Genomic DNA, 72,089 nt, shown 5'->3' with positions numbered 1-72,089 from the left:
GAATCAGGACCAGGGTCACCCTCAGTGGTTACACAGATTATTCATTTCACTTAGAATCTTTAATGGTGGGAAGGTAACAGTTCAGTTCAGTCGCTCAGTCATATCTGATTCTTTGTGACCATGTGGACTGCAGCATGCCAGGCCTCCCTGTCCATCACCAACTCCCAGAGTTTACTCAAACTCATGTCCATTGAGTCGGTGATGCCATCCAACCATCTCATCTTCTGTCTTCCCCTTTTCTTCCTGCCTTCAATCTTTCTCAGCATTAGGGTCTTTGCAAATGAGTTGGTTCTTTGCATCAGGTGGCCAGAGTATTGGAGTTTCAGCTTCAGTATAGTCCATTGCTAGAAGTTCTTACTATTAAATTATCAGAGGCTTCCCCGATGGGTCCATGGTAGAGAATCTACCTGCCAGTGCAGGAGACATGGGTTCGATCCCTGATCTGGAAGGATCCCTCATGCCATGGAGCAACTAAATCTGTGCATTGCAACTATCGAGCCTGTGTTCTAGAGCCCACGCTCTCCAATGAGAGTAGCCACTGTAATGAGAAGCCCGCACACTGCAACGAAGAGTAGCTCCTGCTTGTCATAACAAGAGGAAAGCCAGCACAGAAAAAAGACCTAGCATAGCTAAACACAAGTAAGCAAATGAAATTAATAAAATAAGAATTGTCAGGCACTGACTAGAAGTTTCAAGGTTGTCACAAAACTGTCATTCATTTTTCGCTTGTTTAGGTTTAGGTTCACCCAGCAACACACACAGTCAGACACGACTTAGCAACTGAACTGCAAGAGCTGGAGAAGACGAGTGAATGAGCCCACTTTTTAGTGTTTATTGATTTATTTGGCTTACACCAGGCCTTAGCTGTGGCATGTGGGATCTAGGTCCCTGACCAGGGATGGACAGGTCCCCTGCACTGGGGGTGTGGCGTCTTAGGCCCTGGGCTACCAGGGATGTCCTGGGGCTGACTTTAAAGCACTGTGCCCCATCATGAGGCCCTCTGATTCACTCTGTTAGTCATACTGTGCTCACTCATGTCCAACTCTGTGCGACCCCATGGACTGTAGCCCGCCAGGCTCCTCTGTCCCTGGGATTCTCCAGGCAAGAATACTGGACTGGGTTGCCGTGCCCTTCTCCAGTGGATCTTTCCGACCCAGGGATTGAACTCAGGTCTCGTGCATTGCAGGGGGATTCTTTACTGTCTGAGCCAGCAGGGAAGCTCCCCATTGGTCATTAGGGTTCACTAAATTTTCTCCTAAGTAAAATTGAAAACGCTGAAGAATTGATGCTTTTGAACTGTGGTGTTGCAGAAAACTCTTGAGAGTCCCTCGGACTGCAAGGAGATCCACCCAGTCCATCCTAAAGGAAATCAGTCCTGAATATTCATTGGAAGGACTGATGTAGAAGCTGAAACTCCAGTACTTTGGCCACCTGATGCGAAGAACTGACTCATTGGAAAAGACCCTGATGCTGGGAAAGATTGAGGGCAGGAGGAGAAGGGGATGACAGAGGATAAGATGGTTGGATGGCATCACTGACTCAATGGACGTGAGTTTGAGTAAACTCCAGGAGTTGGTGATGGACAGGGAGGCCTGGCGTGCTGCGGTCCATGGGGTCGCAGAGTTGGACACGACTGAGCGACTGAACTGAACTGAAAACTGAAAGAAACACGTTCAAGTCCCTTAAGTCCTTGAGGCAAAGCGGGTGAGAGAAGGTCTTCTTTGCCTTTGGTTCAGTCCTGGCATGAATGATCTCTGAGCCAAACACAGATTTCTCTCCGCTACAATTACTCCTGCCTTTAACTTAACTCCTGACATTTTCATCCTGACACAGACTCTACTGCGTTGGCCAGGTTTTCATAGCCTACTCTTTATTGCCCTTGCCATGGCCCCCACAGGGGCATGAGAGTGAATCCTGTCCCCAGATAGGTGCGTGAGTGAGGCCATGGGTGAGAATTAGGAATTAAACAAAGAAAACAAAGAAACAAACACACAGATGAACAAGCAATCATCCACACCGCTATCCCTTATTCAACCTTTAGCACAAGCTGCATATGTGACTACGTGTCTTTTCTAAGGATGTGTGACATCTTGAACCACTTCATAAAGTCAAGAGCTGTATCTCTGAGCATGATATATTCCTCAAAGGACATAAAGCATTGCCTTATATAGATTAAATGTTAAATATATATTTATTGAATAATTTGTTGTTGGTCAGTGTTTCTCTCTAGAGAGAGAAAAAGAACCAAGTTATGGAGTAAAATGAATTATTAGTAAAAGCTGTGTTTCCTACTTCCTCTTACCTGATCCTTATCACAGACTCAAATCGTAGGAGTTGGCTGCATACTGGACCTCAGAGCTGTTGGAGCCGAACACCCACCTCCCTCTTTGGTACATTCTCAGGAGAGAGTCCACCTCCCTCTTTGGTACATGCATTCTCAGGAGAGAGTCCACCTCCCTCTTTGGTACATGCATTCTCAGGAGAGAGTCCACCTCCCTCTTTGGTACATGCATTCTCAGGAGAGAGTTCTGCGGGTGCATTTCAGAGGCAGCTGCAGGGGTGGCCTTTTTCGTTTGAGTGCCAGAGCTGAGTCATCAGTGCTGGAAAACCTTAGAAGTACACCACCTCCTCCCCTCCACCCACCTCTTCCCACCCAGCATCTTTAAAGAGAAGAACATCTAGATCTAGATTATTTTGGGGGTATATACGTTTTTTTATGTTGCCAACACTAAAGTCATTATCCTATTGGCTGGTTGATTTTAATTTTCCTGTCTATCATCTCAATTCCACAAAGGTTTTGAAGCAGCAATATATGCTTCTGTATTAAGCATAGAAAAGGCTAGAGGAAAAATACCATGGCTAGATTGTTTGATACATATTAGAATGTTATAAATGATCAAAGAATTGAAGAATCATTGTAGGATGGACTAATCAGGAACGTCTTCTCAGGGGCAATTAATCTATGATGACACTCTCTTCAGTCAGGGCCCGGGAATGACTTTTCTTTGGTTTTCTGCTGAGTTGCTCTTAAACTGATATGAAGGCTTGCTCTTAGCTAACATTCAAATTTTTCATCATGTTTATTTCAAAAGAGGAAAAAAAAAAAAGAGAAAACTGTCTAAGGAATGGGACCGTTACAGCTTGTATTGATAAGAAGCCTAGATGTTTCATAAAGCATAACATTTTCAGTCATTATCATAGAAATAGAGAATAACCTTTAGGAGGAGAATCAAAGTTACCCAGAAGGAAAAGATAATCAGAGAAATGGAAGAAACTTCCAGCAAAAGGCAAACTTTTTAAAGACTCCCACTGTGAAAATAAATGACTGTGGTCAAACCTGCGTAAAGCTTTGCTTTCATTTTGAAGTTTTAGAGCAGGGAGAGATCTCAGAGTTTCATTTAGTTCAGTCCCTTCATTTTACAGATGACAAAGCTGGGACCCAGAGAGGTTAAGTGATTCACCCATGGTCACACAGACAATGTGGGGCAAAATCATAACTGCATTTCAGATTGCCTGGCTCTTGGTCCTGGGAAATTTATACTACATTTTATTGCTGCTTCCAGCTGATGTCATTTTGGGGAGGAGACATCCAAGGGCCTGAGCACCATGGACCAACAGGCAGGGAAAAGGAGAGATGCAGGATGCACAGGAGAGCTGGACACAGTGATCTAGTGGGTAGGCTGGAACCAGCAGGGGCCAATGATTAAAACTCTACAAAGGCTGTAGCAACCAGTGTGATGTTTTCCTTGCAGAATTGAATCTTTTTGTAGGACTGCCTGACTCTTCCATAAATAAACAAACAGGTAATCCTATCACATCATCATCAGCCCTGAATCTCAGAAGCAAGCTATATAATGATGACATGCATGCCGGCTCAGTCGCTTGTCACTCTTTGCAGCCCCATGGACTGCAGCCCACCAGGCTCCTCTGTCCATGGGGATCTCCAGGCAAGAGTACTTGGAGCCGGTTGCCATTTCCTCCTCCAGGGGACCTTCCTGACCCACGCATGGAACCTGCATCTCCTGCATTGGCAGACGGATTCTTTACCACTACGCCACCTGGGATGCCTGTCTAATGATGACAGTTTGTGGCAAACAGTGGTTGCATGGGAAGCTCTAGCAATGTGCCCAGAGTAAGTAACTCTGGTCCTCAGGTCAGTGACACTTCCTAGAGCACATATGTCTCTAGATTCAGGAATGTAGGGCGTCACTGTGGTGTCTGTCCCTGAAGACTGGAAGATCAATGCAGGAAAAGATGGTGGGTTGGAATGAGGCCAGAAGACACTTCAAGGCTTTCTTTCTTCCCCTTTATGTAAAGGCACTTTTCCCAAAGGTTGTGAGGAGGGGGAAATGTTTTGGAATGCTTCATACAGTGATTGATGCTGATAAATATTTTCCTTAAAAAATTGTTCTTACCTCTGATTGTGTCCAACAGTAGTGATTATGATATATAATCTTCAAAGAAGTACATGTTCTTTCATCTTTTCCTCATGTATGAGCAGCAGATGTGATGGTTGCCTGAGATTCTAAGTGGGCAATCTGGAATACGTTTTCCCCTCCACACCCTTTCTCTGGGCCTTATGTTCAGAGTCTGTCCAGTTGACAGGCCCATGAGGAATGTTTCTGCTCTGAGACTGAGTGGATGAGTGAACAGTCAGAAAAACCTTTTATTGTTCTCTTGAGCTTTCCCATGGGAGAGACCCCAACCATCAGCTAAGCTTCTCTTCATTGTTTTTTCTTTTAGAGAAAAGAAACGTTTAGAGGTACATTTGAAGAACTCCCAAATGGGTTTCAGAGAGGTTTACGTTCCTATGTTAATTGGGAACAACAGTTGCATAGTCACATTTTACCTTTTGTCGATTCGAAACTGCTCATAGCAAAATGGAGCAACTCTTCTTTTTTCTTTCCTATTGTCTTGTGAAATAATGGGAATATACTGCTATATTTAAATGTGTCCTCTTTATGCTGAATAACTGGAAATGGAGAAAATAACTGGCCATGGGACTCCCTCTTTAAGGCAGTGTTAGCTTAAATACTTAGAGAAAAAGTTTACTAAATCTGAAAATGTATAGTTAGCATTCAGTTTTTGTTAGGAACGCCCCTGTCAGTGTGAATGTACCCTTTTCTTCTCACTTTGCTAAGTTTAGCATATATCATTAAGGATTAGTCTCTTTTAAATCCCCAAGGACTGCTGGGCCCCATTTCTAAAAGACAGGATGTATGTTTCCAAATTTCCATTATCAAAGAATTTTGTAGAAACACCCTGGTTAGACTAACCAATCTTGGATACGTTTGATTCTTTGTCTGAAATAAAACAGCCTTTCAATGCCCAAATCCTTTCAACACTGCATCTCTCTTATCCCAGTTGTTGACCCTCACAGCTTGCGAGAGGTGGAATGGTTTGGGGATTTAAAGAGGTGGCATTTTGAACTACATCTGCATGCCATCTGGATCGCTTCTGCATGCCATCTGGATCGCTTCTGCTTAGAAGGGTTGAAACCAACAGCAAAAAGTGAGACCAGTTTTGGTTATGATGTTAATAGTAATGGTTACCAAATTATGAGGGTCTGTTGTGTAGTAGAAACCTTCTAGAACTATCTCCCTTAAACCTTGAAAACGACCCTACAAGGAAACTAACGTGAAGGAAAATATACATTGTCTTCGTGACTGGGGCTTCCCTGGTGGCTCAGACAGTAAAGAATCTGCCTGTGACACGGGGCATGCAAGAGACCCAAGTTCAAGGCCCCCCAGAGGAGGGAATGACAACCCCACTCCAGTATTCTTGCCTGGAGAAGCCCATGGACAGAGAAGCCTGGTGAGCTACAGTCCACGGAGGACGCACACGACTGAGCGACTAATACTTCCACTCTCACTTTTGTGACTATAATGGGGAGAAACTGTTCTAAACGTTTTATTAAGGAATAAGCCTAGAAGCAAAAATCTGACGAGTATCTACTACAAGAACAGAGAAAAGCATGTTCCTGGTAGATGTTCAGTTCAGTTCAGTCCCTCAGTTGTGTCCGACTCCTTGCAACCCCATGAATCACAGCACTCCAGGCCTCCCTGTCTATCACCAACTCCTGGAGTTTACCCAAACCCATGTCCATTGAGTCTGTGATGCCATCCAACCATCTCATCCTCTGTCGTCCTCTTCTGTCCTCAGTCTTTCCCAGCATCAGGGTCTTTTCAAATGAGCTCTTCTCATCAGGTGGCCAAAGTATTGGAGCTTCAGCTTCAACATCAGTCCTTCCAGTGAACACGCAGGACTGACCTCCTTTAGGATGGACTGGTTGGATCTCCTTGCAGTCCAAGGGACTCTCAAGAGTCTTCTCCAACACCACAGTTCAAAAGCATCAATTCTTTGGCGCTCAGCTTTCTTTATAGTCCAACTCTCACATCCATACATGACCACTGGAAAAACCATAGCCTTGACTAGACGGAGCTTTGTTGGCAAAGTAATGTCTCTGCTTTTTAATATGCTGTCTAGGTTGGTCATAACTTTCCTTCCAAGGAGTAAGTGTCTTTTAATTTCATGGCAGCAATCACCATCTGCAGTGATTTTGAAGCCCAGAAAAATAAAGTCAGCCAGTGTTTCCACTGTTTCCCCATCTATTTGCCATGAAGTGATGGGACCCGATGCCATGATTTTAGTTTTCTGAGTGTTCAGCTTTAAGCCAACTTTTCAGTCTTCTCTTTCACTTTCATCAAGAGGCTCTTTAGTTCTTCTTCACTTTCTGCCATAAGGGTGGTGTCATCGGCGTATCTGTGGTTAGATGTTGAGATTATACAAAACCCCAGAGGTAGCAAATGGTTCAAGCTACTTGAAAAGAAGTGAATGGGTTAGTGTAACTGAGGGCTTGCCAGGGACAAGGAGGGTGATGGCAGATACATAGGCAGGGGTCAGATCACAAAAAGGTCTTTTCTTCTCTGACCTGGTTCTAAGAGTTGATTATTTATGTTGATCATCGCATGGATGCTGTCTGTGTTCTCTACCATAACAAGTCAGATGCGGCATTCCGCTGCTTCTTGGAAAACAAAACTAACCCAAGGCTTTGTGTGTGCAGTAGACTTTGTTATTGAAGATGCCAACAAAGTTATAGGGCACCCATGTAAACAAATTAAATAGTAAGCATCAGTCTTTTAAAACTACCTTGCAGTCCTCTCTGCCATTGTAGACTCCAGCCTCCCAAAAGTCTGCTTCTCTCTGTTTTTCCTCCCCTCCCTTAGTCTTCTCCTCCCTTCTCTTAATATTCATTATCTCTTATGCCTTCTAACTAGCGCACACCTAGTTCCTGCTCATTTTGAATGCAGATCAGTTGAATAAGCTGTTCTTTCTGTTAACTAACATTTGCAGGGTTTCATCTTCCACCGCAAATGACTTAACTAGAAAAATAACTTCATAAAACAATGATAGGTCCTTTCCCATGAGGAATTCTGATGGCATATGTTAAGGTATTAGTATTTTTTTAACCTCGTACCTATAAATTGCCAACTTTCACTCTTACTAGTTCATCCATACAAATAAGCGTACAAAGTAGTATACATTTCATTCATTTTTGGTGATAAACTTACTACCAAAGGCTGATTTGGATAAGAAAATGAGCTAGATAGTTTTAGTTTGGTTATATTAAAATGCTACCAGGATATTCCACTTTCCTGGGTCCATTACAAGTAACATAGGGAAATAGGAGTTCTCTTTGTCTATGGACATGACCTATTGTGACTGCTTTAACTGTTTCTTTACACTAAACCTGGTTTCCTTTCAGTTTTTTATCTTCGTATGGGGGTCATGATTCCTGATTGTAAACAACAGAACCATCTCAGACTGGTTTAAGGGGATATTAGTTACAGGGATATAGTTAGCTCACAGACTGTGAGAATTGCAAGATATTCAGTTTCATAAGTTATGCAGCAAAGAGAAATACCCAGATAATCTTAAAAAAGGGAGATGGAGAAGAAAAAATCTTAATATATTTTGTAAAATCAACATAATTTGAAGATTAATTGTATATGGAGATAAGAGAAGGAAGAAAGTAAATATGAACCTCATATTTGTGATTTAAAAGCTAGCAATTTGATAATTTCATTCATTGGAAATTGTGGGCATTTGTCATCTTTGGCCATTCAACATCTTTTAAATTCCCTTCTTGGGCCTGAAAAATTTTTATGTGACAATATTGTCACACCACATTGGAAGCAGGACTTTATTTTCACAGCTCCTTTTATTGATACTCTGCATTAATTGGAACACTAACAGGAGATCCTTGTTTTTCCCCAGAAGGAGCAGCATGAGGAAACGGCATGTATAAATTCAGTCTTCAAGTTAGCCTTGTGGAAGGTCCTAGAGATTTTGCCTTCTGCTTTGGAGCATCTTCCTTTGAGCCACAGTATTGCTTCTCAAAGTGGAAGCCACAGCATTGTTTTGCTGGAAGAGCTCTAACGGGATACAACTTGAGTCTGAATCCTGGCTGCAGAACTTCCAGTTTTTCTGCTATCCCCTCCAGCTTCTCATCAACTAGTCTTCCTCTCCTGCCAGACTGTATTTTCCAGTGTAGCCATTCATCCTTTTAAACTGAAAACTGGTAATATTGCTTCCCTAATCAAATCTCACCAGTGGGCATTTTCTTGGCCTGAGGAATAGTGTCAAAACTCCTAAGGTATTAGTTTTTCAGTGATTCCATAGCAAATTCCCACAAACAGGGGTGGCTAAAAACAAAGTGAAAGTATTCTCATAAGGTTCCAGACACTAAAAGACCTAAAGTCAAGTTGTCAAGGAAGCTAGGCCAATGCTTTCTCCAAGGTCTCTAGGGGAGGGTCCTTCCTGGCTTCTACTAGACTCTGATAGCCCCAGGCTTCGCTTGGTTTGTGGCAGCATGACGGCTCTCTCTGTACCTCTGTCTTTGCATGACTTTCTCTTCTTTTTTTTTAAAGATATTTTTGATGTTTTTAAAGTCTTTGTTGAATTTGTTACAACATTGTTTCTGTTTTATATTTTGATTTTTTGTACTCAAGGTATGTGGGATCTTAACTCACTGACCAGGGGTTGAACGCACATCTTCTGCATTGGAAGGCGAAGTCTTTTTTCTCTTAAATTGAATTTATTTATTTACTTTTGGCTATGCTGGGTCTTTGTGGTGAGCAGGGGCTGCACGCTTGTTGCAGAGTACAGGCTCTAGGGGGTGTGGGCTTCCGTAGTTGTGGCTCGTGGGCTTAGGGGTCTGTGGCACATGGGATCTTCCTGGATTGGGGATCTTCCTGTCTCCTGCATTGGCAGGCGGATTCTTTACCACTGAGCCACCAGAGAAACCCGGGAAGGTGAAGTCATAACCATCAGACTGCCATGGAAGTCCCTCTCCTCTCTTTATAAGAGAATCAATCACATCAGATTAGGACCTTCCCAATTCACTATGCATGGTTGATGGTTTAGTCACTAAGTCATGTCTGACTCTTGTGAGAGGAGCCTGCCCAGCTCCTCTGTCCATGGGATTCTCCAGGCAAGAATACTGGAATGGGTTGCCATTTCCTTCTCCAGGGGGTGTTCCCAATCCAGGGATTGAACCTGGGTCTTCTGCCCTACAGGCAGATTCTTTACCGACTGAGCTATGAAGGAAGCCCCATTATGCATGGGTGCATGCTAAGTTGCTTCAGTCAAGTCTGACTCTTTGTGATGCTATGGATGTAGCCTGCCAGGCTCCTCTGCCCATGGGATGTTCCAAGCAAGAACACTGGAGTGGGTTGCCGTGCCCTCCTCCAGGGGATCTTCCCGTCCCAGGAACTGAACCTGAATCTCTTATGTCTCCTACATTGGTGGGTGGGTTCTTTACCACTAGTGCCACCTTGTCTTAAATGGATTACAACTGCAAGATCCTGTTTTCTAATGAGGTCCCGTTCACAGGTACTGTTGATGAGGATGTCAGCAAGTCTTTTTTTCAGGGGGAGGGGACACAATCCAGCACAGCTGTGGCCTAGGAGGTAAACTACATATGACCCTGTGCACTTTTCTAATCTCACCTTAGTCATCTGCCTCTCCCCACCTCTCCCCTCCAGCAACTCCCGACTTCTTTCATGTTTCTGAAATCATCACATCCTCTCGACTCCTGCACATGCTTAACAAGCACATTACCTCTTCCTGGGACAGTCTCTCTGCCTCCACGGTCTTCCGTCCAGCTCTCACCTGTCCCTCCTATCTCCTGAACACTCTACACTGGATTAACTGCCTCTTGTTTGTGTTTTCACAGCTAATTGGACTTTCTCCATCATAACCAACACATCACAATTTTTAGTGATTTCTTGTCCAATACCTTATGTCCAAGAAGTCTGGGATAGCATCTAATTGCTGAACCATTGAGCCCCAGAATTAGCATGGTGCTTGTCATATGGTGGACTTTCAATTAGAAAAATAAATCTGGCAGCATTTTGGTAGCTTTGAATACCTGTGAACCTCTTAGCTATTTAGCTCTGGGTCTTGCCAGAAGTGACTAGTATGGTGTCAGTCAATACTCTTCAATACAGGATCCTGTTCCTGAGAATAAACTACAGTTCTTGGAAGGTTGAATGTCACAGAAACTTTCTACTGTCTCCGTGGCATAGGAGTGACCTCGGATAATAGTCCTGTGGTAATCTCTTACTGGCAGGCTGAATCCTGAGGTAACTTAATGAAAACATTATTTCATAATACAAAGTCTAAAGACTTTGCTCATTTCTCGCTGATTTATTGAAGGCTTTTATAACTTAATTTTATACTAGCCATTACAATGATAATTAATCTATTACTTTCTAATTATGGTAATCATTATCGATTGTTAGCAATGTCAAGGTTTCAAGCACCAAATATAAAATCAGTGTTTTGTGCAACTGCCATAAATTATTGTTTAGATGAACTGTTTAGCATTCAGGATCAAGATTTCTCATTCACACTCTGTATTCTGTGTCAACTCCTCTCTCAGTTACTCACCAAAGGAGGATGGCTTGGTATTCTTCAAGTGGCAGCTAATACAAATGTATTTCAGATTCATCTCTGAATCCTGTTTCTGTTTTTATGAGTGAATATGAGTATGTCTATTTTAACAATTCAAAACCACCTTTGAAATGCACTAATTTAACAGTATCTCATTCTCTGAACAAACCCACCCTTTCTGCTCTCTTTTTGGTTCTTGGAAGAAATGTATTTTAATGTTTTATTTTTTTTAACTCCTCTTATTGTGCTATAAGTTGCACAAAGGATTAAAAGCAAAAAGAAGAATTCATTTGAGAAAACCCTTTTTTTCCCATTTATTTTTATTAGTTGGAGGCTAATTACTTTACAATATTGTAGTGGTTTTTGTCATACATTGACATGAATCAGCCATGGATTTACATGTATTTCCCATCCTGATCCCCCCGCCACCTCCCTCCCCACCCGATCCTTCTGGGTCTTCCCAGTGCACCAGCCCCGAGCACTTGTCTCATGCATCCAACCTGGGCTGGTGATCTGTTTCACCCTAGATGATATACATGTTTCGATGCTGTTCTCTCGAAACATCCCACCCTCGCCTTCTCCCACAGAGTCCAAAAGTCTGTTCTGTACATCTGTGTCTCTTTTTCTGTCTGGCATATAGGGTTATTGTTACCATCTTTCTAAATTCCATATATATGTGTTAGTATACTGTATTGGTCTTTATCTTTCTGGCTTACTTCACTCTGTATAATGGGCTCCAGTTTCATCCATCTCATTAGAACTGATTCAAATGAATTCTTTTTAATGGCTGAGTAATATTCCATGGTGTATATGTACCACAGCTTCCTTATCCATTCGTCTGCTGATGGGCATCTAGGTTGCTTCCATGTCCTGGCTATTATAAACAATGCTATGATGAACAATGGGGTGCATGTGTCTCTTTCAGATCTGGTTTTGAGGAAACCCTTTATCAAATTTTCTGCTAAGCTAATTTAAGGAGTTCCTAACTACCAGCATTATTTATATAATAGTATATACAGTAATCCCCTGAAGAAGGAAATGGCAGCCCACTACAGTATTCTTTTTTTTTTTTATAGGAATACTTATTATTTATTTTTAAAATTTATTTATTTTTTAGTTGAAGGATACTTGCTTTACAGAATTTTGTTGTTTTCTGTCAAACCTCAACAGCCATAGGTAAACAAATGTCCCCTTCCTCTTGAAACTCCCTCCCATCTCCCTCTCCATCCCACCCCTCTAGGTTGACACAGAGCCACTCTTTGAGTTCCCTGAAACATGCAGCAAATTTCCATTGGCTAACTATTTTCCATGTTGTAATGTAAGTTTCCAAGTTACTTTCTCCATACATCTCACCCTCTCCACCCAGAAGTTGTGGTACATATACACAATGGAATGTTACTCAGCCATAAAAAGGAATATGTCTGAGTCAGTTCTATGTACAGAGTGAAGTTAAGTCAGAAAGAGAAGGATAAATATCGTATACTAACACTACAGTATTTTTGCCTGGAAAATCCCATGGATGGAGGATCCTGGTGGGCTACAGTTCATAGGGTCACAAAGAGCCAGACACAACTGAGCAACTTCACTTTCACTTTCATATATAGTAACAAAGGGATGCTCCTTAGTAAAGTGTACTTTGTCGTAAGAAATTACTGAATGTCAAAGTCCAACATAACACTTATGTATATCTGTTTTGTGAAAGTGAAAGTGTTCATTGCTTAGTTGTGTCTGACTCTTTGTGACCCCATGGACTGTAGCCTGCCAGACTCCTGTGTCCATGGAATTCTCCAGGCAAGAATACTGGAGTGGGTTGTTGTTTGCTTCTCCAGGGGATCTTCCTGACCCAGAGATTGAACCCAAGTCTCCTGTATTGCAGGTGGATTCTTTACTGTCCAAGCCACCAGGGAAATCTTCATCTATTTCTAATCTCTGTCTGTTCTCTGACTCAACACACACAAACACACAGACACACGCAGATACACAGAGACACTTAATTGGAATTATATGAGTGCAGGAACCACTGTCTGTTCACCGCTGTTTACCGAGCAGGGTATCCAACAGGCTAATGAAGAATCATAGAGCGGCTGTGGGTGTGTCTTAAGAAGCAAAACCCCTCCTGCTTTGTTCTCCACTCCATGTTTCCTTCTTCCTCCTCCTCTCCAGGGGTTCCATGATTTTGCAAAGTGCCTATCAAATGATTCAGAGGACTAATTCATTTGAATTGAAAAATTACATCTTTATTTTCACTTACTTCCTAGTGACATTTAACATTTTCATCAACTTGAGTATAAGCCACAAAGCTGTATTGTTGATCTTTTCATTTTATTGGGGAGGCATTTACCTGGTGATTTAACAGATCCCCAGCACATGAAGAGTAATAGCAACATGGGTCAAGTGTTGTACTCACTTCCAGGGAATCAACCCCATGCTGTTTAGTCCCTAAGTCGTTGGCTGACTCTTTGTGGCCCCATGGACTGTAGCCTGCCGGACTCCTCTGTCCATGGGATTTCCCAGGCGAGAATGCTGCAATGGGTTGCCATTTCCTCCTCCAGGGGCTCTTTTCCACCCAGGGATCGAACCTGCATCTCTGCATTGGCAGGCAGATTCTTTTACTGCTGAGCCACCAGTGAAGCCCATCACTGTGTAATACTGACTGTAGTTTTGTAAATTAAAGCACTGTCTATAAAGAGAGCCTTGTATCACGTGCCACCTGAGGTCATCGTGCCCTCACCCTGTCTTACTGCAGCTGCTACGGAGGCAGCCACAGTACGCGGGCCCTCACCAGCAGGTGCAGACCCGACAGGGCCGTGCTTCTGGCAGATCGTGCTGCAGACCTGTCATCTCCTGCCCTGGGGTCTTCTCCTGTATAGGTGCATGTGCAGTTCAGTGCCCAGTTCAGAAGCATGGAGGCGTTAACACACCTGCTGGGAGAGGTAGCTGGATATGTTTTCCATATTTCCATGTTTTTATGTTTGTTGGAGATGGCAGAAGTCCTTCCTCTACAAAGGTGTAACATTCTATATTTGCGTTTGCTTTCATTACCCCACTCCCTCTTCAAGTGCCATTCCAGAAGTAACACAGAACGCCTGATCTAATGACAGAATTGCCTTAAATCAAAGAATACATTCAGTAATAAAGAGGGAGAAGAATATACAGCCATCCCTTAGTATCTGCAAGGGGTTGATTTCAGAACCCCCACAGATAACCAATATATACAGATGCTCAAGAACCTTACTTAAAGTGGCATAGTATTTGCTCATAACCTTTGCATATCCTCCAGCATACTTTATAAATCATCTCTAGATTACTTATAATACTTAACGCAATGTAAATTCTAGGTAAATAAATATAAATACAATGTAAACACTATGCAAATAGTTGCCTGTGCAAAGCAAATTCAGATTTTGCTTTTCTGGAAATTTCTGGAATTATTTTCTAATATTTTTTATTTGTGGCTGGTTGAATCTGTGAGTTCAGAGGCTGACTGTATCAAGTATTGTGTACCCATCTTATTTAAACTATATGCAGAGTACATTATGAGAAATGCTGGGCTGGATGAAGCACAAGCTGGAATAAAGATTGCCAGGAGAAATTTCAATAACCCCAGATATGCAGATGTTACCACCCTTATGGCAGAAAGCGAAGAACTACAGAGCCTCCTGATGAAAGTGAAAGAGAAGAATGAAAAACTTGGCTTAAAACTTAACATTCAAGGAACTAAGAACATGGCATCTGGTGCCATCACTTCATGGCAATACACGGGGAAACAATGGAAACAGTGACAGACTTTATTTTGGGGGCTCCAAAATCACTGCAGATGGTGACTGCAGCCATGAAATTAAAAGACACTTGCTCTTTGGAAGAAAAGCTATGACCAACCTAGACAGCATATTAAAAAGCAGAGACATTACTTTGCTAACAAAGGTCCATCTAGTTAAAGCTACGGTTTTTCCAGTAGTCATGTATGGATGTGAGAGTTGGACTATAAAGAAAGCTGAGCACTGAAGAATTGATGCTTTTGAACTGTGGTGTTGGAGAAGACTCTTGAGGGTCCCTTGGATATCTAGGAGATCCAACCAGTCTATGCTAAAGGAAATCAGTCCTTAATATTCATTGGAAGGAGTGGTGCTGAAGCTGAAACTCCAATGCTTTGGCCACCTGATGTGAAGAACTGGCTCATTGGAAAAGACCCTGATGCTGGGGAAGATTGAGGGCGGGAGGAGAAGAGGACGACAGAGGATGAGATGGTTGGATGGCATCACCGACTCAATGGACATGAGTTTGAGTAAACTCGGGAGTTGGTGATGGACAGGGAGGCCTGGCATGCTGCAGTCCATGGGGTGGCAAAGAGTCGGACACGACTGAGTGACTGAGCTGAACTGAACTGCGTTACTGATGTGACACCGTGTCCTTCCTACAAGGCTGAGCTCCATTCCGGAGTCCCGGTGTGCTGGCAGCATGTTGGTCGCTTCATCTCTTAGCATTTTGCAAGTAGACATAGAGCTTTCAGATTATAGTGATCATACCTTGCTCTCTTTAGAATTGGAAGAATCCGTCCATGGGGACTGCTGTATAAGACAAATTTGCGTGAAGGGTAACATTCTGTCCTCAGTTTTGCTTCAGCTTACTTGCCAGTTTTGTCTTTTTTTAAAATGAGTGTTTTCCTGGATAGCCTGTCCATTTCTCCTACGAAAATACAGACACCTGTTGCCCAGTGTTTAGTATCTGACTGGACCTGTACCTTAGACATAACATATAATACATTTATACTGGCAAATAGAAAAAAAAGTATAAAGTTTGCCAGAAGACACTGTTATTTTATTCCACTTACGTATGCATAATCACTTGACTCTCCTTCAGTTCTGTTAGATGTTAGCTTCTATGACTTAGAATGACATTTTTAAGTATAATTCTTTTCAGTAATAATTGATCAAAGGTCATTTTTTCTCTAAGTTTACTACTAAACAACACAATAGTACATCATGCTACTCACTCCCCTTTGAGTCATAGTTGAGCTTCTTATTCTCTTTTCAGGGCTCAAATAGTTGATAGCTATAAGTGTTTGTATAATAAATTTTTTAGTAAATACTTTGGCATCTATTGTACAAACAGTTTTGACTGATGAGCTTTTGGGAGGCTCAATATTTGAAGGAGAAAAAGAAGTGAACACTGATGTATTCTGTGCTTGGTCAAACCTGTTGCAGCTAGAATTAAATTTACTTTGTTAAGAATTTTGTTGTTAATAAGCCATGCAGAGCAGAGAAAATCTGAAAGCACTAAACCAGTAATAAATTAGCAGGTAATAAATATTCACTTGTGGCTGATTTTGTACTGTTTTTGTTGATAGCACAACAGAGCTGAGACACTTTCATTCTTGTCTAGTCGGAAAATGACAGCTCTGTTTTCTTGTCCTAACCCTGAGTATCTTCTATCGTGTCAACAGCTTTTGTAATATTAACTTTGATGTCTATGTTTACCTTACATGAATTGTAAAGATATAAATAAGTGGGTGGTAGGATCTTGGATTTTTATAACTTTTTGTTTTTTAAAGTGTTTATGCAACAAGTGAGAAAAAGGAATGAGTCTATTTTTAACAACACACAAAAAGTCAGCCTAATTTGCATATCAAACTGTCTTTTAATTAGCATTTCTCTGAGAATGAGCTATATATAAAGATACTGTTGTTTTGCAATGTTTTCCTAAATAAGACGAGGTTTGAAAATTTCATAGATATAAGTCTCTTAAACCCAAGGTAGTTGAATTTATACTCTAAACCTCAAATTTGATATTTCAGTAACCTGTGAATCTTCTGTTACAAAGATTTAGTACTATCACCAACACCAGTGAGACCAACACAGAGATATTTTACTATTATTTTTAAATTTTGAAATATTCTTTCTGACTCCAAGCTTTTGTTGGCTTAGCTAAATCCTGCATCTCTTTCTAATTCTGCCTACTGCTTCTTACAGGAGGCCCATTTGCACCTTCTCATCTGTGTTATGTCTGTTAACTTCCTTTGTATTCCTTTTATTTCTTACACATTCCCTTTTCACAACAAAACATATATCCATTGTACACGTGTTTTTCAGGTTTACATTTTATCTCTAGGATTTCTTCTGATTCCAGCTCTCCTATAAGTAGAAACCTAAGCTTTAGACAAGATATTAGAAAACAATGACCTGAAAGCACTGGAAAGTTAAAAATAACAGGCATATTCTGGTGGGAGAATTGAAACTTGTAAGAATGGACTAGAGCCAGTTGAGTTTCTTGTCTTTATGGTTTTAATCCTGAGGATAGAGCAGTGTTACCACAGTACAGGGTAGTCAAAACTCCAATAGAAATGGAAAGTCTTTATGGTCTGAAGAACAGAGTATATATTTGGAAGACACTAGCCCTGAAGAAAAGAAGGGCAACTCATGGGATGGAGAAAACCAGAGAGAGGGAGCCCCAGATTCTATTTAAAAAAAAGAAAATACTGGTTGAGTCTCTGACTGACTTCTTGACCCATACAAGGGTGGAGAAGTCTCGAGTCTTCACAGCTAATGTTGAAAGGCTGAACTGAAATTAAGCTGCTGCTCAAAGGAGAGTTGGCCTACCAGGTGAGCCAAGTTAGTTGCCTATAAACTCAAAAGCATCAGTACTCTTCTGAGGAGCATGACAAGATGCAGCATCTCTATGGCATGGTATTTACAGTGTCCAGGATGAAAGATTACTCAGCATATGGTGAACCAGTCTCAAAAGAAAAGGAATTCAGCTGAGATCAATCATGAGATGATTCAGATGTTGGAAGGAGCTCAGATTTTAAAGCAGTTATTATATTGATTCTCAGAGAAGTTTTTTTTTTTTTTAAAGGCTAATAATACACAGAAACATATGAAATCTCGGTAGAGAAATAGAACTAAATGGAAATTCTAGAGCTGAAAAAAATAGCCAAAATTAAAATTCCCCAGATAGGCTTATCAACAAAATAGAAATGAGAGGGGAAGTCATCAGTGAGTTTAAGGATGACTCAATAGAAGACTAATCTGAAGACAGAGAAAATAAGATTGAAAATGAACAGAACCTTGGGGACTTGTGGGCAATAACGAAATAGCAAAAACAAAAGGATAGCATAGTCAGACTGCTGAAAGCCAAGGATAAAGAGGAAATTTTGAAGCAACTAGAGAATAATGATATTTTACGTGAGAAGTACAAGGAAAATGAACATATAATGAAAGAAATCAGAACAGTGGGGGAAAGGGGACAGGAACTACCTGGAAATAGAAATGAGAAAACTTTTGGGGGTTGATATCATGATAGAGATTTGGGTTACATAGGTGTGTACCTTTATTATAATAGCACATATCCACTTAAGATTAGTATATCTAATCTCATTATATGTAAATATAAATTTTATATTAAAAGGAAAAAAAAACTAAGCTAAAAATTACAGTTTATTCTCACAAACTTTAAATACTCTGAGGAAAAGGATTCACTTCATTTCCCATCATTGTGCTGAATACACAGTCCATTGTGCTGAATACAATGCATGACATAGGATACATGCTCAGTAAATTGTTGTTGAATTAAGTTTAATTCTGTGTATTCCTTTTTCATTTGTGCTGATCTAATGCAGATGAGTAGATCATGATCAAAGTTCTAGAAAATAAGCAGGAAGACAAAATAAGGAATCTGTAATCATTAGCATAATGGGCTATTGAGAATTTAAATGTAGCATGTCATGTAGTTACATGTTAAGAGTTTGCAGTTTTAGATCTTCCATTGTCCTATACCAAGTGCCTAATGTAAGTCAAGAACTCAACATACATGACCTCAGAGAACATACACGTTATCTACAGGAACACTGCGAAGTAAATATTACTATCTCCTTTTTTGCAGCTGAGCAAATAGAGACTAAAGAAATGTAAAGGATTGGGATTACGTGGCTTTTGGTTAGGATATTAGCAGGAAAGTGTTATTTCCAGATGGCTAAATAAAGAGGATTTAATGATAACCTACATACAGAGGTATGGGTAAGTGGAGTGAAAAGGGGTTGGTAAGACACTGAAGGAAGCCATTACAACCCCTCTGCATTCTAGAGGGAGCAAGTGAGGACATTGTATTTCTAGAGTGCAGTGAGAACTGGAATTATAGAGGAGGCGTAATCTGGTGGGAACTCTAATGTTGTAGAGTCTTGCAGCTGTTATCAGAGCTGTGATATAAAAGAAGGACAAGATACTCAGTCCCTGTCACTTCCTGCCATCATATTTCCTGCAGGGGCCTCCCATTGGTTGAACCCAACTGGATCCTGGCAGTCAAGGGATCTGCCAGTGCCAGCCTCCAGGACACAGAGCAGGTCAGAGGAAAATGGAGAATAGAATGGGTTCAGGGTAACTGAAAATTAACTAGCACTTTTAGCCACATCCATGTTGGAGCCCACGTTCTTGTGTCTTCCAGGCCCTGGTTCTTTCTTACATATCATGTTGACTTTCATTTTAGACCCGAGAATTTTAGTAGCAACCACGGATTTTATTATCATGGCTACATAGCTGCTGAATGAGGCCCTCTCAGTTCTGCTTTCAGCAGTCGGAAGGTTATCACAGAGTTGCTGAGTTTCGATGTGAATTGGAGAATGGGGATGAACTCCTATTAACCTGGCTTCGTTCTTTGATCATTAGCACAGACAGCCCAACCATCTTTCAAGTTCAGCATAGAATTGTCCCCAGGTTAGTAGACTTTCTCAGGACTTTCACATGAATGAAACAGAGTTACTAATTAAATGCCATAAGGCTAACTGATGGATGGTTACTCTTTAATGTGACATTTTAGAGCAGAAAAGACAGGGATTAAGATAATTGTTCTCCAGCTAGCTAAATGAAATGCAGCTAAGAAAAAGAACTAGGGTGCAGGGTCTGGCTTCAATTATTTCCAGCCCAGCAGGTCTTTTAGAAAATGTCGTTTAGAACTGCCAGCCCTATCCAATTGTCTTGGCAGCATGAAACACAGACTCCTTCTCATGAAATGTGGCTGAAAATGTAGATCAAATGAAATATTCTTTTCTAAGTGCTAATTAAACTAGTTAATTAATCTCACTGAGCCTCAACTTCTTATATCCAAAATGGGGATAATAATAATGTATACCTCATATGATGGTTGTGAAATTTAATGAGGAAGCAAACACAAAGCACTTATGACAATGCCTGGAAAATAATAAGCATTCGATAAATGTTAGCTGTCATCATCATTGTTGTTATTTTACTTTGTGCTGAGCAATGACCTTTGCCCTTTTTGATCTAATTCTCTTTTTTTAGGCTGTCAAGAACCTCTGAGATTTCTCTCCCTATAGTTTTTTCACTTTCGATAAAACTCTTTTGTTGTCTGGGCAGAGACACTTGCACCCTGGTATTTGTAATGTTGGTAACTTTAAGGTATCCTGAATGTGAGTCCCTATGTGGCATTGCCCTGGGAAATAAGCCATATATTCATGGGTTCATTCTGGAATGAAACCCTGCAAATAGACTGTGACCCATATTTTACTTACATGTGCTTAAAAGGAAGCAGGAGTCGGGGTTTATATCACGAGAGATTTATTGATCAAAACCTTTACATTTCAACATCTTTCTCTTCAAGTTGACCCCTAATCTTTAGTCTTCTTCTCTGCTCTTTTTACTAAGAGACTTGAGGTTCCAATTCTGATAAACCCATTTATCAGTAAGTGACTGTGGGTAAGCCATATGCCTTTTCCATGCCTCAGTTTCCATATCTGTAAAATAAAGGTGACACTGTGTCTTCTCCCTGTGTGTATTTGCCAGCAGAATGGAGTGTCTAGGATGTATAGTGGGGTCTTACTAAATATTGATTAAATCTCAAAACTTGATCTTTTTTGGTCTGGGATGGAATTCAAAAGAGCAATTCCTACTGTAACTCCTCTGCAGGTTTCAAATGTTTCTTCCCAGATGGTTAGATGAGAATTTAATGACAACCTGCATATAGAGGTGTGGGTATGGTACAGGGCATGAAACGGGGATGGTAAGGTACTCAGAGACAGCAGCTGAAGGAAGCTGTTGCCTTAAAAAAATGCACAATGTGAGAGTTTTGAGTTGTTTTAGTTGGGGCAAAGTGTGGACTATTGCCTGGGAGACAGTGCCTCAAATAGCTCCAAGAAACTGCTCCAAAGAAGTAGAGAGGAAGGTCAGTATACATGTGATTTTGGTGAGGAGGGAATACATGCAATCAGGCACATATTTTTTTTGGAGAATGATTCTGCTAGTCATGAGCAGTCATCACCATGAAGGATTTTGGTGCTTTTATAGATATGAGGAGATACAAGACTTGGTCTCATAAAATTGGTTCCTGAAAATATCTAACTATCTGAAGACCTGTTCTGCCAGTTTTTTCCCTGGGTACAGAGTGCCTCATTTTTGCTTTCCTCTCTGAGCTCCTTTCTGGGGGTGTTGAAATTCAGCAGCTGCAATAGTACATGGCTTAATCCTTGTAGAGGTGCCTGCTAAGTGCTAGATCAGTGCAGTTCAGTTGCTCAGTAGTGTCTGACCCTTTGTGACCTCATGGAATACAGCATGCCAGGCTTCACTGTCCAACACTAACTCTCAGAGCTTGCTCAAATTCATGTCTCTCGAGTCAGTGATGTCATCCAACCATCTCATCCTCTGTCACTCACTTCTCTTGCCTTCAGTTTTCTTTACTAGCATCAGGGTCTTTTCCAATGAGTCAGTTCTTCCTATCAGGTGGCCAAAGTATTGGACGTTCAGCTTCAGCATCAGTCCTTCCAATGAATATTCAGAACTGATTTCCTTTAGGAAGGACTGGTTGGATCTCCTTGCTGTCCAAGGGACTCTTGAGTCTTCTCCAACACCACAGCTCAAAAGCATCAATTCTTCAGTGCTCAGTTTTCTTTATGGTCTAACACTTACATCCATATGACAACTGGAAAAACCATAGCTTTGACTAGATAGACCTTTCTTGGTAAAGTAATGTCTCTTCTTTCTAATAGGTTGTCTAGGTTGGTCATAGCTTTTCTTCCAAGGAGCAAGCATCTTTTAATTTCATGGCTGCAGCCACCAGCTACAGTGATTTTGGAGCACAAGAAAGTAAAGTCTGTCACTGTTTCCATTGTTTCCCCATCTATTTGCCATGAACTGATGGGATTGGATGCATGATCTTAGTTTTTTGAATGTTGAGTTTTAAGCCAACTTTTTCACTCTCCTCTTTCACTTTCATCAAGAGGCTTTTTAGTTCTTCTTTGGTTTCTGTGATAAGGGTGGTGTCATCTGCATATCTGAGGTTATCGATATTTCTCCTGGCAATCCTGATGCCAGCTTGAGCTTCATCCAGCCCGGCATTTCTCATGATGTACTCTGCATATAAGTTAAATAAGCAGGGTGACAATATACAGCCTTGATACTCCTTTCCCAATTTGGAACCAGTCCGTTGTTCCATGTCTGGTTCTAACTGTTGCTTCTTGACCTGCACACAGATTTCTCAAGAGGCAGGTAAGGTGGTCTGGTATTCCCATTTCTTTAAGAATTTTCCACAATTTGTTTTGATTCACAGAGTCAAAGGCTTTAGCATAGTCAATAAAGCAGAAATAGATGTTTTTCTGGAATTCTCTTGCTTTTCATATGATCCAATAGATCTTGGTAATTTGATCTCTGGTTCCTCTGCCTTTTCTAAATCCAGCTTGAACATCTGGAAGTTCTCCATTCATGTACTATTGAAGCCTAGCTTGGAGAATTTTGAGCATTACTTTGCTAGCGTGTGAGATGAGTGCAAATTTTGTGGGAGTTTGAACATTCTTTGTCATTTCCTTTCTTTGGGATTGGAATGAAAACTGACCTTTTCCAGTCCTGTGGCCTCTGCTGAGTTTTCCAAATTTGCTGGCATATTGAGTGCATCACTTTCATAGCATCATCTTTTAGGAAGTGACATTGCTTACCTGGAATTCCATCACCTCCACTAGCTTTGTTGTAGTGATGCTTCTTAGGGTCCACTTGACTTCACATTCCAGGATGTCTGGCTCTAGGTGAGTGATCACACCATCATGGTTATCTGGGTCATGAAGATCTTTTTTGTATACTTCTTCTGTGTATTCTTGCCACCTCTTCTTAATATCTTCTGCTTCTGTTAGGTCCATACCATTTCTATCCTTTATTGTGCCCATCTTTACATGAAATGTTCCCCTGGTATCATTAATTTTCTTGATGAGCTCTCTAGTCTTTCCCATTCTATTGTTTTCCTCTATTTCTTTGCACTGATCACTGAGGAAGGCTTTCTTATCTTTCCTTACTATTCTTTAGAACTCTGCGTTCAGATGGGTTTATCTTTCCTTTTCTCCTTTGCCTTTCACTTCTCTTCTTTTCTCAGCTATTTTTATTCTCAGATAACCATTTTGCCTTTTTGCATTTCTTTTTGATGGGGATATCTTTATCACTGCCATCTATACAGTGTTATGAACCTCCATCCTCAGTTCTTCAGGTGCTCTATCAGATCTAATTTTTTGAATCTATTTGTCCCTTCCACTGTATAATTGTAAAGGATTTGATTTAGGTCATACCTGAATGGTAGTGGTTTTCCCTCCTTTCTTTAGTTTAAGTCTGAATTTTGCAATAAGGAGTTCATGATCTGAGCCACAGTCAGCTGTGGTAAGTGCCAATTTGTAATTGAGCCACTGCAATCCCTTAGTTCTGGAGGTGCCAAGAGACAGGAAATGGCATTTCTGGAGCCTGTGAGAACTGGAAATATATAGGGAAGATAACCTGATGTTCCTCTGCTAGGTCCATTGTTTCTCAGAGTTGTTTGGCTCCAACTCTTTTCTGAAAATAATGAATTGAAATATTACCAAATGTTGGTTTTCTGAACATGAAAAAGTGCAGTAGAAGATATCCAATTCCCTCTTCACACCAGAGTTCAGTGAGTGATAATTATTCCACAGTATGATATACTGGTGTTCATAGTATTTTGTTCTGGAGCTTCCCAGGTGACTATGAGTGATAATTATTCCACAGTATGATATACTGGTGTTCCTAGTATTCTGTTCTGGAGCTTCCCAGGTGACTAAGTGGTAAATCATCATCCTACCAGTGCAGGAGATGTGTGTTCAGTCCCTGGGTCAGGAGGATGCCCCTGGAGAAGGAAATGGCAACAGTATTCTTGCCTGGGAAATTCCAAAGACAAAGGAGCCTGGAAGGCTACAGTCCCTGGGGTTGCAAAGAGTCAGAGATGACTTAGTGACTAAACAACAACAAACTATGCCATTCTTCCCTGTACTTCAAATATCAGTGTTTTAAGCTCTCTTCTCTTTTTTTTTCAAGGGAAAGGGAGTTAATTTGATCATATGATTTGCATGGGTCCACCATTTACTAGTGGGGGATATTACATATTATAAAGGCATTAGTCCATGCTCTCTTTGTCCTTAGAATAATCATTTTTTATTTAAGTGGTTCAAAAATTTATAGTATTGAACTTCAATATAGCCTTTTAAAATTTTTATTTATTTTTTAAATGAAGGATAATATAGCCTTTACCAATAAGTCCTACACTGGGAGTGCATGCTGGATTGATAGCTAAACATAATGTGGCACTGGTATTTTCATTCTGTTATTGTTTATGTGATTGGCCAACGCCATGACTGGCGTACATGATTGGCAAACGGAGCGTCAAAAATTCGGTATTTCTGGCAATATTATGAAACCATGGACACCCTGCTGTGAAAAGGAGAGTAGCTGTTTCATTGCCTGTTTTCTAATTGATGAATCTAAGAAAGTCCATTTTGACTTTGTAGTTGCTTCATTTGAGCTGGTTGAGCTGGAATTTAAGTAATTCTACTTAAGAGTAATCTTTTCATTGTAGAATTTAATTAGGAAGAGTGAATAATGAGAGGGCACTTCCCTTGGAGTGCTGTCTTACTTTGGGTCCTGGAAGAAAATAGATGGCACACTCAAAATGGATGAGTGAAGAAGGATTTATAAGTAGACCATTTATAAGGTGTGGGCAGGGAAGCCAATAAAAAAATAGTAAAGTATCCCAGGACTAGTGTTCATGGTCTGAAAAGAAAAGAGTATCACATTTGAAAAGAGTAGCTGTGGTGAGGGCATCTGATATTTGTGTCCTTTGGGATTCAGTCCAACAAGGGAAAATGCAAGCCAGGAGATGAAAACCTGGTCATACATTCTTCCTGCTTTATAATCTCCTTAAGATGGTTCAACCAAATCGGAAGCCAGAGGTTCAAGGGAGCCTGCTAACTCAACTCAGATCCCTATTAGGGTGGAGAGTCTATCTGATGGAAGAATGGAAAATATCCTGCACAGGTGCCAAGAGGTCAAGTCACATTCTTTGCTGAATTTCATGAGAGAGGAAAGATAATAAGTGAACCTGTTCAATCCAGTTCACTGGAAGCATTGAAACATTATCTTGGCTTAAATCTCTTCAGTCATTTTGAAGCTGCCTTTACTGTTTCCCATTGTGATAGGAAGACACATCCCTAGTTTGAAATGAGTATGTATCATCTATTTAATTTTATTTTACAACCATGTGTAATAATAAGTATCATGTACCAGGACCAGTTCTAAGCACTTTAAATAGGCTAATCCTTTAATTCTCATAACAGCTTTCCCATTGTTACTGTTGTTTTCCTCATTTTGCAAATGAGAAACTGAACATAGGAGGTTAAATAACTTGCCCAGCATCGCAAATTTAAGACGTGGTCTGCATCTGCACTTAGGTTGCTTGATTCTATAGCCTTTCTTTCTGTCTTTTTACCAGTTTTCTTCTGGCTTTTTTATTCTTTAAATTTTTGCTTTATACAGTATTCTGTGGACACACTTCCATATCAGTTCACATAATGTCATCTTATCCTCTGAAGGAAGCAAAGTATTCCATTGTGTGAAGGTTGACTAATTTATTAACTTGCCCATTGTGGAAGGATATTTAGGATTCTTTTTCCCTTTCAAGTTTTTGTTACTATAGACAGTGCTACTATAAATGTACTTGTATATATTATGTTTTGTTGACTCAGATGCACAGTTTTTCACATTATAACATCTGAATTCTTGCAGTTGTTATCCATTCTGGTGGCAGAAATGAACATAATCATCATTGCTTTTGTATGCACCAAATTGGTCATAGCTACCTATAGTGTTCCTACTTTAGTTATGGGTATTAGTGGCATAGTAACATTTTGGTGATTAAAACTTCTTCAGAATTTTCCAATGATTTGATACTGAAATAAAATGTTATTGTTTATGTATAAAAGCAAGTACCAGCATCAGAATGGCTTGAAAGAAAGAGAAAATAGAACAGGGGGTGCAAGTTCAATCCCTGACTGGGGACCTAAGAGCCCATGTGCTGCACAGTGTGGCTAAATGTTCAATAAAAAGAAAAATTTTTTAATTTAAGAAAAAGAAATAAAGTAGGATGCTATGTTTCACTTGTGGTGTTATGATGTTGTAAAAAGAACATGCACTTAGAATCCAGGGCTGCTCCAGGAAGGGTGCTGGACCCCAGGCAACTTACCCAGGACCTGATCAAAATAAAAGTCCTCGAGAAAAGCCAGTTATTTTAACATCCTTCCTGGGGCTTGGGATATCACTAAGGGAGATAATGCTAAGTTGGATTCAAGTAATTGTATTAAAAGTGGGTTTATTATTCTGAACACTGCTCCCTGCCAGACCTGGAAGCCCACAGGAGCTATTCCATTGCCTTATCAAAGAGTCAAGACAGGCAGATACACCTAGGTTTTTGAAGGCTGGAAATTCAAAATCAAGGTGTTAGCAAGGTTAGTTCTTTCTGGAGGATCTGAAGGAGAATCTGTTCTATGCCTTTCTCCTAGCTTCTGGTGGTTCTGACAATATGGTGCTCCTTAGCTTGTAAACATATCACTCTAATTTCTGCTTCCATCTCCGCATCAACTTCTCCTCCATGTCTTCTTCCCTTTTGTATCTCATAAGAACACATGTCATTGGAATTGAAACCCACCCGGTTGATCCAAGGTGATCTCAGGTAGAGATCGATAACTTAATTACATCTGCAAAGATTCTTTTCTGAATAAGTTCACACTCACAGGTTCTGAGTATATGTATCTTCTAGGAGTCACCATTCAACCCGTTGCAGATGGCCACCTGATCCAGGCAGGCTTCATTCATGGTCATCAAGCTCATTTTGTAGAGAGAGCCTCTATAAAAATTAAGACAGTATGGAAAAAAGCAGGACCAAATGATGCAGCAATAGGGGAGAAAAGACGGAAAGAAAGAGACAGCGAGAGATAGACCGGTCTCAGTATCTCAAGGGAACACATGGATCTAGTAGGGCCTTAAATCATTTTCACCTCTGGACTTCTCAGTTCCATGAGCTAATTTTTTTTTATTTTGTTTTTGTGTATCCTTGTGTATGTTGATTTGTTTTATCATTTGTATCTGAAAGAATTCTGAATAACAAAACTACTAACAGATGCTAATTCCTTTCCTTTTTCTGCCTTTGGTAGGAAGGGGAAAAGGGATTGCTAGAAAGGGCTTCCTGATGAGTGATTACTTCAGCTCCAGTTGGAGTAGACCCTAGCCCTTCTCATAGTGGATTATAGTTGCCTGCTTCCTCATAAGGATGCTCAGTTCTTACGAGCTACCATATAATGAGAGCTTTCTATTTTTTAGCTACTGGACCAAACCTTTGCATATATTATATTTTATCTAACCTTACAGAAAACCTGTGGTATAGACAGTATTATCCTCATTTACAGATAAGAAAAGTGAACCTCAGAAAGTTGAAATACTGTCTTACAATTAAAAAGGGATTCTGTCAGGCAACAACTATGGTGTCTTCACTGTGGTATCTCCAGGACTTATCCCAGGACTTGGCACATAGTAGGGCCGTAGCTCTTAAAGTACGTTTCCTGAATAAGCTGCATTAGCATAACCTGGGGTCTCATTAGCAATGTAAATTATCAGGCCTGATTCTGTACGTACCGAATGGAAACTTTGGGTAGAATCCAGCTCTCCAGGGGATTCAGGTTCCACTAAAATCTGAGGGTCAATGAGAGGGCATTCATTAAGTGTAGAAAAACAGTGACAATACCGAACTTCAAATTGGAAGTTTTAGTTAAGGGAGAAGGTTTATTCTAGGGCTATGGTTTCCCAAGAAATGACCTGACTTCTAGTGTTAGAGTGACAGAGAACACCTGTAGGTACCCTAAGCTTACTCTTCTTCTGTCGTCTCAGCTGACTGCTGAGTTATTTCTTTGGTGCATAGAGTCTGGGACACCTCGCAGTATACTTGTTACAACCACAAACGTGCAGAAAGCAAGGACTTCTCACCTTCCAGACAGTGGAGGGCTTCTGTCTCTTCACCTGCACTCGTGAGCTCTGTTCTGGTGTCTCTCTGCCTGTCCTTACAGCACAGGCTTGCAGAGGAAAAAATCATCTTTCACGCCATTTAGGCCATTGCTTACCTAATGGTACATATAATGTGATGAAATTGCCACCTGGTGGTTGAGATATGGGACAGTCCCCAAGGGTATAATTATGCAGGCTATTATTGAATATTTTAACTGTACCTACTCCAAAGGCATGCCTGTGGAGTTAGTTAATGTTATGACAAGCTGTAGATTGGAACTGAGATTTTTAACACTTTTAAAATGGCAGAAAAACAAATGACTAGATTCAGGGGGAGAAAAGCCCAGCCACTTGATTTTAAAGAAAAGTTTATCACAGGTGCAGATGTTCAATACACAGAATAAAACATGACTGAAGGACAAGTAGCAAAGAGCAATAAATAAAAGCCCAGAGTTAAAAAACAAATTGGTTCATTTTGAAAACAGTGTTCCATTTTATGAATGTAATATCCTATGTAGAAATAAAATTGAGAGAAAGTTAAGTATCTCTTTACACTAAACTTTGTAAAGTATATATTTGTTGGAAATTCCAGGACAATTTGAGTCTTTTAGATGCAGTCTCTACTGGGAAGTACTGAAATGCTGTGTTAGTTGGGATAGAATAGACTTTGCTGCAAAAACAAATTAACCTTGAAACATCAGTGACCTAGCAATGACAACCACAGAGGTTAATTTTGGGGACTTCCTTGGTGGTTCAGTGACTGAGACACTGTGATCCCAATTCAGGGGGCCTGAGTTTGATCCCTCGTCAGGGGACTAAATCCCACATGCCACTAAAGAACCTGCATGCCACAACTAAGACCCAGCACAACCAAAAAATAAGTAAATATTTTTTTGAAAAGGTTAATTTCTGTCTTGTTCTTCATGTCCAGTGCAGTTTGGTGCTGTTATGTTAGTCGCTCAGTCATACCCAACTGTTTGCAACCCCAAGGACTATAGCCAGACAGGCTCCTCTATCCATGAAATTCTCTAGGCAAGAATACCGGAGTGGGTTGCCATTCCCTCTTCCGTGGGTTCTGTCCGACCCCAATCTCGGGGAAAGCATTCCGTCTTTCATCATTAAATATGCTATTAGCCATAGGTTTTTAGCTGTTCAAACCTCAGGCTGAAGAGATGTTCTGACAGTTTGTAGTTTTATCATATGAACATGAGAACTCAGCATTACCAAAGTTAGGGGAGAAAACATACATTGGTTTTTTGTGTTCTGGTCTAGATGTGATACACGTCACCCCTCATGGCCTGTTTGGCCAGAACTTTTCTTATGGCCTCGCTTAACTGTGAGAAACTTGGATCTATGAGGGTAATACATGGATTTTTGGTGAGTAGCAAATATCTATGCCCAAAGTACCTATTTGTTCTAATTAATTTGATTTCCTTCTGCATCACCTCAAATCTGTATTCTGATAGCCTGTTGGGACTTTAGTTCAGAATCCTCAACTCTCCTAGTAGGCTCTTGTGGAATACTGTCTCTGTTTTCTTGGATAGCTTCAGCATGTGAGTCTTCATTCTACAACTGATACCCAGCTTTTACCAAAACATTAAGAGAAAAAATGTTCCTTCAAGTGCTTATAAGAGATTTTCTTTTCAATTATTTCTTCAAGACTAAGTAAATTCTTAGAATTGAACTAGACCATCAGAAAGTATTAGTACCATTCCTGGGCCCCTTTAGTTTAACCTTGTATAGAAATATCTTTAGTGAGTTAAATTTTTTAATATAATATATAAGCAGCAAAAAAGTTGGTGATTCATGAAGGTTTTGGTTCTTTTATCATTAAGTAATGACAGTATAAACCTTTGTACTCTTTTCCCCATTGCTTTGGCTACTAGGAAGTTCAGACCTAGATTGAATGTTTATCACGAGTCAATACAAGAACTCCTGTATATCTAAATTTACAGCTCTAAATTCTTGAATGTCCTTTGTATGGAGACCCATGGGATACCATTTTATATGGATCACTATGGAATAGATGTGGGCTTCTCTTGTGGCTCAGCTGGTAAAGAATCCACCTGCAATGCAGGAGACCTGAGTTCAATCCCTGGGTTGTAAAGAACCCCTGGAGAAAGGAAAGACTACCCACTCCAGTATTCTGGCCTGGAGAATTCCATGGACTGTATAGTCCCTGTGGTCACAAGAGTTGGACACAACTGAGCGACTTTCACTCACACACATGGAATAGATGTAGGCTTTGGAACTGGTTAGTATTTGATCTGAACGCCTGAGTCTAGAAATTCTTATCTTAGTGACTGTGGCTCAATAACGTTATCCCATTCTTTCTTAGTATGCCACTATAGAGAATTAATTGAGGTCCAGTAGAGTCTCGTGGTTAAGAGTTTGAATCCTGAAGCCAGGCTGAAGTTTGAGTCCCAGTACTAGTACTTACTGGGCTTTCCAGGTGGCGATCATGGTAAAGAACCCACCTGCAATGCAGGACATGTAAGAGCCGCAGGTTGGATCCCTGGGTTGGGAAGATCCCCTGGAGGAGGGGATGGCAACCCACTCCAGTATTCTTGCCTGGAGAATCCCATGGACAGAGGAGCCTGGCCGGCTAGAGTACGTGGGGTTGCAAAGAGTTGGACAAGACCAGAGTGACTTAGCATGCACACAAGCACTAGTACTTACTAGTCATGTGGCCTTGGGCAAATCACTAACCCTCTATACTTTGATTTCCTCATCTCTAAAAGAGGGATAGTAATAGTATCTATATCCAAATTTACTGTGAAAATTAAATTGGTTAATATATGTGAAGTCTTTAAAACAGTGACTGACACAGACTAAATACTATATTAGTTAGTGATGGCTATTATGATGATGAAATTAGACGATGTTTGTAGAGAATCTTTTACATGGTAAGTGCCTTATAATATAGAAGCAGCAAAATGTTAGCCATTGATGAAGATGTTGACTCTTTGATCATGAAATAATGGAACTGTCTCCCCTTTCCTTTGGCTACTAGGAAACTCAGAGCTGCATGCATCCTCAGTCGCTTCACTCGCGTCCGACTCTTAGCGACCCATGGGATCGCATGGGATTCTCTAGGCAAGAATACTAGAGTGGGTTTCCATTTCCTCCTCCAGGGGATCTTCCTGACCAAGTGATCGAACCTACGTCTCCTGGGGCTCCTGCATTGCAGAGAGAACCTTTACCACTGAGCCACCTGTTCATGTTTACATTGGAGAGCAATGTAAATACAATGTAAATTTAGTTTACATATATATGTAATATAAAATGCTGAAACCCTCTTTTGAAAGACAGAAGGATTAAAATAGGTCAGTTTTTGTTATTATACATTTTTTTCTCCCTTCCTCCCATGCCTCCTTCCTTCCTTTCCTTCTTTCTTTTTAAGACTGGTAGGACGGCTGCTGCGACCAGGCCTTCCCAGGTGGCGCTGGTGGTAAAGAAGCCACGGGCAGTGAAGGAGATGCTGGTTTAATTCCTGGAGAAGGAAATGGCAGCTCGTTCCAGTATTCTTGCCTGGAAAATTCCATGGGTAGAGGAGCCTGGCAGGGCTACAATCCGTGGGATTACAGAGTCAGGCACTATTGAGCACCCAGCACAGCTACTCTGTATCTCCTGCGTTGCAGGGCTAACCTGTGTAGGAGCTGGACATTCTTCTAGAAGGATGCAAGCTGCTAACTGAAATATTTTTGAAAATACTCATAATTTAAATAACTGAAGAGTTCCCTAAATTTTTAAAATGTAGTTTCTTGCCAGATTTCAGCGACTCCTCCACTAAAGCTATCACCTTCCCACCATGACATGAATCTCTGGCACTGATGGGCAAGTAGCTTGCACTGTCTGAGCTCTGCTGTCCCTGAGAAATATCTAAATATCTGTGATGAGATACCCAACTCGTGATGTAGAAAAAGGAGAAGTAGAACTTGGCCAGTGGGGTTGGGGTTATTTCAGATGACTCCTGGTTTCATTTGAACTGGTATACTTCCTTTGCTTGGTAAAGTAGCACAGTTCTAGAAAGATAAAAGACTATTAGAAAGAGTTCAGTGAATCGAAAGAAAATATAGTCATGGCCGGTTGGAAGTATTGAGTTTTTAGGAACTGTCAGAGGTCAAGTATATGATAAACTTCAATAACTGACAAGATGATGAAGGAGACTAATTGCCCAAAGGATTGTGATTGCCATGAATACCTAGGAAGAAGAGGAAATATGCAGGAGGATTGCAGGGAAAATGGCTACAAGCAATAGAAAACAAGCAAGCTCTCTGCTGAATTCCAAGTACTTATTATTTATGCAGTTATTCTTGGAATTAGTCATTTTTGTCACTCAGGGTACTTCCTATGTAGTTTTGTATTATCTTGTGACCTCTTACCTGTGGATGTCTTATTTCCACAATATAATCATAAATTACTGGATGGCAGGGACCACAGCTATCCTACTTTGTGTTTCTGTCAGAGAACAAAGCAAATGGTTCCAATCCCAGCTCTGCTATTCACTAGTGGTGCGAAGGAGGGCAAGTTCCTTGACTAAGCTTGAATTTAGCTCATGCAAAATGAGGCTAATGATATTCATTAGAATTTTAGGGAAGTTTAATGGTATATAAAATTCTTGGGTATGCTATGCAAGATGCAAATGACAACTATTAGCTTTCCCTCTTACAGTGGCTGATCTCATTGCCTGACGTATAATAAGTATAATATTGCCCTGTTGTAGTACAGATTGGTATAATATACAGTATTGTATGGTATATAAATTATAGTATAAGTATTCTATATATGTGGATTTACAGTATATAGCTAAAGTAAAAATATATAGCCTATTTGAACATTGTAAGCTTTCACAACTTGGTACCACTTTGTAAACTTTGTTTTGCTAATTATGCATGCACCCATTCTGTACGTATTAGGTATTACATGCCTATGTATATATTTAATATACACCGAGAGCCTCAGAAAATGGGATTATTTTGGAAGTTTCCAATTTTAGAGAGGTCTTGAGTAAATTCAGCAGACCTACAATCAGCCTTGGGTTCCAGGATTTGGTTGTATAAATGTACTGTGAACCTCGTTTAACTGTGACCCACAAGTCCAGGGGGGTGTTCCTGGTGGCTCAGGCAGTAAAGAATCTGCCCGCAATTTCTTGGAGGCAGACCTGTATTCAATCTCTGTGTTGAGAAGATCCCCTGGAGAAGGCAATGGCACCCCCCTCCAGTATTCTTGCCTGGAGAATCCCATGGACAAAGGAGCCTGGTGGGATATAGTCCATGGTGTCGTTAAGAGTCGAATGAATGTGAGTCAGTAATACTTTCACCTCACTTACATGTCCAAGGTGTCAAGAGAGCATCAGGACGGTTGGAAGCTGAACTGGGTCAAGTTGCACAAACAGAATATTTGGAGCCAGCTCTCTATAATGGGGAAAGTCACAGTGGATCTCAGTTGGTGTGACCTAATGGGGATCTTTCATTTTCAATTGCCATTTCTATGAAATCTCTCCTAATTGATGACAGAATCCTAATTCAAGGAGAGGGCTTCCCTAGTGGCTCAGATGGTAAAGAGTCCACCTGCAGTGTAGGAGACCTGGGTTCGATTCCTGGGTTGGGAAGATCCCCTGGAAGAGGGAAAGGCTACACACTCCAGTATTCTTGCCTGGAGGATCCCATGGACAGAGGAGCCTGGTGGACTACAGTCCATGGGGTCACAAAGAGTTGGACACAATTGATACTGGAAAAGATTGAGGGCAGGAGGAGAAGGGGACAGTGGAGGATGAGATGGTTGGATGGCATCACCGACTCTATGGACATGAGTTTGGGTAGACTCCCGGAGTTGGTGGTGGACAGGGAGGCCTGGCGTGCTGTGATTCATGGGGACGCAAACAGTCGGACACGACTGAGTGACTGAACTGAATTGAGCGACTAGTTCAATTTTTCGGTGCTCAGCTTTCTTCACAATCCTACTCTCACATCCGTACATGACCACTGGAAAAACCTTGAACAGATGGACATTTGTTGGCAAAGTAATGTCTCTGCTTTTTAATATGCCATCTATGTTGGCCATAACTCTCCTTCCAAGGAGTAAGCATCTTTTAATTTCATGGTTGCAATCACCATCTGCAGTGATTTTGGAGCCCCAAAAAATAAAGTCTGACACTCCTTCCACTGTTTCCCCATGTATTTCCCATGAAGTGAAGGGACCAGATGCCGTGATCTTAGTTTTCTGAATGTAAAACTTTAAGCCAACTTTTTCACTCTCCTCTTTCACTTTCATCAAGAGGCTTTTCAGTTCCTCTTCACTTTCTGCCATAACGGTGGTGTCATCTGCATATCTGAGGTTACTGATATTTCTCCCAGCAATCTTGATTCCAGCTTGTGCTTCTTCCAGCCCAGCGTTTCTCATGATGTACTCTGCATATAAGTTAAATAAGCAGGGTGACAAAGCAATCTATAGATTCAATGCAATCCCTATCAAGCTACCAATGGTATTCTTCACAGAACTAGAACAAATAATTTCACAATTTGTATGGAAGTACAAAAAACCTCGAATAGCCAAAGTAATCTTGAGAAAGAAGAATGGAACTGGAGGAATCAACGTGCCTGACTTCAGACTATATTACAAAGCCACGGTCATCAAGACAGTATGGTACTGGCACAAAGACAGAAATGTAGATCAATGGAACAGAATAGAAAGCCCAGAGATAAATCCACGAACCTATGGACACCTTATCTTTGACAAAGGAGGAAAGGATATACAATGGAAAAAAGACAACCTCTTTAACAAGTGGCGCTGGGAAAGCTGGTCAACCACTTGTAAAAGAATGAAACTAGAACACTTTCTAACACCATACACAAAAATAAACTCAAAATGGATTAAAGATCTAAATGTAAGACCAGAAACTATAAAACTCCTAGAGGAGAACATAGGCAAAACACTCTCTGACATAAACCACAGCAAGATCCTCTATGATCCACCTCCCAGAATATTGGAAATAAAAGCAAAAATAAACAAATGGGACCTAGTGAAACTTAAAAGCTTTTGCACAACAAAGGAAACTATAAGTAAGGTGAAAAGACAGCCGTCAGATTGGGAGAAAATAATAGCAAATGAAGAAACAGACAAAGGATTAATCTCAAAAATATACAAGCAACTCTTGAAGCTAAATTCCAGAAAAATAAATGACCCAATCAAAAAATGGGCCAAAGAACTAAACAGACATTTCTCCAAAGAAGACATACAGATGGCTAACAAACACATGGAAAGATGCTCAACATCACTCATTATCAGAGAAATGCAAATCAAAACCACAATGAGGTACCATTACACGCCAGTCAGGATGGCTGCTATCCAAAAGTCTACAAGCAATAAATGCTGGAGAGGGTGTGGAGAAAAGGGAACCCTCTTACACTGTTGGTGGGAATGCAAACTAGTACAGCCGTTATGGAAAACAGTGTGGAGATTTCTTAAAAAACTGGAAATAGAACTGCCATATGACCCAGCAATCCCACTTCTGGGCATACACACTGAGGAAACCAGATCTGAAAGAGACACGTGCACCCCAATGTTCATTGCAGCACTGTTTATAATAGCCAGGACATGGAAGCAACCTAGATGCCCATCAGCAGATGAATGGATAAGGAAGCTGTGGTACATATACACCATGGAATATTACTCAGCCATTAAAAAGAATTCATTTGAACCAGTTCTAATGAGATGGATGAAACTGGAGCCCATTATACAGAGTGAAGTAAGCCAGAAAGATAAAGAACATTACAGCATACTAACACATATATATGGAATTTAGAAAGATGGTAACGACAACCCTATATGCAAAACAGAAAAAGAGACACAGATGTACAGAACAGACTTTTGAACTCTGTGGGAGAAGGTGAGGGTGGGATGTTTCTAAAGAACAGCATGTATATTATCTATGGTGAAACAGATCACCAGCCCAGGTGGGATGCATGAGACAAGTGCTCGGGCCTGGTGCACTGGGAAGACCCAGAGGAATCGGGTGGAGAGGGAGGTGGGAGGGGGGGATCGGGATGGGGAATACATGTAAATCTATGGCTGATTCATATCAATGTATGACAAAACCCACTGAAAAAATAAATAAATAAAGGGAAAAAAATCGGAAAAAAAAAAAAAAAAGCAGGGTGACAACATACAGCCTTGACGTACTCCTTTTCCTATTTGGAACCAGTCTGTTGGCCTATGTCCAGTTCTAACTGTTGCTTCCTGACCTGCATATGGTTTCTCAAGAGGTGGTCAGGTGGCCTGGTGTTCCCATCTCTTTCAGAATTTTCCACAGTTTATTGGGATCCACACAGTCAAAGGCTTTGGCATAGTCAATAAAGCAGAAATAGATGCTTTTCCGTAACTCTCATGCTTTTTCAGTGATCCAGTGGATGTTAGCAATTTGATCTCTGGTTCCTCTGCCTTTTCTAAAACCAGCTTGAACATCTGGAAGTTCTCGGTTCATGTATTGCTGAAGCCTGGCTTGGAGAATTTTGAGCATTACTTTACTAGCATGTGAGATGAATGCAATTGTGCGGTAGTTTGAGCATTCCTTGGGATTGCCTTTCTTAGGGATTGGAATGAAAACTGACCTTTTCCAGTCCTGTGGCCACTGCTGAGTTTTCCAAATTTGCTGGCATATTGAGTGCAGCACTTTCACAGCATCATCTTTCAGGATTTGAAATAGCTCAACTGCAATTCCATCACATCCAGTAGCTTTGTTCATAGTGATGCTTTCTAAGGCCCACCTGACTTCACATTCCAGGATGTCTGGCTCTAGGTGAGTGATCACACCATCATGATTATCTGGGTCGTGAGGATCTTTTTGATACAGTTTTTCTGTGTATTCTTGCCACCTCTTAACATCTTCTGCTTCTGTTAGGTCGATACCATTTCTGTCCTTTATTGAATCCATCTTTGTATGAAATGTTCCCTTGGTATCTGTAATTTTCTTGAAGAGATCTCTAGTCTTTCCCATTTTGTTGTTTTCCTCTACTTCTTTGCATTGATCGCTGAGGAAGGCTTTCTTATCTCTCCTTGCTATTCTTTGGAACTCTGCATTCAAATGGGAATATCTTTCTTTTTCTCTGTTGTTTTTCACTTCTCTTCTTTTCACAGCTATTTGTAAGGCCTCCTCAGAGAACCATTTTGCCTTTTTGCATTTCTTTTCCATGGGGATGGTCTTGATCCCTGTCTCCTGTACAATGTCACGAACCCCCGTACATCGTTCATCAGGCAGTCTGTTTATCAGCTCTCATCCCTGAAATCTATTTCTCACTTCCACTGTATAATCATAACGGATTTGATTTAGGTCATACCTGAATGCTCTAGTGGTTTTCCCTACTCTCTTCAATTTAAGTCTGAATATGGCAATAAAGAGTTCATGATCAAGCCACCGTCAGCTCCCGGTCTTGTTTTTGCTGACTGTATAGAGCTTCTCCATCTTTGGCTGCAAAGAATATACTCAGTCTGATTTCAGTGTTGACCATCTGGTGATTTCCATGTGTAGAGTCTTCTCTTGTGTTGTTGGAAGAGGGTGTTTGCTATGTAGTGAGTTCTCTTGGCAAAACTCTATTAACCTTTGCCCTGCTTCATTCCGTACTCCAAGGCCAAATTTGCCTGTTACTCCAGTGTTTCTTGACTTCCTACTTTTGCATTCCAGTCCCCTATAATGAAAAGGATGTCTTTTTGGGGGTGTTAGTTCTGAAAGGTCTTGTAGGTCTTCATAGAACCGTTCAACTTCATCTTCTTCAGCGTTACTGGTTGGGGCATAGGCTTGGATTACCGTGATATTGAATGGTTTGCCTTGGAAATGAACAGAGATCATTCTGTCATTTTTGAGATTGCATCCAAGTACTGCATTTCAGACTCTTTTGTTGACCATGATGGCTACTCCATTTCTTCTAAGGGATTCCTGCCCACAGTAGTAGATATAATGGTCATCTGAGTTGAATTCACCCATTCTAGTCCATTTTAGTTCGCTGATTCCTAGAATGTTGACATTCACTGTTGCCATCTCCTGTTTGACCACTTCCAATTTGCCTTGATTCATAGACCTAACATTCCAGGTTCCTATGCAATATTGCTCTTTACAACATTGGACCTTCTACCACCAGTCCCATCCACAACTGGGTATTGTTTTTGCCTTGGCTCCATCCCTTCATTCTTCCTGGAGTTATTTCTCCACTGATCTCCAGTAGCATATTGGGCACCTACTGACCTGGGGAGTTCCTCTTTCAGTATCCTATTATTTTGCCTTCTCATACTGTTCATGGGGTTCTCAAGGCAATACTGAAGTGGTTTGCCATTCCCTTCTCCAGGGGACCACATTCTGTCAGACCTCTCCACCATGACCCAACCGTCTTGGGTGACCCCACACGGCATGGCTTAGTTTCATTGAGTTAGACAAGGCTGTGGTCCGTGTGATCAGATTGGTTGCGCTTCTGTGATTATGGTTTTAGTGTGTCTGCCCTCTGATGCCCTCTCGCAACACCTACCGTCTTACTTGGGTTTCCCTTACCTTGGACGTGGGGTATCTCGTCACGGCTGCTCCAGCAAAGCGCAGCCGCTGCTCCTTTCCTTGGACGAGCGGTATCTTCTCACAGCCGCCCCTCCTGACCTTGAAGGTGGAGTAGCTCCTCTCGGCCCTCCTGTGCCCACGCAGCCGCCGCTCCTTGGAGGTGGGGTAGCTCCTCTTGGCCGCCGCCCCTGGCCTCGGGCCTGGGGAAGCTCCTCAGGCCACAGTTGTGCGCGGTCCTTTGCAGCCGGCACGCTTCTGCGATGAACCACGCGGAAGCGCGCCAGCTGTGACGGGCTGAGCAGCTAAGTACAGCGCAATTCGAGGAGAGAGAACAGTCACCTTTAAGCCCTCTGCAGACCCCGGCACCATTTTCTCTCCAGGCGCTCCTGGTTCTTGTGAGCGGAGTGAGACAGCCGGTAGAGGGGAAGTAGGCGGCTGGTCTGCGTGCAGCAGGGACAGGCAGATCAGTCAGGCTCAGGGCGGCATCTTACTCAACGGCCAGCGCCTCCCTGCGTTGGGCTGCCAGTGGCATCTCCTTTTAGGGACACTATTGATTGTTCCTCTCCCCTTCTTTTCTGGGAGAGTTTCCGGCCACAGGGCGGTGTCCGGAGAGGAGCAACGGGAAAGGTGGTTTGTGAGCAGCGCATAGGATTTCCAGCCCAGCTGTAATTTGCAAAGCAGCGGACACAGTGCCACTCAATGCAGATTTTTTAGAATGGTGGTGAGTTGGGATATATGGGAAAGGAGTGGAGAGCCAGGGATGCCCATGTAGGGTAGGGAGAGTGAGTCAGTGAGTGGATAAGAACTGGATTCAGTTCAGACATGAAGATGGTCGGGCTGGGGAGGAGGTCATTCTGAGTGCATTAGCTTTGCCTGGAAGAAATGGGAGAGAGTTGCTGGTTAAAATAATCTCTCTGGAGAAATGTAAAATCTGGAAATCAGGCACGGGCTAAGAGTATAATGGGCCTATTAGTAAACTCTGCTTCAAAATTAATTATCTCTGTGTAGACATTGGTGAGCAAGCAGAGATACCCTTAGAAACAGAAGTCTATCATGGAATAAAATTATTTGGAACATAGGATTGGGGGTGGGAAATGCAGAATTTAATTATTCTTGATTCAGAGTTTGCTATAAGGATGAATAATTGAACACAATAAAAAAAAAACAAAATTTTTTTTCGCTCCGAGCTAGAGAAATAATGCTGGGGGCGAGACACAGTGGGGGGTAGATTCAAACCAATTTGAGATTATAAATGAGAAGATAATATAATTTTGTATATTGAATGGTTATGAAAATCAGAAATATTATTTAGTGCTTGACTGCTGTTAGGCAATTCAGAGGCAGAAATATAAAATGAGGCAAACTTAAACTCCAAAGGCCATAAAGCAGCAAGCTGTGAGGGAAATAAAAAAAGGATTTTCACGTCTCAGACAGACATAGGTTCAAGTTTTAGGTCAACCACTTGTCATGTTACTTTAGCTGAATTCTACGTTTTTCTGAAACTCATTGTTTTATAGGTAATGTGGGGATAATATGTGTGCTGGTATGCTTCCTCCATACCTCCCAGGCATTTGTTAGTTTTCTACCTTTTTCTGGCGTGTTCTGTGCCGCAGACACGCACCTCTGTGTTTGCTCCCCCTCTGGGCTCCCCTGTCAGGGAGTTCGGGTTGGGACTGGCCAGCGGGAGCTACTAGCAGTTAAAAGCTGCGTCCAGGTGTTTCTCACGCTCTCCCTGCCTTTGCACCAGGCCTCTGGGAGCAGTTTTGTGTTTTATCTCGTCATGACCAGTCCTCTTACCAAGTGGACCCTCCTCATGGTTCCTAGTCTCCCTGGGCCCCAGGAATGTTTTTTCTCTGTGCCTGTCGACCTGGAGAAACCAGGTGAAAGTCTCCCCTTGCTGCTAATCCCTCAGTGCCTCACATTCATTCTTTGTTCTCTTAATCGTGCCCACCCCCACTGACTGGAACCATCTGTGGTGAATCCTGTGTTCTGATGCATTCCTCACTGATACATAATGGTTGTTGAAGTTCAAAGAAAATGTTGAAGTATCCTCCCAACAAATACAGAAATGGGTATGTATTCACTTCTTGACATGTCCTCCAAAGATGGTGTGGTAGGTTGAATAATGGTTCCCAAATATGTCCAGGTCCTAATACCAGGAACCTGTGTATCTTACCTTATATGACAAAAGAGATTGACAGATGTTATTGAATTAAAGATCTTCAGATGAAGAGATTAATGTTAGACCATCTGGTTAGGATCTAAATGCCATCACAAGTGTCCTTATAAGAGAGAGGCAGAGAGAAATTTGACCCAGGAAAATAAGACAAGGTGACCACTGAATCAGGATGCTCACTGCTAGCTTTGAAAATGGAGGAAGGGACCAAGAATCAACCATGCCTAGAATGCAGCCCTAGGAGCTGGAAAGGGTGAGGAAATGGTCTTCCCTCCAGCCTCTGGCGAGAGCATGACTCTGACAACACCTTGGAGTTGGCCCAATGAAACTGATTTTTGGACTTCTGATCTCTAGAGCTGTAGAATAAATCTGTGTCTGTTTAATCCACTGAGTTTGTGGTAAATTGTTACTGCAGCCATAGAAAACCCTCAGTGATATCCCAAGGTACAGGACCTAGCTTGTAGATTGCGGTATCAGAATGCAATCTTCAGCCACCGTATCATTTTTCACGATGCATTCATGTGAACCAAGATATGAGACTGATGCGTAAAATCACAGTGACAACTCGTTCCTTTCCCACGAGAGATCTCACTTTCCTGTTGACTGAAAGACTTGTCAAACTGACCAGTCTATTTTCTCACTGTAAACAGTCAGGCTTGGGAAATCAGTCTGCAATCAGGATGCTAGGATAGTGATTTATAATTGAAAAAAAAAATTGCCACCTAGATGGGAAACTTCAACATTTTCACAGTGTTTCACAACATTTTCACAAGCATTTCATCCATTTTCCACTCTCCAGCAGACAAATCTGGAAAGACAAATCATAGCTGAAGGTTGTTAGTGGAACATTAACTCTGAACAAGGGCAGTTAGATTAATTACTTGCTGAATGGCAACAGACTTGGAGAATGAAGCACTTGGGCTCCTTTGGCTAGAATCTTACTGTCTCCCTTGTAGGGCACACCTTGCTGCAGAACCAGGATAGGTGTGCTTGTTTGGTAAGATTCCGTCTCTCCTAGGCCTTATCTGGATGGTCAATAAAAAATTAATAGCCCCTGTGGTTTTTTCTCATGAGGATATCCATCCTTCCACCTATTTGGGGGGATGTGTGGAACTTCATTCTAGCCAGTGTTGAGTTTTGCTGGCATAGAACCCATATAGTTTCTTTAAAGTAAAGTTGCATATCTCACTCATCATTATATGTTGGTTTGATAATAAAATGGACAATCTTATTTTCTTTCATATTGTGGTGGAGAGATTTGCTTCAGCATTTTTCCATAAACTGATAACAGCTCTTATGGGGATTGTACAAGGTAATGTATAAAGAGGGCTCAGCCTGCTCTGTAGAGAAGGCAATCAATAAACGTCATTCCTCATGTCGTATTCCCCGAATGTCTAGGGTGTAGTATGGTGTAAGGGTATGTTGGGAGGTTAAAATTCAGAAGGAGAACATCAGAACCTGTCATCCTCTGACAGTCGTTCTTAAACATCTCAGGGAAGCAGAAAACCCAGTATTTAGAGCTCTGTTTCTTTGTTCTTCTGATGAAACATACATTGTTCATGAAAGAAATCTTTTTTTTTTTTTAAATTTCACTCTGATCTAACTATAGAGATACTTTCAGGCTGGGACAAGATTTCATTATTACAGAGACTTATGAAATTCTCAATAGGCAAACACATCTTGAAAAGACAATGTTTTCATTTTGCATATTGATGTAGTGTAGAAAAATAAAATTAAATGATACATTTATTTCATTCAAAGGCTTATACATCTGATTTTATATAATAGCCATCTTTTCCCTATATATATTACAATGCCTGAAATATGGTCCCATCAAAATTCAGTGCTAGAGAATGAAAATATTCATCCTCAAGAAAGTAGCAAGCTTAACATTATATAATTAATCAGATACTAATAATTTCATAGTAAAACAGTCTGATAAATTTTCACATACAATACTATGCTTAGAATACAATGTAGCAGAAAGAAATGATCTCTGATTTCAACCAAACGGATATGGTTTTAAGTACTGGCTTGGCATAAAATCTTAATTGCTAAAATGAAGTTGGTAAATAAAAGTATATAGGTATATAATCTGGTTCATATGTAAGTGTAGGTTAATAATAATGAGAATAACAACTGCATTTTCTTGATGATGATACAGAATGTAAGGTACAGGACAAAAAGTAGTTTTTAAGATTGATTTTTTTAAGGCTGCGCTGGGTCTTTGCTGCTGTGTGCGGGCCTTCTCTGGCTGTGGCGAGCAGGGGCTACTCTCCAGTTGCCGCGTGTGGGTTCCTCACTGCAGTGCTTTCTCTTATTGCACCGAACCTGCATCTCCTGCATTGGCAGGCGCATTTTTACCATCGAGCCCCCAGGGAAGCCTAGGACTAGGAAATTGACCATGATTTATGGGAAGAGAAAAAAACACTTTTGTAGAAAAATATATAACGATTCCCCCCCCTCCGCCCCAGTTTTGAAGTTTATCAGCTTTAAATAGTCTTTTCCCCTATGCCTATCTTATTCTCTAACCTGGTCTCTGTAGACATGTTTATTAAAGGTTGTGAATTCAACTATAATAGATATACTGTATTGTACCTGATGCCTACAATAAAGAAGCACTTTTTTTTTTTTCACAATTTAAGAATCAGGGGAGAAGATGGATTTTAGTATAATGGAAAACTGCAGGCATTTTTCCAAGGGCGTATATTAAATCATCTGGTAGTGAGCTAAGTCAGTATTTGATGTTGCTTGGCTATAGGGAATGAAGGACAATGATTTTGGGAGAAAGCAGGAGAGTTTTGTTACCTAATCTTCTAGAATTCCTAGAAAAGATTTAATTAATGAAAGTCTTCTTTCACCTGAGTATCTGTCTCCTAATCACAATAACTAACATTTTCATATTGCTTCCTATAGTATTTGATGTAATTGCTTCAATACAGAGTAAAGACAATTGTACAGATATTATTATTATACCCCTTTCCCTTTCTAAGTTGTTATACTTTGTTTTGTTTTATAGCTGAGGCAGCAGAAGCTCATTTTGTTAGATTGTTTCCAAGTCCACAAGGCTTCCCTGGTGGCTCAGATGGTATTGTTTCCAAGTCCACAAGGCTTCCCTGGTGGCTCAGATGGTAAAGCATCTTCCTGAAGTGCAGGAGACCCAGGTTCAATCCCTGGGTTGGGAAGATCCCCTGGAGAAGGCAATGGCAACCCCCTCCAGTACTCTTGCCTGGAAAACCCCATGGATGGAGAAGGCTTGTAGGCTACAGTCCATGGGGTCACAAAGAGTCTGACACAACTGAGCAGCTTCACTTTCACTTTCCAAGTCAACTTAATTGAACTTTAGATAGGAGTTTCCTTTCACTGGAAAAATACCTGGCTCAATTATTTGTAGATAAAGTAAGTGGATCAAGGAAGTAGGCGATGGGTGAAGGAATTAGACTGAAGCTTCTAGGACACAGACCTGTAGGATAGTGCCAAGATGCATGATTAAGTTAGTACCAGAAATAGTTAGTTTATGTCACAAAAAATGTCACCACTGTGCAGAGCAGGGTTAACCCAGGCTACCAAGCAGTATCACCATGGGACCCGGGGATAGTGTGTCATGAGCTCCAGATACCGATCCTTCTCACTGAACAGTGTTGAAGTGTGTATTAATTGTCTTATTACAATCCCCCTTAATTTACAGTATTAAAGACCCCCCTGTGGAGTCTGTGAATTTATTAAAATTTGTGGCTGTTACTACTGCTAAGGGCAGCCATAACTAAGGAAAATGTATGTAGCACAGAAACATCATTCAAAATTGGATTGAGATTAATCGGGTAGCATCTTGCATAGAAAATGTGCAGCACAAAAAGAGAAAATGTGCCCCAAAATATAATCTGCTTGTCTAAGTTCACATTTAAGGTAAATTCCTACACAAAGATTTTTTATAACCTTCATCCCATCCACCAAACAGTCCAAGTTCTCCTCTACTGTCCTTTTTTCTCCATCTCTTCAGTTCAGTTGCTCAGTCATGTCCAACTCTTTGCGACCCCATGAACTGCAGCATGCCAGGCCTCCCTGTCCATCACCAACTCCCAGAGTCCACCCAAATTCATTTCCATCGAGTTGGTGATGCCATCCAACCATCTCATCCTCTGTCGTCCCCATCTCCTCCTCCCCTCAATCCCTCCCAGCATCAGGGTCTTTTCCAATGAGTCAGCTCTTCGCATCAGGTGGCCAAAGTATTGGAGTTTCAGCTTCAACATCAGTCCATCCAATGAACACCCAGGACTGATCTCCATCTCTAGGTCTCTTCTAGTTATCAAACCTGAATAGATTATAATAGGGATAGAAACCCTACAGAGGTTAAGAGCTTAGCTTTGGAATTCAATAAGTTTGGTTCTGAATTCTAGTCTATTTCTGAATTCTACTCTGACTATTTCTGAGCTGAACTTTGAGCCTCAATTTCTCATCTATAAAACTGACCTGATAATAGAACACACATTAAGGGGCTTTTGTGATGAATATTCATCACTGAGTGTAAAAATCTAAGCACCGTGCCTGACATACAGTAAGCACTTAATAAAAGATGAGTTCACTGCCATTGTTTTCAAAGCTAATGAGGTTTTTTTGTTTTTGTTTTTTTTGCCTCTGCTTGGTCAATTCATTCATTCAACAAATATTTTTAGTATTTGCTCTTTCTTGAGGTCCCATGTGATCAATTGAAAAAGAATCATCAGAAAGAGAACAAGAAAGGCTAAGGTGAAAAGGACTAAGGGTGCTCTTGTGCTCCCTTTCTGCTTTTCTTTGATGAGTAATCACTGTTTGATCAAAAATTCACCTGCTATGATCCATTACTTGCCCCCAAAGATATAAAGCAGATGTAAACATTAACAGTATAACTTGTGTTATTTGAATTTTGGGGATTATTAAGAATTTTTCTAGTTCTTTGTGACTCTCTGTGTCTACATGAGTAGAAAGCTGTTTCATTTTATTTTGGCCCAAATCATTTTTATGAAAGCCTGAGTTTGTTTTTAAAGAGCCGGCTTTAGAGTTGGACCGCAAAAGCATGCCCCAAAGTGGATGTCGCTCAGTCGTGTCCGACTCTGTGACCCTTGGATTTCTCCAGGCCAGAATACTGGAGTGGGTAGCCTTTCCCTTCTCCAGGGGATCTTCTCAACCTAGGAACTGAACCAGGGTCTCCTGCATTGCAGGCAGATTTTTACCTACTGAGCTATCAGGGAATGGGGTGTAAAACTGGGAGAGGAGCCTGTTCCCCACTGAGCAGTTCCCTAAGGAGAGTCCCTCTAGGTTGTTCTGAGACCGCGAAAAGGTGAAGTACTGTTTGGAGACAGATCTTTTTATCTCATGCCCAAAGGAACATGTTGTACTTAGAAAATACCTGCTTTATCAACTTGATTATTTTTGTGCCAGACTTTTGAATGAACCCTTTACCATGAGCAAGGTGGAACTGACAAAGCAACCAACACTCTTACATGGCTGAGTGCCAAGCAACGTGACCTTTCATCTCTCTTAATTGCTTTTCCCTTATTAATCCCGATCTATTATTGATTGTACCATTATGCCATGCTTCTAATGACTTTGCCTGGGAGGATCAAAATTTATTTAATATTTGGAATACTCCTTAGAGGAAGAAGTTGGAAAAAAATAGTATTAATTAAAGGTAGCATTTCTCAGGCTTTCCTAACTAACCATTGCTTGTATTAAAATCCTAATTATCTTTTAAAGTATAAATTAAGTTCTGTACCCTCCACAAATTTTGTTGGACTATACCATTTTGATGATTATATTTTTGCTCATATTGATCACTTGACTCAATTCGAATTTAGTATTACACTCTAATCTATGACAGATTATTTGTATAGCTCATCTAAGGTCCTTCACTGAGGTGTCAGCACTTTGAAATCAGAGACAAGACTTATTCTCTGGTATTCTTATAGTGATAAACATTTTTCTGTTTGTCAACAGTAAATTGTAACTTTATCAATAATATTAATGCTATTTTATACTTTTGTTATTTGTAGGATTTTACAAAATCTTTACATGAGCATTATCATTTTAGACCCTCATAGCTTTCAACTGCCCAGTGAGTGAAGTATTTAATTTTATAGATAAGGAAATGTAATCAAATGAAAATTTAAGTTGCTTATTATAAGTCTTGACATACCATAGAATGTATGATCGTAGAATGTTGTTATTGTATATTGTTGTGTTTTTACTGTCGTTGGGTAACTCTGACTTTCCTTTATTGTGGTTAATACATAAGGATTTCTATTCTATAGAAGGCCCAAGAGGGATCAAAACTATGGGATGAAAGGGGCAGATTATGCATAAATTCTTGCCTTTGGATATGCATGTGTGACTCCTTCCAATAGGAAGAAAAAAAGTGTGTGGTGAAAAGAAGGGCCACTGCTAGCGCATAAATGAGATAGAAAAAAAAGCCCACCTCCCTTCCTCCCCCACAGGCACATACAGCACTTGTTAATGCATGAAGCCATCTGCTCCATTTGCTCAGCGCGCTTGCACGCGAGCAGCCTGTTTGTGCATCGTAACCCAGGATAAATGATGAGAGCAGGGTGTCTGTGCAAGGGTCCAGAGCAGACGTTGATAGAGAATCAGTAAGTGATACTGGAGATGTTTGTTGGGAGGTTCAGTAGAGGAAGGTACATAAGCCAACAGGAATATTTAGAAGGACTTTTTTTGGCACAGAAGTATGAATAATCCTGTTATGTCTCTTTAGACACATGTACCCTGGGACTTTAAGTCTTTTTAATAAGCAGAGAACAGAATTTAGGAAAGATGATTCTATTTTGACCTCAAGTCAAAAGACTTGATATCTTAAAAATACTACCATTCTTTCAGTTCAGTTCAGTTCAGTTCAGTTCAGTTCAGTCGCTAAGTCGTGTCTGACTCTTTGCGACCCCATGAATCGCAGCACGCCAGGCCTCCCTGTCCATCACCAACTCCTGGAGTTTACTCAAATTCATTTCCATCGAGTCAGTAATGCCATCCAGCCATCTCATCCTCTGTCGTCCCCTTCTCCTCCTGCCCCCAGTCCCTCCCAGCATCAGGGTCTTTTCCAGTGAGTCAGCTCTTCGCATGAGGTGACCAAAGTATTGGAGTTTCAGCTTCAGCATCAGTCCTTCCAATGAACACCCAGGACTGATCTCCTTTAGGGTGGACTGGGTGGATCTCCTTGCAGTCCAAGGGACTCTCAAGAGTCTTCCCCAATACCATAGTTCAAAAGCATCAATTTTTCAACACTCAGCTTTCATCACAGTCCAACTCTCACATCCATACATGACCACTGGAAAAACCATAGCCTTGACTAGATGGGTCTTTGTTGACAAAGTAATGTCTCTGCTTTCTAATATGCTATCTAGGTTGGTCATAACTTTCCTTCCAAGGGGTAAGCTCCTTTTAATTTCATGGCTGCAATCACCATCTGCAGTTATTTTGGAGCCCCCCAAAATAAAGTCTGACACTGTTTCCACTGTCTCCACATCTATTTCCCATGAAGTGATGGGACCAGATGTCATGATCTTAGTTTTCTGAATGTTGAGCTTTAAGACAACTTTTTCACTCTCCTCTTTCACTTTCATCAAGAGGCTTTTTAGCTCCTCTTCACTTTTTGCTATAAGGGTGGTGCATCTGCATATCTGAGGTTATTGATATTTCTCCCGGCAATCTTGATTCCAGCCTGTGCTTCTTCCAGCCCAGCGTTTCTCATGATGTGCTCTGCATAGAAGTTAAATAAGCAGGGTGACAATATACAGCCTTGACGTACTCTTTTTCCTATTTGGAACCAGTCTGTAGTTCCATGTCCAGTTCTAACTGTTGCTTCCTGACCTGCATACAGGTTTCTCAAGAGGCAGGTCAGGTGGTCTGGTATTCCCATCTCTTTCAGAATTTTCCACAGTTTATTGTGATCTACACAGTCGAAGGCTTTGGCATAGTCAATAAAGCAGAAATAGATGTTTTTCTGGAACTCTCTTGCTTTTTCGATGATCCAGTGGATATTGGCAATTTGATCTCTGGTTCCTCTGCCTTTTCTAAAACCAGCTTGAATATCTGGAAGTTCACAGTTCACATACTGCTGAAGCCTGGCTTGGAGAAGTTTGAGCATTACTTTACTAGCGTGTGAGATGAGTGCAATTGTGCGGTAGTTTGAGCATTCTTTGGGATTGCCTTTCTTTGGGATTGGAATGAAAACGGACCTTTTCCAGTCCTGTGGCCACTGCTGAGTTTTCCAAATTTGCTGGCATATTGAGTGCAGCACTTTCACAGCATCATCTTTCAGGATTTGAAATAGCTCAACTGGAATTCCATCACATCCACTAGCTTTGTTCATAGTGATGCTCTAAGGCCTACCTGACTTCACGTTCCAGGATGTCTGGTTCTAGGTGAGTGATCACACCATTGTGATTATCTGGGTCATGAAGATCTTTTTTGTACAGTTCTTCTGTGTATTCTTGCCACTTCTTCTTAATATCTTCTGCTTCTGTTAGGTCCATACCATTTCTGTCCTTTATTGAACCCATCTTTGAGTGAAATATTCCCTTGGTATCTCTAATTTTCTTGAAGAGATCTCTAGTCTTTCCCATTTTGTTGTTTTCCTCTATTTCTTTGCATTGATCGCTGAGGAAGGCTTTCTTATCTCTCCTGGCTATTCTTTAGAACTCTGCATTCAAATGGGAATATCTTTCCTTTTATTCTTTCAGTATGTGAGTTATTTTCATAGTGTGTCTGTCCCATTCTTAAAGATACCTTTGAAAATTTCAAAAAGAAAAGGCATCCTCTTCTCAGTGAAAAAAAAAATATACTGACATATGTACCTAAGTATTCCACCATTAATTTCAGTGTTGGATCCATTCTTGTATTTGGTGCGGTTTTCTCGATTCTAGCTATTCATCACAGTTATTGAAGATCCTTTAAAATGCATGGATCGCCTGCCTCTACTCTAGCAGATTCTGATTAGTAAGTTTGGGAAGAAGTCTCATACACTTGAATCATTTCCTTACATATGAGATGAGATCAAAGAGAGAAAAAGTCTACGGACAATGACAAGAAAAGAAATTAAAGGCTGTTTTACACTGTTGAACATAAATCACTGGAGAACTTATAATACAAATAAATTAGGTGAGTATCTGAAAAACACATATCTGGAGTGGCTTTATCATATTAACAGAAACATTACTTTCATTTTGTTGATAGTATTCATGAAAATAGATAATGGAAGGCCTTGGGCAGAGGAAGGATTTGAGAATATGGTACAGAGAGGAAAGATTTGCAGAATGTAGCATGGAGCGGAAGTTGTCATTTCCACTATTGATACCTTCTAGGAAATAACCTGGGAAATTGATCACTCTGGAGGCACAGAGACTTCTAGAAGATGATACTGTGTTTTCACTTTGTCAGGTTTTAGACAGTACGGACAGTTGAATAAAATTATTCAGTTCATTTTGGATGTAAAACTAATTAATGAGTCATGAAAGGATGATGAGTGATAATGAAATTATAAGCAACATTCTCTGATGGAACAACAAAAAATCTCTTAAAAGGAAGTTAGCAGATTTGCAGTGAGATGTTTTGAAATATTTTTAACATTTCCTTCATGGATTTTCATTAGGAAAACAAAATATACCATTTGCAAGAACTGTTTCTTTGGTGTCTCACTGAGAGAAAAGCTTTGGATACAGAGTATTAGGCTGAATGCTAAAAATAAAAATGTTTTTTGAGGCCAAAATCTCCATCATCAAGTGTTAATTCATGCCCTCTTTTTTTTTTTTTATCAGTTTAATGACATTTTCAATATTAATATTGTAAACACAACAAATGTGTACATGTTAATTTAAATGCTGGGACATTGTTGCATATTTGCTATGACAAGCCTAGACAGTGCATTAAAAAAGCAGAAATAATGCTTTGCACAAAGGTCCATATGGTCCAAGCTATGGTTTTTCCAGAAGTCATATACAGATATGAGAGCTGGACCAACAAAATTGATGCAGGAAATTTTTTCTTCAGAAGAAAATTTCTTTCTGTAACTTGTTTCTCTTAAATATAACTTGTTGAGAAAAAGCTATAAAGACATTTTGTAGCAGAATTAGGATAAGGAAATTCATTGAACACCCTTATATGTAAACAGCTGGAGTATCAGAGTATTATGGAGAATATCAATTTGAAGAGGTAGGATCCCTGGATTCTGAGGTGTGTTATTTCTCTTCTCACAGCCTCAGTTTTTATAAAGCTGTGCGTGGTGAAAGAGGTGTATGTATGTGTGTGTGTGCATGCACAGAGGGTTTGTCCTATTCTGGAAGATCACACATTTATTAAAAAGGCATTAGTCGGATGTCTACTTAATTAAAGTATGACAATAGACCCTGGATGTGTGGATGTGATGATGACAGCCCTGGGACTGGCCTCATAATCCAGTGGCTAAGAATTTGCCTTCCTGTGCAAGGAATATGGGTTTGACCCCTGGTTGGGGAACTAAGATCCCACATGCGTTGGGCTGGCAAGTCCTGACATAAGCATAAAAAGTAAAATTAAAAACCTTTAAAAAAATGCATCTGAAGTCTAGTGGTGCAGCAGGATGGTAGCTATGATAAGGGGAGGGCACAGAAGCAAGTGAAATGTACTGAATTCTGTGAGAAGGAGGGCTTGAGGACCACATGCGTATGAAGTTTCCCTCAACTGCTTTTTAAGATGAATCCGTTTTTTAGGATTTGATGGTGGGTAGGACAGGGGTCCAAACCATGGCCAGAAACTGGAACCCAGACTGGAACTGAAGGGAATGATTGCGTCTTGGAAAATAGGAACATGGAACTTTTACTGCATGGTTGTGTCTGAATCTCCCTACTTCCCTAACCAGGTAAAGTCTGCTCCGCGCACACAGGCCTCATGCAAGTGGTTGCTCTGTAGGAATCAAGGGAAAGCAGCCAAGTTCCAAGTCTGAGGTGATATGAAATAGAGATAGAGTAACCTTCATAAGGCAACATGAACCATCCGCTTAACAGGATACTGAATCCAATGGTAACTCAGCGAACCATTAAGCAGGTAGGAATATGTAGAAACTTCAGGTTGGCTTCTACATAAGAAATAAGAATAATTTTCCATTTTTCTTCTCTCAAGCATCACTCTTCACACATTTTCACCATGCTCTGTGCCCCAAGAAGTCAACCTTCCTGGATTCTATCCAAGGGCTCTCTTGCCCTCTGACCTCTGACTTGGTTTGAACAATGGGAAGCACTAGCAGGCAGGTAGGAGAAGGGAGAAGAAGGAGGCGGGGGTTTAATTCCTTGATCTCCTTTCTGCAGAGTTCCATGGGTTTTCTGCCTCCCCTACCACGGAGCACAGGTCCTGGCAGGAGGTGTTGTCCACTGTCCCAGGGGCCCTGCGTTCCTAACGGTGACAGCAGATCTCCTGCAGTTGCTAACCCTGGGTTACTGCACGGCTCATCGAGATTTCCTTACAAACGCTCTCACTTATAAAATAGTTTATTAACTCTCCTCAAGACACCTACTTTAAGTGCGCCAATTGTTTGCTTTTGGAAGCCTAGCATAAAAGACCTTAAATATGTGAGTATCCTTACATATACTTTAAGTATATAGTGAGGGGTAGTTTGGAAATACAAGTAGAAATGTATGAAGGATAAATAACTAAAAAAAATAATTATTGGTCCTCAGTATGATGGTAAAGTGAATAACACTATTATAGGTGGAGAAGGCAATGGCAACCCACTCCAGTACTCTTGCCTGGAAAATCCCATGGGCAGAGGAGCCTGGTAGGCTGCAGTCCATGGGGTCGCGAAGAGTCGGACACGACTGAGCAACTTTACTTTCACTTGCCACTTTCACGCATTGGAGAAGGAAATGGCAACCCACTCCATGTTCTTGCCTGGAGAATCCCAGGGATGGAGGAGCCTGGTGGGCTGCCGTCTATAGGGTCGCACAGAGTCGGACACGACTGGAGCGACTTAGCAGCAGCGGCAGGCACTACAAATGAGTTCAGCAAAGTTTTGGCAAATAAAATCATAGCTGTTGGTGTTACAGAGAATTAGTTTGATAACCTTATTTTGTCGATGAAAAGCTTAGACCTTCCAGGAAGAAACTGATTTTCTCAGTAACCCTGTTTTTTAGTGGCAGAATATGAATGAGTGTGTATGAATGTGTTTATATATATGTGTGTGTGTGTGTGTGTGTGTATGCCTGAAAATTCTTTTATTTTCTTATTTATCTCTGATCAGTAGCTGACAATCTCATAGAAGTGACTTCATGAGTTCATCTCAGTTACTCTGTATTATTTTCCCAGCAAATTGTTATGTATCTCTACCTTTTTCAATGTCTTGCAAAGCTTTCTGACTTATTTGATGACTGTTTTCCAGGGAAGGTTTTATTTTTTTTTCCTTTTGGTGGAGAAGGAAGGGGAAGCCATTTTGTGAGGATCATTGCAAAAAATCAGCAGATAAAAAAAAGGCTCTATTGAGATGTGCAACATGTTAGTTTACTGACTTGCCCCTCAAATCAACTCTGTTTATAGTGTGCATGGGTTTCAGTTTGGTGCCTCAGGTATGTTCCATATGACACTGAAATTAAGGTTTGATAAAAAGAGTCAAAACTGAGAGTATTTAGTCCATGGATGCTAAGTGTCAGTACCTGTTGGTTGTTCCTCACAATGTAGTCCGAGGAATTCCTGTATCACTTGGATTCTTTTTAGCAATAACACAGATTCTTCAGTCTCACCTAAGACCTACTTAATCAGAGCTTCTAGGAGTGGGGTCCAGGATTCCTTATTTTTAATACATTTTCTGAAACAACTTTTATGTACACACAGGTTTGAAATTGTGATACTAGGAAGAAGAATATACATCAGAATTGCTAAGTGCATTCAGCCTGATATTTGTTTGGTCATTATTGATGAAAGCTGGCTTTTAAAATGTTTTCCCCAAATGCAGTGACTGTCTTTCTTGGATTTAGGTGAACAGGTAAGTTAGGTCTGTGTATATATTGTGCACTGGATTTTTGATAACAAACTTGGATCTCTAGCAGAAGTAACTTTCCAGCTACTGTGGAGCTGAATGAAAAATACAACCACTGATTGATGGCCAGACCCCTATGATGTTTTGAACTTTTAAAGAAGCTAAGACTGGGTGGCTGATTTGTGGTTGAAGGGGGCTAAACATTCTCTCCAGGAGTTCAGGGAACCCGCTGCTTCCTAAGCCTGCAAAGAAGAGAAATCCTTGAGGCAGAGGTGCTTCAATTTGCATGAGATGAACGAAGCACGCCTCCCATTATCTGGTTGTTGCCTCTCTTGATGACTACCTTGGGGAGGAGATGAGGGTTGTGAACTTTGAAGTGGATTATTAATTATTCATGCCTCCTTCGCCTGGACGGAGGTAACCTGCATCTCAGGAGTCGGGCCCAGAATTCATTATCTTCGTGTCGATGTTTGCAATAAAAATAACACTGAATATTAATCCTTTCACCTTCATTCTTAACTCTTCTTCCCCCTCCTCTGTTCCCTAGATAGATTGTGGAAAATCATGGCTCTCCCTTAATTCTCCCATCCCCTATACTCCTGGGCTGTTTATTGTTTATTCAATTATTTGGAGGTTCATTAAACTGAGAATTAAGTTCAAGGGCTAGTTGCCTACTTGAAAACTCCGCAGAATGCAGTATTTCCCTGCTCAGACTTTCAATTCATTTCTTTTTTAGCATGGTTGTGCTAATTATGTCATGATGAGCGAATTGTCACCTGTCCCCTTTTTTTTGTTTTTACATTTTAAACTTTTTGGAGTTTTGTACTTTTCCTGTTCCTTAGGCACAGTTCTCTATGGATGTTGCTGTCAGGTTTAGTCAGGGTGTTATAACAAAAAGCAGAAGACTTGTTCTTGTCAAATGTATGTGTCGGTGCATTTGAGTTTACCTGTGTGTATGTGTATGTGCCTCTTAAGTCTGTCTGTGCATTTTTCTTTCTAAGGGAGCCAATGGATAAATCATTACTTATGAAAAGTATAAGTTAATGAAGTGGGAGGTCATTAAGTCCTCGTAACAAAGAATAGTCTGCCTCATTATCTGATATGTGGAGACAAGGATTGATTCAGAGGTGGGTTATGATTAGTTTGCTGAAGACTCAATATGAAGATTCATAAACAGGAAAGGGAAAATGTAAAGGAAAGAAAAGTATAACATGACATAATTAAATGAACAAATATAATGACAGTCACATGTTAATACCAAGACATTTGGTTGATGCTTCTAGCCATTGCCTTCTTGACTTTGTTCTGACTTGCGTTTTTCTACTTATTCTCTCTGCATTCTTCTTTCTCTCTTTCTTTCTTTTATTAACTAAAGTATATAGTTTATACTAGTGTTCACCCTTGATGTTGTACATGTGGTGGGTTATGGCAAATGTGTGTGTGTGCTCAGTCATGTCTGACTCTGCAATGCCATGGACTGGTGGCCCACCAGACTCCTCTGTCCATGGGATTTCCCAGGCAAGAATACTGGAGTGGGTTGCCATTTCATTGTAGAATATATCCATATACTCATCATCACAGGAGAAGGCAATGGCACCCCACCCCAGTACTCTTGCCTGGAAAATCCCATGGATGGAGGAGCCTGGTGGGTGGCAGTCCATGGGGTCGCTAAGAGTCAGACACGACTGAGCGACTTCACTTTCACTTCTCACTTTCATGCATTGGAGAAGGAAATGGTAACCCACTCCAATATTCTTGCCTGGAGAATCCCAGGGACGGCAGAGTCTGGTGGGCTGCCGTCTATGGGGTCGCACAGAGTCAGACACGACTGAGTGACTTAGCAGCAGCAGCATCACAGTATCATACAGCATAATTTCATTGCCCTAAAAATCCCCTGCTGCTCCATCCATTTTTCCTCCCAAACCCCTGCCCCCAGAACTTCTGGCTACCACTAATTATTTTACAGTCCCTATAGTTTTGCCTTTTCTAGGATGTCATGTAGCTGGAAGAATACAGTGTAAAGGCTTTTTTCACTTGGCGATATGCATTTGTTGTTCCCTTATATCTTTTTGTGGTTTGCTAGCTCATTTCTTTCTATCGTTGAATACTATCCCTTTGTATGGCTGTATACAATTTGTTTTATCTATTACCTAGTAAAGAATATCTTGGTCGATTTGGCAGATTTGAATAAATCTTTTATAATTGTCCAAGTGCAGAATTTTATATGGACATATGTTTCCAACATAAAGTGGGTAAATACCAAGGAGTGTGATTGCTGGATTTCATGGTAAGACAATGTTTTAACTTCGCAAGAAACTGTCAAACTGTTTTCAAAGTGAAGCTACCGTTTTGCATTCCTGCCAGCAAAGAATCAGCGTTTTTGTTGCTCTGTATCCGCACCAGCACTTGGTGTTTCAGTGTTTTGGGTTTTAACCTATCTAACAGCTATGCAGTGGCATTTCCTTGTTTTAATTTGCAATTCTCTAACAATGTAAGATGTTGAGGATGTTGTCATATGCTTATTTACCATCATATATCTTCTTTGGTGAGATATCTGTTCAGATATTTTTCTTATATTTTTAAATTGGGTTGTTTTATTTTCTACTATTGACTTTTAAAAAGCTCTTTAAATATTTTGGATATATTTTGCAAACACATTCTCCAAATCACTGGATTTTCTTTATATTCTCTTAATAGTCTTCTACATTACAGAATAATTTTAATGAAGTCCTATTTATAATTATTTTTCATTTCAAAAGTTGTGCTTTAGGCGTCTTTTTGCATCTTATTTTCTCTTTTTCTCCATTTCTGAGAACTCAAAATGCAGTTCTGAGTGAGTTGTGGCCTTGCCACTTTCTAGTCACGTGATATTGAACAAATTTCATTTCCTCTCTAAATTTCAGTTTCCAAGTTCTTTGTCTATAACACGGAAATATAATGTTGTGTTCTTTTTGAGTGTGTTGAAAGGGTTCTGTAAGACTATGCATTGAAATTCACCATTTAAACTGTAAATTTCTGTGTTATTTTGTTTTGTTTTTCTTTATCTTCCTCATTTGTCTTTCTTACCATTTTCTGTTACCTAGCCTTGAATATAGGAGACGTATTTGCCACTCATCATGTACATGAATAAATAATTCTTTCCCTGAATTGGTAGTTAATAGCAAGTTGCATGTATATGAACCCAACCAAAAGAAGTTTTAAAAATGATCTAAGCTGATCGTTAGCACCGTAAGTCAGTTGAAATGAGAGGGTGAGTGATTTGTGTGTGTCCGTGCTTTTTCATCTTGCACTGGGTCTTTTGGTACTCTAGGCCTAGTGAGCTCAGAGTAGTCCAAGATCACATTTTAACATTAAAATTAATCCAAGGTCATATTTTAACCCTAAAGTTAATTTGACAGAGAGAACAATTCCATTGTGGGCCCTCATACCCAACCTTGTCATAAATATTGGCTCAACAACACCTCAGATCCACTGAGGCAGTGGTTTTCACACTGTGCTCTGTGGGGATGTTGAGTCTGGTAACATGTGTATCCTGCAGTTGTTCGGGGCGGGGAACAGTACCGTCAGGACTCTGAGACCACCCTCCTGACTTCGTGAGAACAGTTTTGCCTGTTTTAATTAAGTTCTCATGTGAAATTGTGCTTGAAGAAATGTTTTTTCCTGCTAACAAATTTTTTCTATAAATCAGAATTATAAACTGAAGTTCAAGATTCTAATGAGTTCACCGGTACTGTGTCTTACAAACTGGAGAATATATATCAAGTCTGTTTATTGGAAGACTTACATTAAATGCATTAGTTGTTTTATATGACTAGAATGCCATTGGGAGTGTTATCCAAGATACGGTGTTTGAACAGTGAACTATTCTTCCTTTAAAGTCTTCTGTTTTTATAACTGCCTATGACAGAGCCACTATATCTTGTCACTAGTTCAACTCAATTTGAAAAGCACTTATTCCCACACTCTAATATGTTTTCTCTCACTTGATTTATAAACCTGGCCTTTATATTTTGAGAGCCAAGGATGTGGATGTAAGACCTGAGATATAAATGATGAGGTTGTTTATTATTCTCTTCCTCCTCCAAAGAGACAGATCAAGCAAGAGTTAGAAGCAAGAACTGTATGAATGGAAATAAAAAGGACACCTCAGTGGAAACATTAAACCCATTAATTTTAGATGTTTATTCCATTAATTTCTACTGATCCACCCTTTGAAATATCTTCTGTATCTGATCCTCTGTTTCTATTCCCACAACTTCCCTCCTCTCCAAATATTTTTCAGTTCACGTAATTCTCCCTGTGTTCATTCCGTCTCACCTTTAATTCATTCTACACATGGCCTTGAAAATTAACTTTTTAAAATGCTAATCCTATACTGTTGCTTTATGGCTAAGAAAAAAAAATCTCAAATGAATATTCCTTATGTCAGAATCAAGTTCTTACTAAACACCATGGCATTCAAGTTTTCCATAAGCCTCATTTATATTTAAAAAGATTCAGATTTTTTTAGTATTTCCCAATCTTATTTTTTAAGGCTTTTCTCATGTTTTATTTCTACAAGCTCATCTGGTAGTCAAAATAAATGGACTGTTCTCCTTTCAAAGTTCAGTCTGGTCCATCACTCCAACTATAACCATCTTTGGATCACTATATTTAAATTGCTCTAAATATATATTCTGAGAAATTTATTTTGGTTAAATTAATACTACCATTTAATTATTTCTGTTGTATTTATAAGTAGATTGCTATCTATTGGAAAACAGGAATCAGGTTGTACCACAGAACCACAACCACAGACAACAATAAAAGCCACTATGATTTCTTATGAGTACTTATTGTGACCACGATATGTGATAAGCACCATGTCTTTTATTTTTTAATCTTCAAAGTCACTGCAAGCTAGTCTTTGTTATTTCATTTGACACATGAGAAAATAAAGGCTCATAGATAGGTGTTAAATAGCTTTACCAAGATACCACAAATAATATTTGGTAGAGCTGGACTTAAAAACCTAATTCTGTTGGAAAACTAACAAACAGAAAACCCTTTTCAGTTTATATATTGTACAGTATTTGGTTTGTTTGGTATCTATTTCAGCAGACAATACAGCTCTACCAAAAAGGATAATTTGAAATGAGTTTTTGAAATCCAGCCTTACAGAAGGAAACACTAGTCTTGATAAGGAAACAGATTAAAATATTTCCAAAGCTTCCTTTGGATGCATGAGACAAGTGCTCGGGCCTGGTGCACTGGGAAGACCCAGAGGGATCGGGTAGAGAAGGAGGTGGGAGGAGGGATCGGGATGGGGAATACATGTAAATCCATGGCTGATTCATGTCAATGTATGACAAAAACCACTACAATATTGTAAAGTAATTAGCCTCCAACTAATAAAAACAAATGAAAAAAAAATTAATTCCTTTCAAAAAAAAAGAAGGCAAAAATGCACACACACCAAAAAAAAAAAAGTTAATTCCTGTCAGGTAAGGAACTGGTATTGGAGTCATGTTAGAGACCCTTACTAGTTGTGCCATGACATGAAATTTTCCCGAATCAAGCAAATATTATAAAGCTCTGTGACCAAAGATAGAAAAGGGTAGGGTGGTCCTTGTGAAGCTGAAAACTCAGCATCTGCAACAGAGTTTTGGGTGAAGAAGAGAAGAATTACTTTGTCAACAAAGATCCAAATAGTCAAAGCTGTGGTTTTTCCAGTAGTCATGTATGGATGTGAGAGTTGGACCATAAAGAAGGCTGAGCGCCGAAGGATTGATGCTTTTGAACTGTGGTGTTGGAGAAGGCTCTTGTGAGTCCCTTGGACTGCAAGGAGATCCAACCAGTCCATCCTAAAGGAGCTCAGTCCTGGGTGTTCATTGGAAGGACTGATGCTGAAGCTGAAGCTCCAATACTTTGGCCACCTGATGCAAAGAGATAACTCATTTGAAAAGACCCTGATGCTGGGAAAGATTGAGGGCAGGAGGAGAAGGGGACAACAGAGGATGAGATGGTTGGATGGCATCACCGACTCAATGGACATGAGTTTGAGCAAGCTCCAGGAGATAGTGAAGGACAGGGAAGCCTGGTGTGCTGCAGTCGTGGGGTCACCAGGAGTCAGACAGGACTGAGCGGCTGAACAAGAAGAAGAGAAGAGTAGCTTTGTTGCTTTGCCAGGCTAAAGTGGGCTCACTGGGCTCCTGCCCCTGACACGATGGTTCAGGCGTGGGTTTCTGATAAGGTTAGGGTGTGTGCAGGGCCTCCACTCCTTTAATCTGACCTCAGGTGGTCTCCGGCTGAGCTTCCCTGGTTCTCAAGGTTAGTAAACTGTGACTTTTGCTGGAATCAAGAATTAATTCTCTGGAATTAAGAATGCTTCATCAAGTATCTAATATCTTGCATTTGTTGGGGATGTTAGTTCTGCAGAAGAGCTCAAAGATATTGTCATGTGGACCTCTTGAAGCAGAACCAGGACTCAGCCCACACCTGCACTGTTGTTTCTTGATGGCTGCTCCCTTGTCTCTGTATCCCCTCCCTTAAACTCCCGGAAGGTCAAGGAGGCTGAAGTCTGTTTCCTACAAACCAGAAACAGGGAACACAGAGAGGCTTCTCTACACCATCCTGCTCCATTTCACTTGGAGAAAACTCTGCCAAAGCCTGGGCTATAGAGTTTTCCTTGCTGAAGCTAGAATGAGAATGCTACTTATCCTCTACTGCTTCTCCTAGCTAAAAATACTAGTGAGACCAGAAGTTACACTATTTTGGTGGAATAAATAGCAGAATTGTTCTATCATCTCTCCCTAATTTCTTTGGGAATGAAAGCCTATAGAGAGAACACAGCTTGTACTGCCTAGTCATTGGTAAACTTTTCTAAGGAAAGGGTAAGCCTTTTGTAAGCTCCTTTATCTGCAAAATGTTTTTCTTTGTTTAGAACTTTGAAGAAAGACATCTTTGAATGACTTCTTTGATAAATGTTTTTTATTATTTTTTCTGATTATTATAAGCTTCTGTTTTTCTACCTCTACAGTGCCTTTGGTCATTATGGATATATAGCACAGCACAAATATTACCCAATAATTTTTTTGAAAAAGCAAGGATTCTATTAATAGCCATAGTGATGGGAAAACACATTTAGAAATCTCCATTTGTCCTCTCACTTCCAATTTGTTTCCTCTAATTCACTACGTCAGTGAGTAAGACAGCCTCACTTGGAACTAAGATTCCTTAATTTTCTGTTAGGCAGGTTTCTTATCTTTCTGGGACAGACATTGTCTGGCTCTAATCAGATTGTTGACTGAGAAAACAAGAGCTTAGAGAGAGACTGAATAACATTCAAAACAAGCAAACAAATAAAGAAGCCTAGGAAAACATGAGCACTCTCCCAGAAGGAAAAAAAAAAAAAAAAGAATGCACATAAACTAAGTAAACTATTTTTTCCCTCAAGAATGTCTTTACTTGACTGTTTGAGTCAGATCATTATTTGGGAGATATAATAGCCATTGAATATCTTGTACTAAAATTTTTAAAAATCTGGTTACATTTTTTATTTTTTATTATTGAAATCTATGTGTGAGTTATAGCTATAAACTGTGTATCCTTCCTTTTACACAGGTCAAATAAGCTTAGACTATAAACTATCAAGGCAAAACCAGTTGGTTACTAAAACTTATGAGAAGTAACAAAGGGTAGTCTTTGGAAATAAGTCTTAAATACAGAGAATTTCGTGGGAATGAAAGTTGTTCAGATGATATGCCCCTTAAAGTTTTACATGGTTTAATTAATCGTTGCTAAGTTCTTAAAGAAGCAAATGCATTTTGGATTTTAAGGAGGCTCCAAATGACAGAAAGGTTATTGGAAATCCTTGAAGGGCTCAGCAGGAATTTTCTGTCCTCATTATCTAGAGAAGAAAAGTTATGACCTTGGAAGAAAAGTTATGACCAAACTAGACAGTATATTAAAAAGCAGAGACATTACTTTGCCAACAAAGGTCTGTCTAGTCAAGACTATGGTTTTTCCAGCAGTCAGGTATGGATGTGAGAGTTGGAGTATAAAAAAGCTGAGCACCAAAGAATTGATGCTTTTGAACTGTGGTGTTGGAGAAGACTCTTGAGAGTCCCTTGGACTGCAAGGAGATCCAGCCAGTCCATTCTAAAGGAAATCAGTTCTGAATATTCATTGGAAGGACTGATGCTGAAGCTAAAATTCCAATACTTTGGCCACCTGATGTGAACAACTGACTCATTGGAAAAGACCCTGATGCTGGGAAAGACTGAAGTAGGAAGAGAAGGGGAAGACAGAGGATGAGATGGTTGGATGCCATCACTGACTCGATGGACTTGAGTTTGAGTAAACTCTGGGAGTTGGTGATGGACAGGGAGGCCTGGCGTGCTACAGTCCATGGGGTCGCAAGGAGTAGGACACAACTGAACAACTGAATTGACTGACTGATTAACTAGAGTAGGTTGGGAAAACACTCAAAGATGAAGCGTTATATAAAGACTAGTGTTGTTATTGGAGTCATTAAGCATGAGTTCATGTACACTTATGGAACTGGTCAGTCTTCCTTAATCCTAACAGACTGAAATTTCCAACTGTATATTTCCCTTCTGGTCTTAAAACTGCTATTGACCTTTGAATTGTAATTTTTTTTTTTTAAAAGAATGACATAAATGTGGATACATTGTAATTGTACTGTTGGGTCATTATTATAATCTAACCTAGAAGGATGTACATAATTATTTGAAATAAAATTTAATGTAACATTTTGGTAACCTTTATTTGAAGTTTAAAAATTATCTTTACTATTATTACCTTTTATTATATATTTTAATTATACTTCCTCTTCTTAGTCTATACATTCCCTTATTGTGAAAGCTAAAGTAGCCTCAAGGAGATTATTAAAGTTAGGAATGTGAAATTCCTTATTTCCTTCATTCTAAAATCATTGAATATGTTTGTATCATTTATTAGGAAATATTTTGTTGATATGAAACAAACTTTCAATCTGATAATGAGTTTTATCTCCAATAGAGATAAATAATCCTGGATCATAGAAAAAGCAAGGGGATTCCAGAAAAAGCATCTCCTTCTGGTAAGCCTTTAACTGTGTGGAGCACAACAAACTGTGGATATCTTAAATGGATGGGAATACCAGACCACCTTTCCTGTCTCCTAAGAAACCTACATCCAGGTCAAGAGTCAACAATTAGAACTGGACATGGAAAAATGGACTGGTTCCAAATTGGGAAAGGAGTACATCAAGGCTGTATGTTGTCACCCTGCTTATTTAACTTATATGCAGGTTGCATCATGTGAAATGCCGGGCTGGATGAATCACAAGCTGAAATCAAGATTGCCAGAAGAAATTTCAACAACCTCAGATGTGCAGATGATACCACTCTAGTGGCAGAAAGCAAGAGAAACTAAAGAGCCTCTTGATGAAAGTGAAACAGGAGGGTGAAAAAGCTGGCTTAAAACTCAACACTCCAAAAATTAAGATCATGGATTTGGGTCCCATCACTTCATGGCAAATAGATGGGGAAGAATGGAAACAGTGACAGACTTTATTTTCTTGGGCTCCAAAATCACTGTGATGGTGACTGCAGCCATGATATTAAAAGATGCTCGCTCCTTGAAAGAAAGACTATGACAACTCACGTAGACAGCGTATTAAAAAGCAGAGACATGCCCTGAAGGAACCCGTGTTGGTATGGAGGTGTCTGTAGGGGTCATGGGCCACCAGACCACCCTCGGGGCTGGAGGCCTGTGGTCCCTCCTCAGCCCCAATTCTCACCTCCTCACCTCCCCACCCTCTTAGTGGGCCCCTAAGGCTTATGGCACAGATGTGGAGTGCATATTTTACTATCTGTGAAAACTTCTCTGTAATTTTTTTTCCCTCACTATAGTATTAAACATTACAGCAAATTAAAAAGATGTGAATGAATATCCTACAAAAAGAAAAAGGAAGACTTTACATCTTTCTCCTTATTCAGATTCCTCTGGAATAAGCAGAATTGCAGATGGGTTCAGTGGAGTTTTTTTTCTGATCATTGTTACCATGTTTGTTCTATGAGGCAAGCAGACAAGATATTTTGACAACGAAGATGATGATTCAGATACAGAGACATCAAATGTCTTGCCAGAATTTACAGATGGAATCAAGTCCAGAAATAGAAATCAATACAACCTGATTCCCAGTCCTGTACTTAGAATTCTAGACCACACTGCCTTTCCTACAGAAAAATCTGCTGATATTAATATCTGTGATGAAGAGTTTGACTCTCCTGAATCAGCCCACCGGCAGACTCAAGAAGAGAACCCCACTGAAGTTCACACTACTGAAGATGTTCCAGTTGCTGCAGAAGTGCACCAGATTTCTGAAGATTATGATATAGAGACAGAAAACAAATCCTCTGAGACTCTCCGAGACCAAACTGATGAAGAGTCACCAGCTCAACCTTGCAGAGTTGTTGGCAAGAGCCAAGCTTTGAATGTGACTGCCCAGCAGAAATGGCCTTATTGAGAGCTAATAGCAGTGACCCCTATAAATGTGAACTTTGTGAGTTCAACAGAAAATATTTTTCTGATTTAAAGCAGCATATGATCTTGAAGCTTAAAGTGTACTGATTCAAATGTGTGCTGAGTATGCAGAGAAAGTTTCTCTACCAGCTTCTGATCAAACATCCAAACTGCATGAAGAGGATCCCTACATTTGTAAATACTGTGATTATAAGACAGAAAGCTGTGGTACATACACACAATGGGCTCTTACTCAGCATTAAAAAGAGTGCATTTGAGTCAGTTCTAATGAGGTGGATGAAACTGGAGACTATTGTACAGAGTGAAGTAAGAAAGAAAAACATCAATACAGAATATTAATGCATATATATGAAATTTAGAAAGATGGTAATGATGACCCTATATGCAAGACAGCAAAAGAGACACAGATGTAAAGAACAGACTTTTGGACTCTGTGGGAGAAGGCGAGGGTGGGACAGTTTGAGAGAATAGCACTGAAGCATGTATATTATAATATGTGAAACAGATCGCCAGTCCAGGTTTGATGTATGAGACAGGGTGCTCAGGCTGGTGCACTGGGATGACCCAGAGGGATGGGATGGGGAAGGAGGTGGGAGGGGGATTCAGGATGGGGAACACATGTACACCCATGGCTGATTCATGTCAATGTATGGCAGAAACCACTACAATATTGTAAAGTAATTAGCCTCTGATTAAAATAAATAAATAAATTTTAAAAAAGAGCAAATTTTGAGACCAGCACATTGCAGACCCCCATTTTAGTGATCACCTTTATGTATGTGAGAAGTGTGACATACAGTTCTCCTCGGGCAGGGAGCTCTACCTACATTTCCAGGAGCACAGCTCTGATGAACGGCACTTGTGTCTGTTCTGTGAACATGAAGTGAATGATCCAGAAGGCTTGCATAGCCATGTGGTAAATGAGCATGCAGTTAATTTATAAAGGGTAACAAATAAGTAATAAATAAAGTAAGTAACACTGGGGAACATGGACAGTAGAGCCTCTTAAGCAAAATCACACTTGACAAATGTAAAAACTTCTTTGTTAGTCAAGTATGTGGGTTTCAGAGTAGACTTCATACAAATGTTAACAGATACGTTGCTATTGAACATATTAAATTTTTTTCTCATGTTTATGATGACTGTGGGAAAGGCTTCTCAAGTATGCTAGAATATTGCAAAGATTTAAATCGCATTTATCTGAAGGGATTTGCTTATGTCAATACGCTGAATATTCAACAGGAGAGACTGAAGATTTTAAAATTCATCTAGATCACAAACATTTGGCTGATTTACCTCATAACTGTAGTGAATGCTTGATGAAGTTTGGAAGTGAAAGGGAATTAATAAGTCAATTTCCAGTCCATGAGACACCTTGATTGTTCTCTTTAAATTCCATAAAGTTTATGTGAAATAATAAATTCAACTACTTTGGCAATGTTAAAAAAAAGAAAAAAAAAAAAACAGAGACATCACTTTGCTGACAAAAGTCTATATAGTCAAAGCTATGGTTTTTCCAGGATATACAGAAGAGACAGTTGGACCATAAAGAAGGCTTAGTGCCAAAGAATTGATGCTTTCAAATTGTGGTACTGGAGAAGACTCTTGAGAGTCCCTTGGACAGCAAGGAGAACACACCAGTCAATCCTAAAGGAAAGCACCCTTAAATATTCGTTGGAAGGACTGATGCTGAAGTTGAAGTCCAATTCTTTGGCCACCTGATGTGAAGAACTGACTCATTGGAAAGACCCTGATGCTGGGAAAGATTGAAGGCAGGAGGAGAAGGGGATGACAGAGGATGAGATGGTTGCATGGCATCATCAATTCAATGGACATGAGTTTGAGAAAACTCAGGGAGATAATGAAGGACAGGGAGGCCTGGCTTGGGCCACTTAACAACAACAGCATCTCCAATAAGACTTTGGTTTCATAATTCATTTTATTTGTTTTATGATGCTTTTACTTTTATATTATACTGAAAAATAACTATATTAATTACATTTAAGTGTAATGACACATTTCTTTGTAATTAACAAAATGATATCTTTCATTGAAACACAAACTCCATGAATACAGAGGGTCAAAGAAAGAAAAGAAAGTTAAAAGAAAAAGTGAAAATGTAGTCGCTCAGTCCAGTCCTTCACAACACCATGGACTGTAGCCTGCCAGTCTCCTCTGTCTGTGGAGTTCTTCAGGCAAGAATACTGGAGTGGGTAGCCATTCCCTTCTCCAGAGGATCTTCCCGACCCAGGGACTGAACCAAAGGCTCTTGCTTTGCAGGCGAATTCTTTACCATCCAAGCCGCCAGTTCAGTTCAGTTCAGTCACTCAGTCATGTCCAACTCTTTGTGACCCCATGGACTGCAGCACACCAGGCCTCCCTGTCCATCACCACTCCTGGAATTTACTTGTTTGATTGATTATTTGTTTTTTGTTATTGAAAGCTTGACTAAGTTCTTTCACTTTCCTTCTTGGTAGTTTGACCACAGATAGGCATAGTAATGGAAAAGCTTATAAAATGAGAGACATAGAGTCATAGTTTTAAAATAAGTAAAAATTTATGAAATTTTAAGTTTTTAAATTTATATAATGTCCACAGGTGGTACATACCCTTAAAATAATTAATCCCACCCCTCAACTTTTCTCCTTATGCATGCTGAATCTGCTTTCATTCACCAGTTGGCAAATATGTGCCACTATCTCATACTTGGAATATTCTGTCTGCCAACTGTTTGATTTTGGAAATACCATATCTTTGTATAACAGTGTTTGTTCAATTATTAGACTATTTTATGACATAATGTCATATGTCATATGTCATAATTTTATGTTTTGAAATGAGTAGAAAATTGAAAATGCTAAAATGGTGGCAATATTAAGCATATTAAAAGTACAACTTTGAATTCATTTGAATGTTCATGAAATTCAATTATGAAAGAAAATAGAAAAGTAAAATGGTATAAAATCCTAAAAATCTATAATTAAGTACAGCTCTTGAAAGGTGAGGCTTAATGATAAATTTATGGAGGGTATTAAACATTGGATTGAGTGATGATTAGTAATGTTACAGCTAAAAATTTTGAATGCTTCTTTGCCCTAGCAGAGAACTAAGGTTTGTAAAAGCATTGTATAATTTGATTTCCACAACAACAATATGAAATGTATGTCAGGAACTGTGAAGGGGCTGAGATTTTATTCTACATGCTTGCTAGTTGACATAGATTCACAGACGCAGGTAGAAGATACAGACTAGTGGAACAGAGATGAAGAACTGTTTGTTACAGAAACTGCAGAAACCAGACGATCAGCATTTCTACCAGTCTCCACATCCAGATTCCTGCAGGGCAATGCAGTGAGAGCTAGGTGACTCCTGGGCTGAATTATAGGAAAGGAAGCCCAAATTTAGGAAACTTCAATCTTTTAAAGGGACTATAAGCACACTGCCCAATTTTTGCTCAGGAAGGAGCCATTATGATGATGATTATTCTGGACAGCAAAAGGTAGTGCTTCTAGCCTGGCATATATCTTTTCAAGATTGTTTGCTGTGCAGATATTTTTGAAAAGGTAGTCTAGAACAAAGCGTTAGGAGGATCTTGATTCACAAGACAAGCAGAAATATGGAAGACCCATGGAAAATTGGGCTTTCCTGGTGGCTCAGTGGTAGAGAACTTGCCTGCCAATGCTGTAGATGCAGGTTAGTTCCCTGGCTTGGAAAGATCCCCTGGAGTAGGATATGGCATCCCACTCCAGTATTCTTGCCTAGATAATTCCATTTACAGAGGAGCCTGGTGGGCTACAGTCCATAGGGTCACAAAAGAGTCGGACATGACTTAACAGTTAAACAAAAACGAAAACAACATGGGAAATTGTCTCCCAACTTTATAAATTTTGTTATTCACAGTTTAAGAAAGTGAAATTTTGAGACTTCAGGTGACATATTAAAGTCACACAGATTTCAGAACATCATTCTAGTGGTCTAAATGCAAAGGGAAGCTTGTAATTCTATGTAGCTAATGACAGGATGAGAATTCACCAGAGAATCCTTTGTTTAGAGAAGACTGCCATTCATATTTCTATGATAGCGTTTTGTTATCTGTGGCCTATGCAACAGCAGCAGAAAGACCCCTGTCTTCACAACTCCAGGCTTAATCCAAGCTCAATCTCTTGCAATGTTTTCAGTTGTGATCTTTTTTTTTGCAATATTAGAACAAGTTCCTTCTTTGTAGTCAAAGTCACTTCAGATTATCTTTTTAAAAATTAACTTTCTAAAATGTGTAAAATTAAATTGGTCTGTAGCAAATGGAAATCCATACTATTAACATTTGAAATAATTCTAGATATTGGATGACCTAAAGAAAAGCAATAGCAGCACCACTGATAAGCCTATACATTTTCTTTTTTTAATAACCAAAGATAGTTTTTATTTATTACTTTATTGAAATATAGTTGATTTACAATGTTGTGCTAATTTCCACTATACAGAAAAGTGATGCAGTTCTATATATGTATACATATGTATACACACACACACATATACACGTGTATATATGTGTATCTGTCTATATACATATTCTTTTTCATATTCTTTTATACTATGGTTTTTTCATAGGATATTGAATATAGTCCCCTATGCTACATAATTCCCTATGTATAGTTCCCTATCCCTATATTAGGACCTTATTTTTTATTCATTCTATATGTAATAATATATAATAATTTGCATCTACTAATCCCAAACTCCTAATCCATCCCTTCCCATTCCCCTTTGGCTACATAGGGAACCTAAGTTTGTTCCCTGTTACTATTTTGTCCTTAAATTAATCTGTGTCATATTTTAGATTGTACATATAAGTGATACCATATGTATTTTTCTTTATCTTTCTGACTTACTTCATAAGGTTTGATAATCTCATGCTTCATCCATGTTGCTACAAATGGCATTATTTCATTCTTTTTTATAGCTGAGTAATATTACATTGTATATATTTATGCTTGTATATTTTCTTTTTTCCTCATAATCTGTATTTTTATTAGTTGGAGGCTAATTACTTTACAATATTATAGTGGTTTTTGCCATACAATGACATGAATCAGCCATGGATTTACATGTGCTCCCCGTGCTGAAACCCCCTCCCACCTCCTTCCCCATCCCATCCCTCTGGGTCATCCCAGTGCACCAGCCATCTGGTCCTGGGCTTTTGTTTGCTGGAAGATTTCTGATTACAGTTTTGATTTCCTTCCTTGTGATGGGTCTGTTAATATCTTCTGTTTCTTCATGGTTCAGTTTTGGAAAGTTATACTTTTCTAGGAATGTGTCCATTTCTTCCAAGTTGTCCATTTTATTGGCATAGAGCTGCTGGTAGTAGTCTCTTATGATCATTTGTATTTCAGTGTTGTCTGTTGTGATCTCTCCATTTTCATTTCTAATTTTGTGGATTTGGTTCTTCTCCCTTTGTTTCTTGATGAGTCTGACTAATGGTTTGTCAATTTTATTTATTTATTTTTAAAAAAAACAGCTTTTAGCTTTGTTGATTTTTTCTACGGTCTCTTTTGTTTCTTTTGCATGTATTTCTGCCCTAATTTTTAAGATTTCTTTCCTTTTACTAACCCTGGGGTTCTTCATTTCTTCCTTCTCTAGTTGCTTTAGGTATAGAATTAGGTTATTTATTTGACTTTTTTCTTGTTTCTTGAGGTAAGCCTGTATTGCTATGAATCTTCTCCTTAGCACTGCTTTTACAGTGTCCCATAGGTTTTGGGTTGTTGTGTTTTCATTTTCATTCATTTCTATGCACATTTTTTATTTCTTTTTTGATTTCTTCTATGATTTGTTGGTTACTCAGAAGCGTGTTATTTAGCTTCCAACAAAAATGTTTGAATTTTTAATAGTTTTTTTCATGCAATTGAGATCTAATCTTACTGCATTATGTTCAGAAAAGATGAATGGAATGATTTCAGTTTTTTTTGAATTTACCAAGGCTAGATTTATGGCCCTGGATGTGATCTATTCTGGAGAAGGTTCCATGTGCACTTGAGAAAAAGGTGAAATAGATTGTTTTGGGGTGAAATGTCATATATTTATCAATTAGGTCTAGCTGGTCCATTGTGTCATTTAAACTTTCTGTTACCTTGTTAATTTTCTGTTCAGTTGATCTATCCATAGGTGTGAGTGGGGTATTAAAGTCTCCCACTATTATTGTGTTACTATTAATTTCCTCTTTCATACTAGTTAGCATTTGCCATACATATTGCGGTGCTCCTATGTTGGGTGCATATATATTTATAATTGTTATATCTTCTTCTTGGATTGATCCTTTGATCATTATGTAGTGTCCTTCTTTGTCTCTTTTCACAGCCGTTATTTTAAAGTCTATTTTATCTGATATGATTACTGCGACTCCTGCTTTCTTTTGGAAATATTTTTTTCCAGTCCTTCACTTTCAGTCTGTATGTGTCCCTTGTTTTGAGGTGGGTCTCTTGTAGACAGCAAATATAGGGGTCTTGCTTTTGTATCCATTCAGCCAGTCTTTTGTCTTTTGGTTGGGGCATTTGACCCATTTACATTTAAGGTAATTATTGATAAGAATGGTCCCGTTGCCATTTACTTGTTGTTTTGGGTTCGCGTTTATAAAACCTTTCTGTGTTTCCTGTCTAGAGAAGATCCTTTAGCATTTGTTGAAGAGCTGGTTTGGTGGTGCTGAATTCTCTCAGCTTTTGCTTGTCTGTAAAGCTTTTGAATTCTTCATATCTGAATGAGATCCTTGCTGGGTACAGTAATCTTGGTTGTAGGTTATTCTCTTTCATTACTTGAAGTATGTCCAGCCATTCCCTTCTGGCCTGAAGAGTTTCTGTTGATAGATCAGCTGTTATCCTTATGGGAATCCCCTCGTGTGTTATTCATTGTTTCTCCCTCACTGCTTTTAATATTTGTTCTTTGTGTTTGATCTTTGTTAATTTGATTAATATATGTCTTGGGCTGTTTCGCCTTGGGTTTATCCTGTTTGGGACTCTCTGGGTTTCTTGGACCTGTGTAACTATTTCCTTCCCCATTTTAGGGATGTTTTCAGCTATTATCTCCTCGAGTATTTTCTCATGGCCTTTCTTTTTGTCTTCTTCTTCTGGGACTCCTATGGTTCGAATGTTGGGGAATTTCACATTGTCCCAGAGGTCCCTGAGGTTGTCCTCATTTCTTTTGATTCTCTTTTCTTTTTTCCTCTCTGCTTCATTTATTTCCACCATTTTATCTTCTACCTCACTTATCCTATCTTCTGCCTCTGTTATTCTACTGTTGGTTCCCTCCAGAGTGTTTTTTTATCTCATTTATTGCATTATTCGTTTGTAATTGACTCTTTTTTATTTCTTCTAGGTCCTTGTTAAACATTTCTTGCATCTTCTCAATCTTTGTCTCCAGGCTATTTAACTGTAACTTCATTTTGTTTTCAAGATTTTGGATCACTTTTATTATCATTATTCTAAATTCTTTTTCGGGTAGATTCCCTATTTCCTCTTCTTTTGTTTGGCTTGTGGGCCTTTTTCATGTTCCCTTACCTGTTGGGTATTTCTCTGTCTTTTCATCTTATTTAGATTG

At 39.9% G+C, this 72,089-nt stretch overlaps 1 pseudogene; it reads left to right on the top strand.

The window, feature by feature from the left end:
- Positions 1 to 24,589: 24,589 nt before the first annotated feature.
- Positions 24,590 to 65,884, top strand: LOC122705063 (annotated as a pseudogene).
- The last annotated feature ends 6,205 nt before the right edge of the window (positions 65,885 to 72,089 follow it).

This window comes from Cervus elaphus, chromosome 12 (assembly GCF_910594005.1).
Source record: "Cervus elaphus chromosome 12, mCerEla1.1, whole genome shotgun sequence".
Lineage (NCBI taxonomy): Eukaryota > Metazoa > Chordata > Mammalia > Artiodactyla > Cervidae > Cervus > Cervus elaphus.
The sequence above is the reverse complement of the archived record's forward strand: the minus strand, read 5'-3'. Positions and strand labels throughout refer to the sequence as shown.